This window comes from Dendrobium catenatum, unplaced genomic scaffold (genome assembly GCF_001605985.2).
Source record: "Dendrobium catenatum unplaced genomic scaffold, ASM160598v2 original_scaffold_30712, whole genome shotgun sequence".
Lineage (NCBI taxonomy): Eukaryota > Viridiplantae > Streptophyta > Magnoliopsida > Asparagales > Orchidaceae > Dendrobium > Dendrobium catenatum.
Genome location: NW_021349170.1, coordinates 84,134 through 156,222, shown reverse-complemented (window position 1 = coordinate 156,222; position 72,089 = coordinate 84,134). Strand labels below are relative to the sequence as shown.

The window sequence follows — 72,089 nt, the reverse complement described above, 5'->3', positions numbered from 1 at the left end:
AATAGAAGCATCATAACAAATAGATTTAAGTCTATGGTAGCTCCAACCCTAAGGGGGATGAATTAGTTATTTTAAAATTTTCTTTAACAAATGAAAAGTTAAAACCCCTTGATGTAGAAGTAGAACTAATTTTAAAATAATAACAATTAGATATTTAAAACGTAAATCAAATCATATAACCTTGAATCTTTTTTCTCCCTCTTGGAGTAGGTAGAGAACCTGGAAATCCTTTTTCACCCATATGGTGAAGGCAGAGAACCTAAGAATCCTTATACTCCCTCCTATAGTAGGCAGAGAACCTAGATCTGATGCTGATGATGATCTCCCTCAGAACCACCAAGGAACTAGAGAAGAAACTTGAAGAAGACTTTGAACACCTTGCTTAGAGTAACCTTTGTGAATCCCTCACAAGGATCTCTCCCTCTTCCTTTTCTAAGCTTTCTCTCAGATCTCCTCTACATTAAAAGATGGTCTCAAGCGACAATGAGAGAGCTTAAATAAAGAGCCTCAAAAGAAGCTCTAATTTTCAACTTGTCGCCAAAGACCATTCAGTATGATTGATAGATCATCCGGGACATTTAGTAGAAAATAGCCCTTCCAACCAGGATGATCAACTTTGCCTTATATGATTAATACAAGTATCTATATATATTGTTCTATACGATTATGTAATCGTTCGAGATGATTAGTTCAAGATACTATATTGATCATCTAGTAGATCATCTAGTATGACATGAGATGATTGGCGGCGATCTAAATATCATCTTGTAACCTTCTCGGGACGTTCATACGATCTCCTAGATGATTATAATAAAATTATGGTTTTTGTCTTGGATGATAGGGGATAATCTTATGAAATATAATATATCGTCTAGTACGATCTAAGTAGATTGTGTTGTACGATATAATTGATTAATCTGACCATCATTAGTCTTATAATCATTAGATTAATTTCGGCATGATTATCATCAATCATCTAGGATGATGTATATTATCCTGTATGATTAGAATCAAATTTGAAAATTAAAATACTACTAAATTGTGATTGTTTGTTATTTTTTACAATTTGAACTAATCATACTGTATGATGTGGATCGTGCAGTATGATTAGTTTAATTACTCGTAAGTAGCACGGATGCCCTAATTAGGGTTTCTATTTTTGACTAATCATCTAATACAATTTTAAATCATCCTGGATGATTAGGTCAAAAAATGGAAAATTTTCTAACTCACGTAATTACTCTTCCTGAGTGTGTGTGAATGGTTACTTAGCTTGGGTTCCAGCTGATATATGACTTGACTCAAGAAAGGTAAAAAATATAATAAAATTTAAATTGCAGGCAGACTCAACCATTGACTACTTGATCTTGAGCTGATTGGTGTTGCAAGTGAACTTGTAAACCTGAAAAGTTAGTGAGCAGGGCAAAAAAAAGATATACAAGAATAACGGTAGTAAAGAACTAATAATATTTGTTATCATCAAAATTATTGTACATGGGCAAAGATTTGCAGCAAAAATGGATGCAACCTTATTCATATACTAGATTGAACTAATTAGAATTAAAAAGATACAAGTTATTCCCTTCACAAAGATATTCCAACTGTAGTACCTCTTATAAGACTCCATAATGCTCATAGTCATCACCTATATGATTGTTCCATTTTACACATACACCATAGATTTTTATTTATTGACATTTACACCAATATTTGGTTTAAAATATATAATTGATGACAATAAAAACTAGCTAATGTTTTATTGCTCTCATAGGTCCCCAAGCTTGATTCATTAGTCCTTGCTCTTACAAATCCCTAGCTTCATTGTGGACTTAATTGGTGCAGAAAGTGTAGCTATGCTATTATCATTTTCACTAAGTTAATGGATTATGATATATAAGGTTGAAATGACTTATCAAAATACGTACCATTTTTTGAAGAAATTTTGAAATTTAGATTCCACTCCCTTTTCCTGCTCTAATAGTGATATTACAGTCAAACTATTAATTAAATTCCTGCAAAAGTTATAAATTTAGGGTCTCTATATATGAATCTATAAAATATACAAAATCTTAACTTAAATATAGTTGAGATATGGCACAACTTTAGTATAATTAAGTAGTGTATATAATATAGTAACTCTTTTATCCTTATCTATCAAATAGCACATAGTATAAGCACCTACTACCTCGCCATATCTATTGAATACTAATATGTTACTAGTAGTTTGAAATATATCTAGATTACCTAATTTTTGAGGTGCAATATTCCTTATTAATTGTAACTCTGTGTCAATGTAGTATGAGAAAAATTAAGTAGTCTCATATATCAAGTATGCTTCACATTTTGATCCTTTGGGATGTGCTTTATTATTTATAGTCTTTTTAAATTTATTTAAACACCTGAATGATGCATGGTTATAAATTAATAACTTTTAATAATAATTGATATATTAAGTTTGCATGAAAAAACCTCTCAAAAGGATACATCCACCGATACTAAACATGTCCACTGACTTTAGCCTCGTATGTAAATACAAGGGCATATGCTCTATGGAGTCAAAAAATACTAGATGAAAAATCTTCTCAAGCTTGTACAAAATGAAAGAAATATTATGATCAATATGGACTAAATATTCTTCATTTAATCTTGATGAGCATAGGTCGTTGAAGAAGACACTTAGTTTGATCAAGGGATTTAAGATTGAATTTTAAAGAGAACTGAAAGTAGTGGGCAATAAACATTTCATGAAGATGTAATAGTCATAACTTTTTAATCCAAACAATCTCCCCAATATAATGCCAACACATCTATTGAGGTTGGAAGCATATCCATCAAGTAGCTTTAGGCTTTGAACCCATTACAAAATTCTCGCCTCTGCTTTAAAGTAAAGGTGAATGGAGCTTTTAGCATTAAAAGTTTACCATTTTCATCTTCCTTCAACTCAAGTGTTTTCCTTTTATAAATATCCTTCAAGTACATAATAAAATTTACATTATCTTTATATTTAAACTTGATGTCCATCACTATATTGAACCAATTAACAAAAATATTATTCTTTATATGCATCACATCTAAATTATATCTGATCAAGTTTGATCTCCAATATGGCAAAGACTAAAAAAATACTTTTCTTTATCTAATTGTGAGTAACTCTATACACAGGAACTTTGTAAACAACAAATGTTGGAGAATCAACTATCATGGGTAAAAAATTTACTCTTTCAAATATTTCTTCATTGCTTAATCTTGGTGGAGGCTATGCCAGTTCCATTTTATTTTTAGTGAAAGCATCCTTATTTCACCTAAATAAATGATTTGCAAGTAAAACATATGGTGATAGTTAAACCAAATATTTTTACCCTCATGCTTCAAAGTAAAAGATTTAGTATTTTTCGTACAATAGTGGTATGCTAGCTTGCTTACATAGCTCCAAACATAAAGCATATAACATGCTGGAAAGTCACCAATAATCCTAAGTAATGCTCCCCTCAATGCAATATTTTATTTGATAGAGATATCATATATAGTAACTCCTTCATTCCACAATAATTTTAAGTTATAGTTTAAAAGTTATAATTCGAAATCAAAGGTAGCTCAATGAATGGAGTCCCGTTGGTGGCAAGGCGACTAAGGACCTCCCCAATCATGCAAAGGTTAGGTTCTTTTCTCAATCTCAATCTCTATAGAGTAAGGGGAGACATCAGAGGAAGACCATCATCTCTATCTGGGTATGATAAACGCTTCATTCATTCATGATTTTTTACCTTTAGATTATGTGAGCTTAGAATGATAACTTAGAAATATGTAGGGTTTTATCATACACAACTATGGGAATGATGGGTAAGTAGAACAATCAATTGATTGGCACATCATTTTACTTTATTTCATTTTTTTAGAATTTGGTTTAAACATTGGCACATTACAATAATGACATGCAATCTTTTACAATTATCCTTATCATACAATATGCATTTGTTGACATTATAATCTATTTTTATAGCTGTCTAACCAAATTTTGAAACTAATTTTTTCAGACTAGTATAAATATGTTGGAACTATATTATTTATTAGGTTAGTCTCCTTAAGTAGACCAATGAATTGATCAAATTATTCCCATGGGTATATTGTATTTTATCTTTATGCTTATCATCTTCATAGTAATAAATAACTCCGAGTGAGTAGTGCACACATTCCCAAATTGATTGTTACACATAGTGAAATAAATTATAGATATTTTGTGTCTCTGTATTTTAGGACTCTTGTATATATTATTAAAATTGTGGCCTAGTTGCATTATAAACCAAGTCTTCAAATGTCCTAACTCTATCTTCTTATACTATGTTTGAACTTATAGACGAGCAACACTAAGATTCAAAATGTGGCTCGTACTCCCCATATGAAATCCAATACTAATATTTTATCATAAATCCTCTATAATATAGATCAACAATAATCTAATCTAATGAGGGTAGGCTTAATTTTTGTGTTTGGAATATAGATAATAAAACCTTGTCTCTAATATAAAGGAATGTAATTGACAACCTGCCTGAATGAAATAATTAATTCCATTCAAAAATTCATCTGTTAGCATCTTGAACCAAGGAAACAGTCGGTTATACATATAACCTCTATAGTTTGGAATATCCACAACACACTTAGGCTATAAAATTCCTAAAACCAAATAATGAGATTTATATCAATTTTAAAAAATAATATTACTTCACATGCAAGAATCTCTCGATGGTTAAAGGGGTTTTAGTAAAATAATGGCCTAAAGGCAAAAAAATTTATAATAACAATGATGACATTCATAAGTTGATGATAATTTTAGGAGTTTATATGAATGTGACAACATAAATCTATCAATGCTCATGTTGATAGTTTAAATAATAACTTAAGTATTGGACCCCAGGATGGAGGCTTCTATAAATTTAAGGGTGATGATGATGGAGAACTTGATAGTTTACAATAACAACTATCCCAATGGCCATGATAATAGAAGCTTTGAAATAAAAAATATAGTAAACCCAAAGGTCTTGACTATGATAGAGCTAAGGGGGCAGTGTTATGGTCAACAACTAAATCAAACTTGACAACCCACACAAACTTTCAAGTGGTATCAGAGCAGGATTCATAAATTAAGTTTTAGAAAATTTTTTAAAAAAATAATCAATGTCTAACTTTTGAAATAGAAACACCGTGGAAGGATATCCAATCACTAGACCATCTCTTTTTGATAATATTCCATTTGATTTTTGAAAACTCGCATGTCCAACTTTTTATAGTCAATTGATTATCGTATGTGGATGTTAATTCAGGAAGGTTATTTTCCACCCTCTAGATTAGTATATAGTGTTAAAATTGAAAATCTTTTTTTTCTAAATGGACCACTGATGATATAAATTTAGTATAATTGAATGCCAAATGTCTGAACTATTTTTTATGCACTAAAATCTGAGGATTATATGCATGTTTTCACTTGTTCAACAAGTAAAGAGATTTGGGACAAACTTTTTATTACTTATGAAGGAAAAAGGAAGTTAAACAATCTAGGCTAAACATTCTTCTTCATGATTATGAACTTTTCCACATGAAACCTAGCGAATCTATTTTTAAAATGTATACTACATTTACTCAGATTGTTACTTCTCTACATGCCTTAGGAAAGAACTTACAAACTATAAAAAAGTTAATAAAATTCTTCGTTATTTATCGTCTTCCTATGATGCAAAAATAACTACCATTATTGGAAGTAGAAAATTCAATTCCTGAAAGTGCAAACCAATTTTTACAAATCGAAGTAAATACTTTAAAAGTTTTATAATCCATCACATTAGCATGCATTATTCAAACCAAGGAAAAGGCACCATAACCCAAATAGATTAATGAATCATTTTCATGGTATTTAATGTTTTTCTTGTGGCATGCTAGGACATATGTCCTACACTTTCACCATTCACTATAGAACACATTTGGTGTGGAGACCAAAAGTTCAAATTTTACATCATAGCATGCATACATTTCATTCTTCTTTATATAAGATGGGACCAAAATATGTTTGGGTTCCTAAATCTATCATCTAATGATTTTTTAGGGGTGCTCTCACAATAGATCTTGTGAGAGCATGTGGTACATGGACAGAGGATGTTCAAGAAATATGACTGGAGATGCAGATCAATTCATTTTGCTGGAGGCCAATGCAGGAGGTAACGTAACACTTGGAGATAACACCACCACGAGAGTGGTTGCATCAGGTATAATTGACAACTCCAAGAATTTTATAATTTAAAATATTTTATTGATAGATGGCTTGAAATATAACCTTCTTAGCATAAGCCAACTTTGTGATTCACATAAATTTCTATAATTGACAAGCATGAAAAACCTTAAAAAAGTCACCCAAAAAGACTTAGTGAGAGGAATTCCCAAACTAAAGTTCATAAGAAAATCATTTATGTGATGCCTATCAATTACAGAAACTAGACAAATCCTCTTTCTACTCAATAAATGACATTAACACTAGCAAACCTTTAGTAGTCCTACACATGGATCTCTTTGGACCTATCAATACTATAAGCCTAGGAGGGAAAAGTATTTGGTTATGTGACCATGGTGGATAATTTGAGAATGAGAAATTTGAATCTTATTGTAAGGAGTAAGGGATATATCATAATTTTTTAGCTCCTAGAATCCCTCAACAGAATGGGGTTGTTGAAAAAAGAACAAGACCTTGGTAGAAGTTGCTAGAGCCATATTAGATGAATACTCAATTCCTAAATACTTCTAGGCAAAAGCGGTGAATACAACCTGTTATGTTTGAAATAGGGTAATATTAGATCCAAGCTAAACATGACACCCTATGAAATCTTGAAGGGTAGTACACCCAACCTCTCTCATCTTGATGTCTTTAGATGTAAAGTGTTTATTATGAATAATAGAAAATCTCTATTAAGAAAGTTTGACCCCAAGTCTGATGAAGGAGTGTTCCTAGGTTACTCAAGTGTTAGGAAATCTTACAGAGTTTTCAATAAAAGCACACTAGTAGTTGAGGAGACAACTCATGTTATATTTGATGAATCTGATAATTTTGGAGAGTATATGGTAGAAGAAGAAGAGGTTGAAAAGTCACCTAAGGATTAAATTCAATAAATTTCGAGGAAAGGGTAGAACCTTAAAACACATTGCCAAGTGATTGGAGATATTCTTCAAGTCATCCTAACAAACTGATCTTAAGAAACCCATATAAAGGTGTTAGAACTAGGCAAGGACTTAAAAAATAAGTAAGTCACTCTACGTTCATTTCAATGACTAAACCACCAATATATATCAAGCCCTGTATGATGAATTTTGGATCCTAGTCATGCAAGAAGAGTTAAATCAATTAGTAAGGAATGATATTTGGGAGCTAGTTGAAATACCTAAGGACTAGAATGTGGTTGGAACTAAATAGGTTTTTAAAAATAAAATGAATTATTCTAGTGTAATAGTGAGGAATAAGGCAAGATTGGTTGCTAAGGGGTATAACCAAATAAAAGGGATTGACTTTGAAGAAACCTTTTCCCTATAGCTAGATTAGAAGTCATTAGGGTGCTACTAGCCTTTGCTTGTTTTAAGGGATTCAAAATATATCAAATGTATGTTAAGAGTGCCTTTCTAAATAGGGTAATAAAAGAAGATGTGTATGTTGAATAACCCCCTGGTTTTAAAAATTCACAATGTAGTAAAATAACATATCTAATTTAGCTCTTTCATGCATATTCTAACTAGTTATTTTGGTTTTTTAATGGCTTCTTCAACTATAACCCCAGCTCTATTTATTTGTTTGAACAAGAAATGACTTATTTGAAATGAATGAAATTCAATAAATAATTTACAAAAAGAAAAATAAAAGCCTCTCATAATATTTCATTTCAGATATTCCATGGTTCCTTCTCGCGTCAATTGCAAATTCAAATAAAAATACCATATGCATATCATATATCTTATACCTAGAATTAATACATTAGCTCATGATCATCTTGCACATTATCTTTCTCTATCAATTTCAAATAAAATATCACATTTTAAAATTTAACTAGTAAAGCTTCAATATAAACTAGTTAAAACATTCAAAACAATGATATTTAATATATACCAAAATTTATATGGTGAAAGTTTGTTAAAATGAGAGATATTGCTTTTTATAAATTTTATGAAGGAGAAAAAGGGGTAAACTCAAAATCATTGAAAAAAAAATGTAGAGTACTAATCACTTACAACAATTAGAATAATTTTTGTAACATACGCAATGAAAGATAAAACTCTTGGAGACCTCTCTCCCTTTCTTTCTTGGCAAGGCAACAAATTAGGGGGTGGGGGCGATGATTGGTGTGGGTTTTTAATAAAAAAATAGTTTTAGATATTTTATTTATAAATACAAAATTTTAAACATGGCATCACAATGTTATAGACCTAGCATCGCATGCTCCCTCAATTTTAGAAAATCTGAGAGCTTGGTGTTGCAGCACCCACAAGCTCAGTATCGCAATGCCCCTTAGCTAATTTCATGGAATTTAGGGAAATTAAATTCATTGCTATTACACTATTTCTTACTTGCAAAATCCTTCATTTCTAGTATTTGACTAAATCATCATTGAGAAAATATTCAATGATTCAATTGTTGAGCCTTAATTTCTAATTTGTTGGAAGAATATACAACCTACTAATGATAATTGCGATGAATCTTTTTATATTTTAACTCTATGGAGTGGATTTCAAGCATGCTTAGGGGAGTTAACGTAGCACATTAAGTGATTAGATTTAATCAAGCAATTGGACTCATTATAAGAGCAAGAGAAAAGATCTATGTTAGAAAAAATATATGAATAAGCCCATATTAAAGCTAAAGTGAAAGTTTAATGTTAAAACTATTTAAATATAATTTGCATGATTTTTATTTTATCGTTTTAAAATATTTGATGTGGATAACCATTTTAGGCAAATTGAGCATAAAAATACGATGCTTCAGTGAAATATTATTATCATCAATATTCACTCCATTTTTTCTTTCCCCCATTTGTTTTAGTTTTTTTTTTTTTTTTTGGGGGGGGTATATAAAATATATATATATATATAAAATAATTACAATGGATGTCATGAAAAATTATGACCGAAGCGAAGAAAGAAAAACAACTATAAAGAAAATAAATAGAGAGAAAAATAAATCCTATCAAACCTATCAAAATGTTCACCACAAGTAAAAAATGATGAACTGGAGAAAAACTAAAACTGTAAGATAAAAGAAAGACTATGGGTGCAGCCAGATGCATGATTATCAGCAAAACTCAAGGATTAGGATGAAACAAATAAAAATGTTGCAACCCACAAAAAGGGTCCAGATTGCCGCAAGGTCAGCCAGAACAATAAGTCAGATAGAACGAGGGCCATTATTATAAGCACAAATTAAAGCATCCATCCCAATCCATTAAAAGAATCTAAAAAGGTTGCCACAAGGACCGTCTCATGAAGAATGGCTCGCAGCTGGCCACATTCATCATTGTCCAAGCAAATCAACCACCAAAACCCACAGAAGGAGAGCTCGAATAGGAAGGTTAAGTGGCATTTGTTGCTTATAAATAGGACTTTATATAATATTTTCTAATTTTTATCTCATCAAAATACTTCCCACCATCATCAGGAATGGGGTGACATATGAAAAATCTTATGATATCTCAATTAATGAGTATATAAGGAGATTTCTTTTTTTAATATGGATATTTCTTTTTTTTTTTAAACAAGTATATAAGGTTTGTTAAAAAAAACTTTGTAAATTAGCATAAAATTATTATATTTGTTTGGTTTATGAATTTGCTAAGATATACTTCTTGAAAAGTTGTTTATCTACCTTTATTGCTTTCCTTATGGTTAATTATGAAATTTAATAATTTTCTCAAAATTCTAATGTTATTTTATACTTAGCTAAAAATGTTTATCAAAATTTTAAGAGTTATCATCTTTTTTAAGTTAATTATATCAATCTTTTACTAATTACATGTTTTTTAAAGAATAGAAAGTTTGGTTGCATTTAATAACATTTAGGACTTTACCAAGGGCTCACCTGAAAGATGCGATCATATTTCATGGGTTGATTTAACTAAAAAAATAAGAGCTTGAAAAGAAGAGAAAGAAAAATACAAATGAATTTGTATTGGTGGAGAAGGTGGAGGCGAATTCAAACAAGACCAAACTCTAAAAGTGCAAAGAGAGTAACAATTCTTTACAAGCTTGAGCATGAAGAAAGATTATGTTTTGTCTTGATAGGATAAATATAAGGCTTGTGAGCCTAAAATTGTACATAGGTGTTTTTAATTCTATGGAATAAAAAAAATTGTGGAATTTGTCTATGATTTGGAAAACATACGAAGGTAGAATGAACTTGGAGATATGTTCAAAACTGTTCATTTTATCTTTTACATTTATTTATAAAATATTTTTATTATATTTGTAACATCATATTTGAAGGTAATTATTTGTACAAATATTAAACTATGCCTATATATTCATATTTATTTGAGTTTTTCCATTATTAAACTATCAATTATGCTATCGATTAATTAATTTATAAAATCTAAAAAAATCATCTAAATTAAGTAGCATTACATATATTGAATCATTTAATATTCTACATTATTTATTTTCTGCTTCTAGCTTCTATTCATATTGCTTCGTTGGCTATGATGTTCAACAAATCTTCATGTGATTAAAATAATAATTTGATGATATAACATAATCATTTCTTATTTCAATAGAATCAATGAAAAATAAGTTAATTTTAAACATGAATCCGAACAATCTAATATAAAAAATAACAAGAATTCCACATAATCATATATAAAATAAATATATAATCAAAATATAAATGATCGTGTCATTAAGCTTGAATTAAGTTTTTTATCAAGCTTTTAATGATATTATTCATAATTTCAAATTAACTTAAAACAAAATTTTTTAAGCATTCTCATTTATCATAATATTGCTAAACATTATTTAATTAGTCAAAACATTATTTCTATAATTTGACTTAATTAGTTAGTTAAATAGCATTCTTTAGTTTATTAGATTATTTATAATATGTTTTATTTTTATATTCTTGGTCATTTCTTCATAATTTTATCTAATCTTATCATTTAAAGCTGTTGAGAAAATTCAACATATTCTATTCTTAGAGCATACATATTCTGAACAAAAAAGTGGATGCGTGGACATGTGACATTACAATTTGGATATTGGTATAACTATGTGATTGTAATTTAAACTTATTAATTTTTTTATTTATTCATTTTAAAATAAATATAATACTAAAAATGAAGTTAATTACAGTAAAAGAACGGGACCTTCCAGGTATCCTTCATAATGTTATTACTAATCATAATCCAAATCTCTTCAAGATTATGACAAAATGATTGACAACTTCGCATATTCTACCTAATTGCTAATCATAATCCAAATCTCTTCAAGATTTTGACAAAATGATTGACTAATTTGCATATTTTGTCTATTAATTGTATACTTGATAGTTGCATTATTAATATCTATGAACATGGTGATTGTATAACGCCTCCTATTGACAGTCATGATTTTGTGAGGCCATTTTCTATCGTGACATTTTTAAGCAAGTGTAATTTAATATTTGGACACAAGCCCAAAATTGTTGGGCCAGCTGAATTCATTGAATCAGCTTCAATTCTCCTTCTAGTTCGGTAAGTATAAGATATTATTACTTGTCATATATTATTTACATTTTTTTAGTTAGCGACATAGCATAATCTTCTATGGATCTTAGATAATTTCATATCATCTAGATTGTTAACTTCTAATATCAGTCTTATTCAGAGCTGTGTTTGTCTTAAATGGTAATAGAGCTGATGTTGTTAAACATTATATTCCTGCAGTCTCTTGCAAAAGATTTCATCATTTAACCTCAATTTCAATTATACATCAATCTTGAATTCCTTATGCACATGATTTTTTTTCTTAAATTCTATATTGATATATCATAAAAAAATTATCTTGATCGGACATGAATCTCGAGGCAAAAATCAAGTTGGAAATAAAAAATTTTAAATTTGGAATCATCTGAACTCCGATTTCAGTAAACTTACACTCAAACTGAGCGTCTTGGAAATACGAACCCAACGACACCAAATTCAACTCAATTCGAGCCCAAATAGGTCTGAATTGAAGACCCAAAGCATTATTGGAAGGTTCAAGCCACAATTTGGATTACTAAATAGTTTCCAAATCTGGCATGCTTATAATCGAATCGAGCGACTCGACGAGACAACTCCAACGAGCCCAACATTGCCAAATTCCAATATCATTAAGACCTTCAAATGTATGATGAATGGTCCATGATCAAGGGATTCAATATCGGTCGTCCATCCAATCCACTCCCCATTTTCCCTTAATCTTCCTCCTATTTATGAGTCATGCCACTCTCAGGAAATTATAAATAACCCCTCATTTCTCTTAAAAGGGGACCAAAGAAAGAAGGAGATCATAGTAGAAGAAAAAAGGAAGAGAATGAGGGAAGAAACTCCTCATCGACCACTACCGAAATTTTGCCCGACTTTCAAGTGATGTCGAAACTCCGCTCGATCTCCATGTGACACCGAAACTCCACCCGATCTTCAAGTGACACTGGAATTATATCTGATCTCCAAGTGACTCTATAGTTTTGCCCGAATACCATCTAACGTCGGAGTTCTCCTCTACCACCAACTAACGTCGATTTTCTACTATACGCCAGACCTTCACCCATCGCTAGATTTTTACCATACGCCAGACTTCTGCCCATTATCGAACTTTCATCGGACATCTATGTGATGCTAGATTTTTGTGAATTACTAGACTCCTACATGACGCCATCCTTCTTACCTCCGTCACCCGTCGACTACGGTCCCTCCGACTTACGTCGCCCACCGACTACAATTCTTTCGACCTCCGTCACCAAACAATAGTCTTTATGACCTTCGTCGCCTACCAACTATGATTCTTCTGACTTACGTCGCCCATTGACTACAATCCTTCTGACCTCCATCACCAAACTATGGTCCTTCTGACCAAATAAACATGTCAATAATGATTCTTTTTATTCCTACCATGTAATATACTCTAGATGATGTACATCATGCTAAGGCCTTTCCCCCAAGGAAGGGCCTTATTTGTAATCAACTGTAAATACTAGTAGATTCATTCAAATTAGGCTAGGCCTCATGATTTTTTCCCAATTTTTCCCATTTTCCAAGTAAAAATTTTGGTGTCTCTTATAAATGCTGCACCCTCTCTCTTATCTGATTGCGTGTTGGATATTCGTAAAAAGTTAATACGTTAAATTTTATATGTCTCTACTACCATGAATACACCATGATGCAAAAGTGGTTAATGTTAATATATTGGCATCGTTTGTGGGAACGTCATTCCTGACTAGGGGGCAGATATTGCTCCAATCTCAAAAGTGGTTAATGTCAATATATTGACATCAGCCAATTCTCCCTCAAATTGAAAGAAATTAAATAAGGACTGCGGGGCAACCTTGACTACAGTAGCATTCAATAAAGTTCCTCCAATGTTTCTAACATCCAAGATGATATTTTGGAAAAATATTTTTCATAAAGTTTCTAGCAAATGCAAAGATTATAAGCTTTTTATAGTCTATTGATGGACTTCCACTCCTTGGATAAGGTCTTAATCTCGACCTCAAAAAGGTAGTAATAGTCTAAATATAGACCATTCTTCACCTTTGATTGGGGATATACGCAGCATTTGCAACCTCCCAATCAATGCAAAATTAATCCTAGGGGGATTCGATTCACCCTATTCTATACAAGTTAACATCATAGAGCAAAGGCTCTAACATACAACCTTGAATAGGTCATACATCCTTAGTGGATTCTCTCGACCTCTTCCATATTGATTAATGTCATTGAGCATGGCTTTGACATATAACCTTGGGTAGGTCAACATCCTTAATGTATTATCTTGACCTCTTCTATACAGGTTAACTTCATTGAGCAGGGCTCTGACATATAACCTCGGATAGGTCATACATTCTTAGTTGATTCTCTCAACCTCTTCCATATAGGTTAACATCATCGAGTAGGGCTCTAATATACAACATCGTATAGGTCATATATCCTTAGTGGATTCTCTCGACCTCTTCCATATATGTTAACATCATCGAGCAGGGTTCTGACATATAACCTCAGATAGGTCATATATCCTTAGTGAAATCTCTCATTCTTTTCCATATAGTTTAACATTATCAAGCAGGGATCTAACATATGATCTCATATAGGTCATACCTCCTTAGTGGATTCTCTCGACCTCTTCAATATATGTTAACATCATCGAGTAGGGCTCTGACATACAACTTCAGATAGGTCATACATCCTTAGTGAATTCTCTTGACCTCTTATATATAGGTTAACGTCATCGAGTAGGGCTCTGACATATAACCTCGAATAAGTCATACATCCCTAGTGGATTCTCTTGATATCTTCTATATAGGTTAACGTCATCGAGCAAGGCTCTAACAGATAACCCCATATAGGTCATACATCCATAGTGGATTCTCTTGACCTCTTCCATATAAGTTAACGTCTTCAAGCATGACTCTAACATACAACCTCAAATAGTTCATACATGCTTAGTGGATTCTCTCGACCTTTTTCATATAGGTTAATATCATCGAACAGAGCTCTAACATACAACCTTTGATAGGTCATACATCCTTAGTAGATTCTCTCGACCTATTTCATATAGGTTAACATCATCGAACAAGATTCTGACAAACAACCTCAGATATTTCATACATTTTTAGCGGATTCTCTCAATCACTTATATATATATATATATATTAATGTCATCGAGTAGGGCTCTTTCATATAACCTCAAATAGGTTATACATCCTTGGTGAATTCTCTCGACCTCTTTTATACAGGTTAATGACATCGAGCATATACAACCTCAGATAGGTCATACATTTTTAATGGATTCTCTCGACCTCTTTCATATAGGTTAATGTCATCGACCAGGGCTCTAACATACAACCTCGAATAGATCATATATTCTTAATGGATTCTCTTAACCTCCTCCATAGAGGTTAACATCATCAAGCAGTGCTTTGAGTGAATAACATTCTCTCTATAAAGATTCCATAAAAGCAAGTGGTTGATAAAATCATCACTCAAATGTAGATTTTTAGTAGGGTAAAAAGCCTTAGTACATTATGTAATATATTAAAGCATGTCTAAAAGATATAATAAAAATTTAGTTTGTTCTAAGGGAAAATTTCTCAACTTCATATATAATATCAATATAGTTATATAAATTCAGATTCAGATATACATTTCTTTACACTAGAAGTTGAAATTAAAAAAGTATAGTGGGGTCATTCATATAAGCAACTATCATCAAGCAATAAGTAGCTTCAAAATAGTCAAATATCCTTGGTGGATTTAGGTTACTTCTTCTCTACTGCACACAAGCATCTCCTACAACTTTTTCTCCGAAAAAAGGACATAACTTGATCATCAACAGACTTCCACTCAATTAATAGTGTCAGTGTATTGCTAAAATACTGGCATAACATACTGCTTCGGCCCCTTAACTCAAGGATATCTGATGTCGGTACACTTCAGTATGGATGCATATTGCCTTAACAAAATGTCACTGGACACCCGCCATTATCGACCATTTATTTGATATCTATCGATGGTCCATCACTTTATATATGTCATCTTCATCTTCTCACTCAACTACTGATAGTATCACACCCTCGGACTCTCCTTCAACTCTACACTCGGTCGTTGACTTCCAATAGACTTCAACTCGACCGTCATCACTAATAGACTTCAGCTCAAATAACGTTGAAATTCTCCCTATCTACTAAAAATTTTGGTTCTCCTCCCGAGTACTATTGCCACCAGATCTTCTCAAATCACCCTTGAATGCAATAATCATTTGACCTTCTTTTGTCAATGATAGTTTAATGGAGAGAACAAACTTTCATAATGGCTTCTTATATACAAGAGAGGGCACTAAAGCTTAATAGGGGAGTGTCATCTATCTCCAATAGTCGAAGGCCTCCAATGTAAGAAGAAGAACACATGAAAAGAAAAAAGGAAGGAAAAATCTCCTTTTACACAAGAGAGGGGCACTAAGGCTTGATATGGGATGCCACCTATCTTCGATAGTGGAATGCCTCTTATGTAAGAAGAAAATAGGAGAGAAATGATAAGAAAGGCTACAAAAATTTCCTTCTACAATAAAGAGGGGCACATAATTTAAGTAGGGAAAGTCACCTATTAAAAATAGTCGAAGGCCTCTGGAGCAAAAAGAAAATGGGGGAGAAAGGAAAAAAATGCTACAAAAATTAACATCTATACAAGGAGAGGGGCACTGATTTTGCGTAGGGAAAGTCACCTATGAAAAAATAATGGAAAGCCTCAACTGTAAGAAAGTCGGAGGGAGAAGAAAGACGAATGAGCAATTTTTCCCTTGGCCCAAGGGGTTATTTATAACATTTTTTGGGAAAGGATAATCTTCTGAAATATTTTGGATTTTTCTAAAAATTTTTGGAATTTTTGAAATTTTTATGGATTTTTTTTGGAATTGTTTGAATTTTTTGAATAAAAAAATTATATCATTAACAACACGGCTAACCGCGTGCCCCTAACAAGCACGACCGGTTTGGTCTCCTACGCTTGCCTAAGCTTGATTTTTTAGCCCGGAAGGTCCAAATTAGACATTTTTAGGTTCCTAAACACGTTTTTCAATGTCCCGGACTTAATTTTGACACTTTTGGAGCTCAATGGGGTCTCTATGATAGAGTTTGAGCAAATTTTTAATTTTTTGAATGAAATTTTTTGCGATTCGACCAATGTAAAATATTAAGATAAGTATTTTTGGACTTTTGGAGCTTCAACGTCCGAAAATAGGGGGGCAATTGATATATCATCAAAAAATTATCTTGATCGAACATGAATTTTGAGGCAAAAATCAAGTTGGAAATTAAAAAAAATTAAATATAGGATTATCTAAACTTCGATTTCAATAAACTTATAGTCGAACTGAGTGTATTGGAAATACAAACCCAACGACACTAAATTCAACTCAATCCGAGCCCAAATGGGCCCAAATTGAAGACCCGAAGCGCTGTTGGATGGTTCAAGCCATGATTTGGATTACCAAACGGTTTCCAAATATGGCATTGTTATAGTCGAATCGAGTGGTTCGATGAGACAAATCCAATGAGCCTAAGATCGCTAAATTTTGATATCATTAATACCTTCAAATGTCTGATGAAAGGTCCACGATCAAGGGATTCAATATCGACCGTCCATTCAATCCACTCCCCATTTTCCCTTAATCCTCCTATTATTTACGATCATGCCACTCTAAAAAAATTATAAATAGCCCCTCATTTCTCTTAAGAGGGGACTGAAGCAAGAAGTAGATCATAATAGAAGAAAAAAGGAAGAGGAGGGAAGAAACTCCTTCTCGACCACCACCGAAATTCCGCCCAACTTTCAAGTGATATTGAAACTCCGCTCAATCTCCAAGTGACACCGAAACTCCACCCGATCTTCAAGTGACGCCGAAATTCCATTAGATCTCCAAGTGACTCTAGAGTTTTGCCCGAATACCATCTAACGCCAGAGTTCTCCTTGGCCGCCAACTAACGTCAGACATCTACCCAATGTTGGACCTCCGCCCGTCGCCGAATTTTTACCTGACGTCGGACTTCTTCCTGTTGTCGAACATTCACCAGACATCTATCCGATGATGGATTTCATTTCATTACTAGACTTCTACATGACGCCGTCCTTCTGACCTCTATCGTCCGTCGACTACGGTCCTTCAGACTTACGTTGCCCATCAACTACAATCCTTCTTACCTCTGTTGCTCGCCGACTATGGTTCTTCCGACTTACGTCACCCATTGACTACAATCCTTATGACATCCGTCACCAGATTATGGTCCTTCCGATTTACGTTTGAATTTTTTGAATAAAACTATTATATCATTAACTACGCGGCTAATCGCGTGCCTCTAACAGGCTTGCCTATTCACATGCGGTGTGCGAGCCACTGTCGGCAGCAGGCTGCGATCGGTCGATTCGGCCGCCTATACTTGTCTGGGCTCAATTTTTAGCCCGGAAGGTCCAGATCGGACATTTTTTGGGTCCCCATATACGTTTTTCGACATTCCTGACTTAATTTTGATACTTTTGAAGCTCAATGGGGTCTCTATGACCAAGTTTGAGCAAGTTTTTAATTTTTGGAATGCAAATTTTTGCGATTCGACCAATGTAAAATATTGAGACAAGTATCTTTGGACTTTTGGAGCTTCGACATCCGGAAATAGGGGGGAAATTGATATATCATCAAAAAATTATCTTGATCGAACATGAATCTTGAGGCAAAAATCAAGTTGGAAACTTCAAAAATTAAATATAAGATCATCCAAAACTTCAATTTCTGCAAACGTATAGTCGAACTGAGCGTCTCGAAAATAGAAACCCAACGACACCTAATTCAACTCAATTTGAGCCCAAATGGGCCCAAATTGAAGACTCAAAGTGCTGTTGGATGGTTCAAGCCATGAATTGGATTACCAAACGGTTTCTAAATATGACATTCTTATAGTCGAATATAGTGGCTCGACGAGACAAATCCAATGAGCCTAAGATCGCTGAATTCTGATATCATTAAGACCTGTAAATGTCTGATGAACAATCCACGATCAAGAGATTCAATATCGATCATCCATCCAATCCACTCCCCATTTTTCCTTAATCCTCCTCCTATTTATGGGTCATGCCACTCTCAAAAAACTATAAATAGGCCCTTATTTCTCTTAAGAGGGGACTGAAGCAAGAAGTACATCAGAGTAGAAGAAAAAAGGAAGAGAAGGAGAGAAGAAACTCCTCCTCTAACACCACTGGAATTCCGCCCAACTTTCAACTGACGTCGAAACTCCGCCTAATCTCCAAGTGACGCCGAAACTCCACCCGATCTTCAAGTGACGCCGGAATTCTATCAGATCCCCAAGTGACTATAGAGTTTTGTCTGAATACAATTTAACATTAGAGTTCTCCTCGGCCGCCAACTAACGTCAGACTTCTACCCAACGCTTGACCTCCGGTCGTCGCCGGATTTTTACCCGACGTTGGACTTTTGCCCGTTATCGAAATTTCACCAGACATCTATTCGATGATGGATTTCTGTCCATTGTTGGACTTCTACCTGACGCCGTCCTTCTGACCTCCGTCGCCCGCCAACTATGGCCCGTCCGACTTACGTTGCCCACCGACTACAGTCCTTCTGACCTCCGTCGCCCGCTGACTACGGTTCTTCCGACTTACGTCACCCATTAACTATAATCCTTCTGACCTTCGTCATCAATCCTTCTGACCTTCGTCATCAGACTATGGTCCTTATGACCAAATGAACACGTCAACATTGATTGTTTGTATTCCCACCATTTAATGTACTCCATATGATGTACATCAAGCCAAGGCCTTCCCCCTCAAGGAAGGGCCTCATTTGTAAGCAGCTGCAAATACTAGTGAATTCATTCAAATTGGGCTAGGCCTCGTGGTTTTCCCCCTTTTTAGGAGTTTTTCAGGTAAAAATTTTGGTGTCTCTTATAAATGCTGCACCATCTCTCTTATCTGATTGCGTGTCGGATCTTCGTAGAAAGTTAAGACGTTAAATTTTATATTTTTCTACCACCGCAAATACTCCAGGATGCAACATATACGATATATATTACTTTTAGAAAATGGATAAGGCAAAGCGACCACATAACTTCAAGCTTGATTTAGGTTTAGAAAATATAAAGGTTTATGATTTGAGTGATGCTTTTGAATCATATCATACACATGAAAGGAGGCCTTTATAGAGTGATAAAATATGATTGTTTTTATCTCTATCAAGGTTCCATTTGCATATAGATAGTTTCAATGCAAATACTGTATTTTTTTCTTTCATCTTCACTTAACAACTGCTATATTTCGTGACTAGTTGGTGGGCTTATGATTGTTATGACAATCAATCTATTTTTATTATACAATTTTTAATAAAGTTTATATATCATATAAAACTTAATAAATATCATCTATGATGCACTATGATATTTTGCTTCTTATTATTAAGAAAAATTTTGATGTACTTGTTATTGAACTTTTTTAAGATTTTACTTAACCTATTCTACATTTTCATCAATGACTTTTAGCATTATTTTTAATTTCCTACTGCCATTAAAAATAATTGCAATTATTATTATTATTATATTTTTTCTCAATTTGTGGCACTATAAATTCTTTTAAAACATGACTTTTTATCTATAAAAGAATATTTCTTAGCATTTTGAGTAAAGATAGATGAAATGAACCTAAATTTGATGATATATATATATAGTATATGATAAATTATTTTTTAATTTTCTCATATATTTTTAGTTTTTTAAATTTTATTCATATGGTAAACGTGCATTATATAGTAGTATTTATAAATTGATTTATGACGGAGTGATTGAAGGAGAACCAATGAGTCGAGTGATTGAAGGAGAACCATTGAGTAAAACCAAAAACTTGCATTTTAGAATGGTTCGCCTATAAAAAAGATTGCGAACACGAAAAAAAACATAAAACAAGAACACCCACTCGTTTCTGCCCTGCACTTCGACAGGCTTTTGTATATCTCTTCCTCTTTCGATTCATCGACTTCCTTAACCTACGAAGGTTGATCGCTCACCATCTCGACTCCGCAGTATAGTACGATATCTCATTAATTTCCAAACTACATGCGGCGATGAGGAGATGGATCGATTTGAATAGCGTGTGAGATGACGACGAAATCGCAGTGGCCTCAGCCTCGCGAGACAGTCCAGTTATTGCCCTCTACCTCTGTTGCTGCGTTCGGCAGCCTCCGCAGCATCTTACCAAGTTCCGGCGACTTCGAGCTTTCTGCCCCTCACCTAAAATCTGCTCCGTTGTGCTCCTTTCTGCTCCAATTTGAAATACCTTGGGTAAAAGAGAAAATAAGAGGAATAAAGGCCGAGTCTTCTTCCATACATTGATCAATTTCCAGAATTTAGCGAAATATATATTTATATTTTTGTTCCGTTATTGAACTCGGATTGTTGCTGGGGCCTTCTTTATTGGGTCCCGCCTGACACCACTCTAGAGGATGTCAGGCGCTAGCCAGGCCATTGAACAGCGCATCGCCGCCTTCCCGGCGAACAAAATGGAGGGGACGGCTGCTGATGGGGAGCATCATCGACGCTCTAACGACGGCGGCGGGTGTAATCCAGTGAAGAAACCTGGTCCTGTGTCCATGGATCATGTGCTGCTCGCCCTCAGGGAAAGTAAGGAGGAGAGGGAGGTCCGGATCCGTAGCCTCTTTAACTTCTTCGACACTGCCAATGTCGGCTACCTCGACTACGCACTGATCGAAGCCGGCCTGCTGTCTCTTCATATCCCCGCCGAGTACAAGTACGCCAGGGATCTACTCAAGGTCTGCGATGCCAACCGCGACGGCCGCGTGGATTACCTGGAGTTTAGACGTTACATGGATGACAAGGAGCTGGAGCTCTACCGTATTTTCCAGGCCATTGACGTTGAGCATAATGGGTGCATCTTGCCTGAGGAGCTCTGGGATGCACTTGTCAAGGCAGGTAATACCATGATATGATGACTTGAGCTTCATTCCACTGCTTTTATCAGCAGGTATATTGCGTGTGAGATGCCTCTAGTCAATGCATTGCCATTTTATTTGCATGAACTCGAGATCATGGGCGGAATCAACCTTCCTTTGAGGGTCTGCAAAATAGGGTTAAGATTTGCATAATCTTAATGGTGAAATATAAAAGAAATTTTATCTTAAAACTTTTGACAAATATATTTATTAAGGGGGTTTAAGGCAAAATAATTAAAATGCTTATTTTACTAAGGAAAATTTTTTTTTTTTCAGGGTTTCTAGGTCTACTCCTACTCAAGATAGCAAAACATTTCAATTGTTTCCTCATGATTAGTGGATCATGAAGAAATAATATTTAGGCCATGCAGGATCTCTGTTCTTATATCCTTTAAGGGCCTCATTCCCTTGGATAACTTGCTAATTTTGATAAGAGCAATTGCCAGAACCTTCTTTGATATGGAGGCACTAGTTTTCAGATATATATTGAACATATTATTTGGTGCTTTTTTGTTTCTTTTTTGAAGCCACCAATTTATTCTTACAACGCTTAATGTTGACACCCATATTCATTTGAGTCAGGTTGATCAAGTTGTTATGAGATCCTGAAACAGATTAAAAGTTACTGATTTCGGACCAGCTTGAATCTTCTATAACTTGGAATTTGTGAAGTCAGAAGTCACCAAGAGCCTTGAGCTACTTAGATTCAAATTTTTTCAAATCACTTAAGAAACATCCCTTACTTAGTACACAAAATCGAGCATTGAATGCTCCCAAAGGGCTCATAAAGTTGCTTATTTGGCAAGTCTACCGTCTTAAGGATTCAACTATTTGTCTAGAATACTCTCTAGTTGACTAGAGGCTCTCACCAAAAAAACTTGTCAAGAGTATTCGTTCTTAGTTTGGAACTTGCTCGACGTTTTTAACTGGTGAGCAACAATCAAACTCATCAACTACACAACTAGCTACAATGAGTTTATTCGTATATTCTTCTTGTAATTTCATCATGCAGCCATCCTATATTGTCAATTGTTTTAGCTATATTTCATTTTCTTAATATTCTTATATGTAAACTCTTTTTAATAAGTGTAGGATGCTTTAAAGCTGATTTCATTGATGATTAATAGAAAAATATTGCTTGTAATTGCCTCCAAGTCTCTTTCATCCAAGATGTGACTAGCAATATTCTCTTTGTTTCTCTTCTCTTTCTTTATCTTCTCTCTTGACCCCTTTGTAATTGTCCACCCCACAATATGCAAGGCATTATTTGCTATGGCTTTATTCATCCCATACCATTTGAATCTCTTATTTTAACCATTTTTGTTCAAATTTCTCAAGAGATCATCCATCTTAGGTTTGCTCTATTATGAGTGCACTTAACTATAGAGTTCTCATCAAAATTCTATTTAGTACACCAAAAGGTGCATCACATATTTGGTTCAATATTTTATTTTTCTCACTCAATATCCTTTCCTCACTCAATATTCTTTCATCTTCCTATTCTGATGTGGAAATTGGTTCATTCCTCTTTATTTGAGCCTAACTTTGGCGATCACTTCTTTCCCTCTATATTTGCGATGTCACGCACTCTCTCTTGTGGCCAAATTCATTGCTTTCATTCCATCTTTGGAAGAGTTTTAACACAAGCTGCCTCCATTTTCTTTATAAATTCAAGCAAACTAAATGAAAGTAATTCTCACCTTGATCAAGGTATCAAAAATGGTCTTACATTAAATTGAGCCTCCTCACTTTCACCATGCCATCAATCAACTTTCTATCACAAATCACATTTGATATGAAAATCTCAATCTTGTTTTTCATAAAATTGAGCATCCTCGCTTCCAACAATTATCACTCAACTTCCTACCACACCTCACATTTGATATGGAAATCTCAATCTCATTGAAGGCTAGTTGTAGTGAGGAGGGAATTGAAATCCTTTTGGTCTAATAGTTCATGATAGAGAAAAGTTGGCATGGTGTTGCTACATCCAAAGAAGATGAGGCTTAAGGAGAGCAAGAAAGCTTAATACATTTCTTATGGACCTTCAAAGTCATCATGAAGATTGAAGATATTGCTTTTCACTCAAACCTTCATTCACCTTTTTTTTTTGTTTGCAAGGATTCGAGCCTTACACCTCCACTTTAGTAATCAAAGGAAACCATTAAACCAAGTGATTGGCGATAACTTTAGGGTACTTTTAATTGATGTAAAGAAGCATAGATTTTTGCACCCTCATTGTGATTAAAAGATGATTCTGCATACTATTGAGAAATCCACATGCCACATGTAGCTTCTATGTAATTTTGCATTAGTTGGAGGAACATCTCAACTACAAGGTGCATCAGAGGATGGATTAAATCAAGAGAAGCCCAGTAGCTAGTAAGTTAAATTGCCTTCTAGAGAAGGAGAATTCTCATTTTAAATTTTCATTTATAATAGGGAAATCCATGACCATGATGCTCTATTATAATCAACTATGCTTCTTTTGGTCGAATTTATCATCAATCATCATGCATTGCCTAAATTTGAACAATATGCTACATCAATATTGCTAAATACATGTATAAAGAGGTTTCCTCAAGTACTCCATGTTGAAAAAGAATTAGTGTATTCATATTTTTTGGGTATTCGTAGAAGAATTCTCTTCTATTTTCTTTCTCATGCTTAGGCTAAAAACCCCCGAACTTTCTCTCCTCTGATTGTTAGCTCCCAAATCTCTCGTCCCCTTACCATGCTATAACCTTAGTTATCTCTAGCTCTGTTGATCAAACCCAAGGATTTTTATTGAGCAACATATCTACTAACTCCTGAAAATTCCCCCAATCTCTGAACTTATCAACTTGGGTAATCTACTCTAATGCATTAAACCCTAAAGCATGAAACCCACCCCAAAATTTCAATAAAAAACTACCGTACTAAACCTCTTATCTCCTGCTTTCAATTTTAGATTGAATGTTTCTTGATACTCTTCTAACAATAGATTGGTGTGAGAACTTATGTATTTGTGACTTTTGCTAACTTTTTTAGGTTGTTATGCACTGCAACAACTATGCTGTAGTTATTATTTAGGGATTTTTTTCAAGTTTTTTAGCCATGACTTACAAAGAAGTTTCGAGTCTTTATTTAACCCCATGGTATGATTTTGATGGCCATTGGATTTATTTTTGACGTTCAATATGTTGGTTTTATGAAGCTTCAATCCATTTCATGCATGTTAGCTTGTTTCAATTCTTGAATATTTCAGATATATTTGACACTTTTCAGTCACTAAATATTTGTTGTATAGGTTACTCCTGATTACCACATGCTGATATTTCATCCCTTTTGCTTGAAGTTGACTCAGGTTATTAGAATTTAATGAAATGCTGTCAACATTGTTTCATGCGTACATCAAAATATAAGTTTTTAAAAGAACTCAAATGGTTGAAATGGTTCTTTTAAATGGATTAAAAGGACATTTTTTTCTCAAAATCTTTAAAATGAATAATCTGTTGCATATATTTTTGTGCAACTACTAAAGCTTCGTTTTGAACAACTTTCTTACTGCCTTTTAAAGAAGCTTGTTTAGTACAAATTTTTCTTGAATTAAAAATTTTTGTACTAAAAAGCAGCTTTAAGAAACTCTAAGAAAGCTTCTCCAAGCGAAGCCTTAATCGAGTTCTAACTGTATGTTTCAAGGTTGTTAAAGGGTTGTTATTTTAGGCCTCTTATCGAGTCTGAGAAAGAAAGATAGCTTGGAAACACTTCATAAATATGTAATTGCCTGACTGAAGTTAATGTCTCCCTTGTGGTTGATGGATTTCATCTAATGAGTCAAACCAATGCATTTTTACAGGAATTGAGATTGATGATGAGGAGCTAGTTCGTTTTGTAGAGCATGTTGATAAGGATAATAATGGTATCATAACTTTTGAAGAGTGGAGGGACTTTCTTCTGCTTTACCCACATGAGGCAACCATCGAGAACATCTACCAATATTGGGAAAGAGTTTGCCTTGTAGATATTGGTGAACAGACTGTTATTCCTGAAGGGATCAGCAAGCATGTAAATGCAAGTAAGTATTTAATCGCTGGTGGGGTTGCTGGAGCTACTTCTCGTACAGCTACGGCTCCTCTTGACCGTCTCAAAGTGCTCATGCAAGTGCAGACTAAGTGTGCTCGCATTATTCCAGCAATAAAGGACATATGGAAAGATGGACGGTTCTCGGGTTTTTTTAGAGGGAATGGGCTAAATGTGATTAAGGTTGCACCTGAGAGTGCGATCAGATTTTATGCCTACGAAACCCTAAAAGATTTCATTGTAACTGCCAAAGGAGAAGAAAAGAGAGACCTAGGTGCTTCTGGACGCCTGATTGCTGGTGGGTTTGCCGGTGCAATTGCACAGACTGCTATTTATCCTTTGGATCTTGTAAAGACACGATTGCAGACTTATGCCTGCGATGGAGGAAAGGTTCCAAAGCTGAGTGCACTGTCGAGAAATATATGGATGCAAGAAGGACCTCATGCCTTCTACAGAGGCCTAGTTCCTTCTCTCTTGGGGATGATCCCTTATGCTGGAATAGATCTTGCAGCCTACGAGACCCTAAAAGATATGTCTAGAACATATATTCTTAAAGATAGTGGTAAGAGGCTTGTATCTAGTTATATTTTGTTCCTTCCTCATTTTTTTTCCTTTGTATGATGTTCTTCTTATATTGATGAGAAGTTTCAAACCCCTCATCTTCTTATTGATGGTGGGGATAATACTGCCTTGGAAGCTGGTTGGTGGTATATTTGCATGATAGGTTCCTTTCATAATATTCTGAAATGTTAACTTTAATGTAGAACCGGGTCCTCTTGTACAATTGGGCTGTGGAACAGTATCTGGAGCTTTGGGAGCAACATGTGTTTATCCTTTACAGGTCATTAGAACAAGGTAATTCTTGCTTCACCTTTGATTCACTTTTGCATGCTAGGTTTCTCTATTTTCTTTTTTTTTATACCATCGTGGGGCTTGGCATGATAACTAGTCTTATTACCTGCAGAATGCAAGCACAACGTGCCGATTCAGCTAATGCATATAAAGGAATGTCAGATGTATTCTGGAGAACCCTCAAGCATGAAGGGGTTTCTGGATTCTACAAAGGCTTATTTCCAAATTTACTCAAAGTGGTTCCTTCAGCAAGTATTACTTATGTAGTTTATGAAACAATGAAGAAACGCCTTTCCCTTGATTAAACGGAAAGCATAGCTATTAAAATTGACATGTCTGACTATAGAGCATGAAGAAGATAAGGAGGATAACGTAACTGATGCAGTTGGTCATTTCATTATTTTACAAAGTAGTTTACTTATAGATAAAGTCAAACATCTGTTGAGCTGTACTTTGTTTTACAATCTACTTTAGAAATCAATTAAGTTGGAATGTGAAGGTGGTTTTCAAGGACTGCTCTTCCAGGTATTTCTTTCTTCTCCTTATGTATTTTTCTTTATAAAGAAAGAAAATGATTGCTAATGTATGATGCTATCAAAAGTTTTGTCTTTCAGCAAATACATGAGTAAGATGCAACTTTCTTTTCATATCGTCTTACCTCTATTTTAAATTTTTTATGCGAAGCTATAACTAGTAACTACATTAAGAACATGTTTGTCTTTGGATTTCTAGAAAGTCCTCTCCAAATTTTAGTTTTGTATTTTGTACGTTATTTAACAATCTTGCAAATTATTTAGCATGATATTGTGGGGTTATTTTGCACTGTTTAACTTTAGCATGACGTTCCAATGTTGAAGCATAATCCTCCTCTATGTTTAAGATGAATTTTTGACTTATTATACTAGTGAAAGAAGAAAAAAACTGTGATTCGGTAATAAGAGGTTATATATGGTGTTAAGAAGTGAGAGTGATGATTATGGCACCATGTGCAATCCGTGTACGGAAAGCATAAAATGCATTGTGGAAGAATTTAGCTCGGGCTCATAGAACCTATATGAATTTTCATTGTAATTGTAAATTGGATGTAAAAGTGGTACTATAGTTAGGGGTGTCGATTTTTTATGTTTATATTAAGCATCATTAAGCCTGCAATTGCGCCATCTATGCCCTACGGGGTTTATTTTAATTTGTTGACCCTACTCTTAAAAGGGTCTAAAATAATAAGAAACTAATGCACGTGCATATTTTGCGTAATGTCTGTGTGCTATCTGTTATGAAATTTATTTTAATTTTGTTGGCCTAACTTTTAAAAAGAGTGTATGATGATAAAAAATCAATCCATGCGATACTCTTGAGCGTGCAATTTTGCCCTCTTGTTGGGCAGTTGAACAAGCATAACTTTGCAACATTGCTTATCTCGTGATGTAGGTACATAATTTTGGATCCTCACTTTTCTCGTGACATAGATACTGCACCAGTATTTACATTGAACCATCTAATATTGTACTGTGGGATAATATTGTTAATAGGTGAAGGGCCTGATGAATGCTGCTCATATATGTTCCTTGCTTGGCTTATATTTGAAGATTGAATACAGGAATTTCTATGGGAAAAAAATGTAAGAAAGTTTGGTCTCAAGGAAATGGATAAAGGGTTTTCTTTTTTTTTTATTCTTGAGAAGGGGGACATAAGAAGGTTTTGGCTTATGCGTTATGGGTTACTACAGATAAAAATGATAGAAGAGTGTCCCAGAGATATGCTGCCGGTAAAATAGTGTTTTATAAATTAACAGTCTTTAATCTGATTTGATCCTGTAAGTATTTGAGTTCTAAAATCATCCTTCTTCTCTAAATATAGTTGACTGGATTATGGTTGAGCAATGATTATGCTTGCGAACCTTCAAGTTTTTTTCCCTCCTGGAGAGGGCAGAGAACCTTTGAGGACTTTAGCCTTGAAGCCTCTCCCCCTAGAGAGCTCCAACAAGACTCACCCAGGCTACAGGAGGAGCAAGCGTGCAACTAGCTTGGAGTAACCGTGTGATCCCCTCACACTACTTCTCACTCATGCACAAACTCACATTCTCCTTCCTTTCACAAGACCTGAATCTTTTCAAAAAGCTCCTTCTCAAGGGTTCCTTCAACAGTTACGTTATTCTATCTCTTTTTAATGAATAACAATATTGTTTATATAATTGGCTTTAAGAAACCATAAAAATTCAAATTAGTTGTTTCTGTTTGTACAACACGATCATAGAACGTACAGTTCAATCAGTTCAAAACAGCTTTCGTCCTAGTACGAAGGAGTACGAATATGTAATAATTTTTCAATACATCGTACAGTATGATACGAATATCGTCTAGTACGATATACTATATTTCTTCTGTTCATACAGGACGAATGCTGGGATGACCTAAATTCGTCTCTGTTCATCGTTCGGTATGATCCCATTCGTACAGTACGATTAGTTAAAATTATTATGGTTGTCTTGTATGATGTATAAATCGTACAGTATGATTAGTTCAAAAATTAAGGTTTCGTCCGGTACGTTCTTTGGTACAACCAAAAAACACCTCGGTTCATCATACAGTACGATCCAATTCGTATAGTAAGATCATCAATCATTAATTAAACCTTGATTTAATTGACTAATCACAGGGGTTAATTTTAGCATGTTTTCAAAATATTCGTATAGTACGATTTACATCGTACAGTACGATATGTTCAAAATTTAATTCTTAAAAACTTGATTAAATTAATTTGGCGGCTAGGATTTAGGGTTAAAACAAATCGTACAATACGATCATAATCATACAGTATCATTAGTTCACAGAAGTTAGCCGTTAAGCCACAATATATCGTATAATACGATTTAAAATCGTATAGTATGATCTACATAAAAAAAATTTCTTAAAAAAAACTCTCCCCCTGTGTGTGTGCATGGTCACTCAATTTGCATACACTGTTTTGTGGTCTGACTCAAGAAAAAAAAATTACAGACTCTTTCACATCCTATTCTACCCAGTCTAGAGTCTTTCGTTGTCTTGAGCAGTGTGTAATCTTCCTGAAATGTTAGTACTCACAGATAAGAGTAACATTCAAAATATTTGATGAAGAATGAAATAATTCAAACAATATTGTTTGTCATTGTCAAAATCACAAACTAGGCTACTCTTTTAAATCATATAGTACGATTTAAAACTTGGATTGCAACAATAAGAAACAAGAGAGAAGAAGATAATATATTAATATTCATAAATCTTAACTATGGTTGATTTGCAAATCAATCCAAAAGCCGGAAACACCAACCCCAATTAGACTCAAATTTTTGGACATGATCGAAGCTATTTTTCATTGAATCAATGGGGGCATAAATAATATATTAAGTGTTATTGAAAATGAGGAAAAAAACCGCTAGGAAATATACCAAATTACCTCCTTGAATATTTCTCCAGATGCTATAATGACAGCACATAGAAATATCTCCTTGTTTGAAAACAAATAACACCACTCCAATTTAAAGGTTTCAGTTAAGTATTTTATTTTTTTTCTTTTAATCTTTAATTTGGTCCAATATATATTGCTTTAATTGATTTTTATATTTAAAATATTTTCTTCAAACCTCACATGATCGACTCTTGTTTCTTCAATAAAATATTATTAAATTTATATAAAAATAAAATATAATTAATTGTGATACTAATATGTCTTTGAAAATTATATACTGAGAGACTCTTGGCTTTCCTGCTGCAGCTCCCTCCACTTTATAAATTATGCTTATAGAGTTAAAAAAATTTATTATGAAGTGAGAGGGATAATATTACATGTATCTGTACTGATGATGAAGTATCAGTAGCTTTTATTGCATCCAATGATTTAATATCTACGGTTAGATAATTGATAATGGCAAGAATTTTAGAAAGTGGACTCATATCTTCTATAAGTGGGTTTGTATATCCTAATGCTTGATAAGCCTTTTAATTGAAATATATCATATGTAATGAAAATATGAGTAGAAATTATGTCAGGAGACAACAAAAAAATTAGCTGTAAGTGCAAGGGTTATAATCATGATGTAGTAGTTGATGGATTCATAGGTTGAGAGTTGAGTAAGTTAAAACATAATCAGCGTTATTATATGCTTGAGGTGAATTCATTTGAAAAATAGTTGCAATAACATTCACTAATATCCACTCGTAACTTATGTGAATAAAAACTATGTATGTGAAGTGCTATTGAAAATGCAGTATCATACAATGAGTGACAAGTCATGCTAATTAAATCAAGAGCTATTAAGAACAAATTATCAATGTCATAATGCATATGATGTTGCTTAATCTAGTAAGTCAATTTGATAGGAAACACTTGAAGATCTCAAGAATTTTCCATCAATCTTTGGAAAATAGCAAAAATTCTCTGCAAGAATCCACACAAAAACCAGAAAATAGTAGATAATTTGTATTATTTAAATTATCTCTGGCTCTGGATGTATGTATGGATGGATAGATGAGGAAACCGATAGAAACTGAAAAAGAAAGAAAAAAAAAATGAATGATCGATTAGATGAATCTTTTCGCTACACGGATCTTGGGGTCGTTATAATCTTTCTCTCACAAATTCCAAGACGCCGTTAGAGCCCAAAAAAATCTAAACCTAAGAGATCTCAAATTTCAGTCAAATTTAAGATGTCATAACCCTAGGAAAATAAATTATTTAATGCATACAATTCAGAAGAAAATCTCTAAATAGTCCCTACATTCAAATTTTCCTCCTAATTTTCTCAAAAAACCTTCATAAACAATTCTTTTGTAACTGGCAGCTTGCACGATGCATATAGGAGGCGGAGAGTTCTACCCTTATTAGCGTGAGCCGGTCCTATATGGAACAGGTGGACTAGTCTAACAATACTCCCCTCTCAAAGACCCACATTGTCCTCAAGATGGAAAGACGACTCCCTCCATTCCCTCCTCATCATAAATAGTAAGAACCTAAAGAGTTCGGTCCTTACACCTGTGCTCTGGCGTATACCTCTCATCACATTTGAAACTGAGACCCTTCACCCTCTTCTCATGTAATTCCGTCTCTGTGAGCTTCCTGATGTTGTCCGCGGTTCTTCTTCCGCAGTCTTTTCTTTCGAAGTCCCCTGGGAGAGTATTTGGTGTTGGCTCCTTGGATTTCAATAAGGTGGTGGTCATCCTATATGGGCCTCCTGAGCTGCTGCCTCATGTCTCTCTCTCCAAGTGTCTCTGATCATTTACCAATTAAGCTAGCTCCATAGCCTCTCCCAAGTCACAAGGCCTTATTACTCTAATTGTTGCCTGGATCTCTAGTGTCAATCCTTTTATGAAGTTCCCCTCTAGCACTAGTCTCAGAAAGGCAGTCCAATCTGCTAACAAGGTACTCGAACCTCTCCCAGTACTCTATCACTGAACCATCCTGCGTCAAGGCTAACAACTGCTTGTAGAAGTTTCCTCCCCTGCCGGTTCGGAAATGTTCTACCAAACAATCCTTGAACTCCCTTCAACTCCGTATGAGTCGTCGCATGTCCCTCCATTGGTACCAAGCCAAAGCCTTCCCTTCCAAACATAGACCCGCTACTGTCAGTCTTGCCTCCTTCGTCAACTCTTTGACGGTGAAATATCGTTCAACCTTGTAGATCCACCAGTGCACATCCTCCCCCTCAAAGATTGATATCTTCAATTTCCTTACCCTCGGATCTGTTCCCTTTGTTCTCACCATAATTTTCCATTCCCCAATGGGGTGGTTCCCCTTAATTGTCCCAATCATCCCCTCTACGTTCATACCCAATCCTTTCATCAAATTTCCACCTTTTAAATTCAGCAGCACCCCTTGGATCATCACAAACTCCTCTTTCCAACTCAGCCTTCCTTTAGTCAAAATTCCCCCTTTCCCTTTCAAATTCTGCACCCTTCCACTCATGTCTAACCCCCTCACGCCTCCTCACATATCCTCTATCTGGCTCTTCTCTAGGAATAAGCCCTAGGGGAGGCATTTTTTCTGTTCATTTCGAAATCTCCATCTCCTGAGCTTCCCTTCATTTGATTGGCTTAGGGTTTCATCGCGTCCCTGGCTATCGATGACTTCCCTCACCTGCGACAGCTTTTTTTTTGGTTTGGCCCTCAAGAACTTTCTTTAACATCTCTTCCAGGATGGAAAATTTCGAATCAAACTTATCATGGGTGACTGAAATATTTTTCTTTAAATCTGAACCTTGAGTTTGGAGATATAAAATTTCATATTTCATTTGTCCGATCTCTCTTTCCAATATTTCTACTTTTCTTCCTGCCAGTCCCTTTGTCTCAGTTTTCGTCATTTAAATTTGATTCTCTAATATATTCTTCTTCATCTCATGAAGATCGAAAACTGTCTTCCACGGATGAAATTCTATCTTCCACTGTTGTTTTCATTTGGATCATCTCCCCTTCATGACGTTACTCCAAAGGATCTACCTTCTTGGATGCCATAAATACCTGGATTTTTGTAAAAAAATATGGATATTAACCCAAAAAACAACACAAATCCCTTCCTCTGGCAAAAAACAGCCGCTGAATTTCCCGAAAAAAGCCTACAAACAGTCCCAAAATCTTCTCTAATGCCAATTTGTTAGGAAAAACTTGAAGATCTTAAGAATTTTCTATCAATCTTTGGAAAGCAGCAAAAATTCTCTGCAGGAATCCACACAAAAACTAGAAAACAGTATATAATTTGTATTATTTAATGAAATAGAAATGAAAAAATACCAAGATACAATTGATCCTCTATTCGAGAGGAGGATCTATCTCTCCCAAATCTCTAGACACCGCTAGAGCCCGAAAAATCCTAAATCTAAGAGATCACAAATTTCAGCCAAATTTAAGATGTCATAACCCTAGGAAAACAAGCTATTTAATGCATACAATTCAAAAGGAAATATCTAAACAGTCCCTACATTCAAGTTTCCCTCCTAATTCTCTCAAAAAACTTACTAAACAACTTTTTCGTAACTGGTGGCTTGCACAGTGCGTACAGGAACCAAAGAGTTCCGCCCCTATTAGCATGAGCCGGTTGTGTATGGGCTGGCTGGACCAATCTAACACAATTATGGAAATGGAGGTCTAGAAATAATATCCAAGTCAGGTTGTATGCCATATAGGGATTGTGGCTTATCACTGGATTCAAAATCTGTGTTGAATAATACATGCTGCAGATTTGAGATCACAACAGGTATGTGTATCTCACGGGCAAATTTTATGTTAGGCATCTCAAGGAGAGAAGTCTTATCTAATATGTCTCTAAGGCTAGAAAGGCTAGGTTAGGAATTTGATGCCATATTAAATGTGTGCAAAGTTAGAAGGTATTAGTGCATCAACTTTTAAAAAAAGAGAAGCTTTATTAAGCATAATATTGAGTAACTGATTAGATAGTTTCACACTAGTCATGTGTATCTTAGGTATAATAGAAAGTTGATCAAGAAGTTCACTAAGAATTTTAGAGACCACAACAAGCATGTGGCTCTCAATAGAAAGATGTGCACCAAAAGGCTCATTGATTTGGATGCTGAAGTTGGATGGGGTTCAGGCTCATCATGATAAAGATCTAAGTTAGATGGGTCAGTAGTTGAGCCAAAATATTTAATTGCAGACTTACAATTTCTACATTTGGAAAGGGATTCTAGGTCATCATCAAAATCTTTTGTAGGTGTTTGACCCCCTTTATTGGATTTATAAAACCTGTCTTTAGAATTTCTCAATATTATTGAATTTTTCATCTCTATAATTGAACCTATAAAAATTTTAATGAGCTATCATGCATGCTAAGATCTAATTCTTTTGATCTTCTTCCATCAAAAGTAGTAGGGTATTTTCTAATAGATAAGGAGTCTGTCTTATGATTATGGCTTTTAGGTTGTCTTGAGCGGTAATTAGATTTAAAATTTCATTTTTTTTTCATATATGCTCATATTAAAGATTTTATCTCTAATAAGTCTTTGTGCTCTTTTCAATACGTCATTCTAATGTATTTTGGCATTTCTTATCAATTTTAGTTTTACAAGGTTCTGTGACAGTCATCCATTGTTTTGCATTCAACTAAATCATTTTATTTTTGAGCCAATCTAAATTTATTAATATGGCACACCATAAATGTGTACGTTTCAAATTATGGCTTAGTCTAGGGATTAAATTGTGATGTAAGGCGGTATATGATTGTAAATGGAGTATTTAAGTGCTTTTAGAAATATGAAAAAGACATAATGAACGATGATGAAATATTACTTAATAATGTGATCACTAAAATAATTTTCAAGTGAGTCTCATGCCCGCTTTAGGAAGTCTAGGTTTTTTTTTTCAAAGCAATTTTAGTCTTATAAATACATAAACCACTTATATATTTTTATGCATAAATTACTGTTCTAAAAAGAAGAAATAAAAAAAATTATGTAATAAAGAAATGTAAGTTTATGACATAACTGTTGCAATCTTTAAGCAATAGTTAATAACTTACTTTTATAAGTGAAGATAAACATGCATAAAACATATTAATCATGACTATACATTAAGAAAATATAATTTTAATTTTTCATGTTTTAAAAATACAATCAATAGGTTGCATGGAATATTTCTTTTTAATCACATCTTTATATTGCATGGAATGGACAGGGCATATTCTAAAATAGGATTGACTGGATTTTTATGTGTAGAGGATCTTGTTCAATAACTGATGTTAAGGGTTATCATATAGGTGCTGAAACTGAGAGCTTATATTTTAATGGATGAATTTCCTTTAAGGAGACCTTGAAGGCCTAATGTGAACTTTAAAATTAATTTTTTTAATAGATTTCAAAATAGTATATTTGCCTGTCAATTGAAGTCTTGTTAACTCTAGCCCTTTAATTAAGGATGATTGAACATGAAATTTAAAATCACTTTTCATTTTATCCCGCATGAGCAATGTTCTCATATGCTAAAATCAAGTATTTAGCATAATCGTCAAAGTTCATGCAGAGGATATAAAGTCTTCCTAAAATGATGTGCGTGTCTTCCAACACTTTTGCACATTCTTCAGTGCATTCACATACTTTGAGTGTATTGACATGCTTTTCAATGCATTCATAGTATACATTCACATGCTTTTCAATATATTTACATAGTCTTTGCACACTTTTCTGTACAAGAAATTTGATAAATCATTTATAATTTTTCAATCCATAAAGCATTCTCAAATATCCTGCTTGTATATTCGTCATGTTTGTTAGAGCGTATGCATGCTCATTATTTTCAAGAGAGTTATTGTTTTGTGCAATTTTTTACTTTACTTTCATTACGTACTTGCTCATTTTTTAGCGCACTAATATACTATCTGGGTGTGATATTTGATGCATCGGAGGCATTTGCATGCTTCTATAGGCAATTTTAATATAATTTGAGATTGTCTCAAGATACGTGCACATGACTTGAAAGTGTCTCAATTTGGTGACTTTATCCGCTTTCACATTTTTTGCATGAATTTTGAGATGTTTCATGTCAAAATTTGAAAGTTGTGTTGCAAAATTCATGCAATTGACAATATTTTGCAAGTTTCAATCTTTGTCTTATATTTTGCAATTTTAGATCCGGTGGTGATAGGAGGAAAAAATGAAATGAATATACAACACATTTTTTATATGCTTTAGTGCTGTTCATTTGTGATTTAAATATTATAATGCAATTAAAGTTGTGGGCTCCATCGGGACACTTCTCCAAGTTATATATATATATATATATGAGGGTAAAGAATGCCTCATTTCCTGTAATCCATGGTTTCACTTGAGTTCCTTGGGTTCCTTAGGGGTTTGGTGAAGTTTTTGTAGTACTCAGGTGAGTTTGCAAGACCAGTTCCCTGTAAGTCTTGTATCTTGTTCAATATTTCATATATATATGTCTTTTGTTAGTTTATTATTTCTTGCAATTTATTTTAAGTATTTATCTTGTATAATTATTGCTTAGATTATTTAGAATTTGCAAAAATTAGGTTCTCTATAATGTTTGCTAGATTCAAATCAAATCAAAATTTTGACAACTTCCCGGCATCTTTCTCACAGTTGGATTCTTCGGTGAGATTGGGTCTAACCACCATGCCTAAGAAAGGTGTATGGTACTATGGTTGATGCCTTGCATCTCATGTTTAAAAATGCGTAATCGGGTATTGAGGCATTTTTCGTTCGTGAGGCGAGGCGAAAGCCTCAAGGTATTTTGAGGTAAAAGATTGTGTAAACATAAAATGATAAATTTGTTATATACTCATGAGTAAAAAATATAAAACATAAAAATGCACAATATATTATGTAAAATCAAAATATCCCAATAATAAGACAACAAGAAATATAGTTCAACTCAAATTTTATCTTTCCAAAATCACAATATTAGTGCAATATATCAAACCCCTAAACATAATGCTTCGCTTATTCTAAATATGATGAATACAATAATATGTCGGGCAGCTGGAACAAATTTTTATTGTAAGAATAATTTTTATTGTGAGGGGCAACTTCTATTCGGTACCCCTAGTAGTAAGCCTCAAAACAATAAAAATAAGGTAATTTAAAATTGTAAATAAACAACACTTCAGTCCTATAAGCGCAGTGAAAGCGCATTGAAAGCACAACAAATAAACAAATTTTTATTGTAAGAGTAATTATAAAGTTTAGGGTTAGGTTTTTTTTTTTAAATTTTAAGAGGCGGATGCCTCTAAAACATGAGGCAAGGCGCGCCTCAGTGAACTTGAGGCGTATGCCTCAATGCCAGCTCTCATTGCTTAGGATTTGAGGCTTAAAAGTTTAAAATTGCGCTGAGGCGTGTCTGGTGTGCCTCTTATTGCACAATTTTAAACCATGCTTGCAACAACTCGACCTGAATTCTCGAATCCCACCGCCCAAGAAAGAATCCATTCAGGAAGGAGATCTACATAAGCAATTTCTTGCCTTGACTCAAGAATGGACCATCATGGTGTACATCGAGAGATTTGAGTTGCCATCAGGACAGTTGAGGGGAGTCTTGGAGGTGGTATTGGAGGGAAATTTTATGAGGGGCCTCAAACCTGACATAAAGCAGACGTCCGATTAATGGGACCGAGGGGGTTGAAGGAGACGATGCAGCTAGCCTAGATAGAGAAGGATTAGAGACAGATGGAGATGATCGATAAGAGCAGCGTAGTGGGAGGCTTTTATAGAAGTATCTCAACTTAACTGGCTTCGAGAACCCAGACGATGACATTTCAGTAGAAGGCACTGAGGGAGAAGAGTGGAGGAGTTTTTCTCGGCGCTAATCACAAAGGTAATAGTGCAAGACAAGAGAGTGATGGGTTTGTGCTTCCACTATAATGAGAATTATGAACCAGGCCATTGGTGCAATGACCACACACTCTAGGTCCTTATGGTTTGTGATGAGGGGACTGATACTGAGAATCTTGTGGAGGAAATAGAAGCAGGAGGTAAGCACCTACATCTTAATATGGCAGAAGGTCTCTTAATTCAGTGGCGGGATTTACTCTAAATCACACTATGAACGTGAAGGGACAAATCAGGGAGTAGCCAATATTGATCTTGTTGGATAGTGGGGATACTCGTTACTTCATCTCAAATCGGTCATAGACCAGTTGGGATTGAAGTTGGTGGATACAAGGAGCTTTGGAGTCATGAATGGAACATAAAAGGTGGAGAGGAGTAAGGGGATTTGCAGGAGGCTGTGCTAAAGTCCAGGGCCTATAAATTATTCAAGATTTTATTCCCTTGGATTTTTGAAGTGTTGAAGTGATCCTAGAAATGAAGTGGTTACAAATGATGGGGGAAATGAATATGGACTAGAAATCTTTGACGATGAAGTAACAGGCAAAGGGAAAGAAAGTGGTGCTGCGAGGAGATTCCAGCCTATGCAAAATCATAGTTTCACTCAAAACCATGGTCAATGTGATATAGAGGGTAGGGTTGGGCTACTTGGTGGAGTTGCAGAAAGAGGAGGAGGTTCCAGAGATAGTCTAAACGCTCCTGCAACAATTTAGTACGGTGTTCTTGTAGCCTCAAGGCCTACTTTTCCCAAGGGAGCATGAGCATGCCATTAACCTGAAAGATGGGGTATCCACTATCAGTGTTCGACCCTACCAGTACCCATAGGTTCAAAAGGATGAAATTGAGAAGCTAATCAAGGATATATTTGAATACCCCTTACCTAAAACCCTAAAGGAGTTGAGGGGGTTTTAGGACTCGTAGGATACTACATGAAGTTTGCGAAGGGATATAGCTTTATATCATGACCATTGACAGAGCAATTGAAGAAGGATAATTTCAAATAGGGGGAGTCAGCCAACCATGTGTTTGAGCAGCTAAAGAAAGCCATGTCGAGTGTCTCTGTGTTAGCATGACTAGATTTCAGCCAGCAATTTGTCATGGAGACTGATGCATCAAGCTATGGGTTAGGGCAATCCTTATGTTGAGTTAGAGACCCATCTTATTTTAGCTAGGTGTTGACTGCTAGGGCCAGGTTGAAGTCGGTGTATGAAAGAAAACTAATGGCAGTAGTGTTGGCAATATAGAAGCGATGTCCTTATCTATTGGGGCGACACTTCATAGTCATGATAGACAAGAGGAGATAGTTCTCATCCTTCCACCTTGAGGATAATGTGCATTTTTGGAGAGGGAGTATTGTTGCGGTAGGAGGGGGGGTTTGGGCGGAATCAGGAAGAGAGCAAAGGGGAGGGTTTGACCAGTCTTGTGGGCATGCATATGGAAGGAGTAGAAATCAAGAGGAGCTATTTAGGAAGGTTTCCTATTTATGTTTATTGTGTTTAGGTAGGTTTCCTATATTTTGTTTATGCTATTTAGGAAGAGTCTATTTGTGTTATTGTGTGCTAGGACTATTTAAGAGAAAAGTTTTGTCTAGGGTTAGGGCATGAGATATTTTGTTTTTGTTGTAGTTTTATTTTGAAGAGCTTTCTAGTGGCGTGTATGGTTTATGGGAGAGCTGAACTATCTCTCGAATAGTAGATCAATTATATATTTCTTTCTTGTTGAAGAGATAATCAAATTTCTGCCCTAATCGTTGAATTCCTGCATTTTACTTATTGCCTACTTGCTGTTTTTATTTCCAAGAGGCATCCAAGTTACTGTAAAGGTATTTATCATTGCAATTGATCATTGTGATTGGATATGATCTATAGCGAAGCTTAGTATGGAACATGGGCAATTTTCGAGTTGCTTCTTCCTTGTGGAAACACAAATAATGCATGTAATAATTTGGTTGTGAAATGTTGAGAATGATGAGTTATTGGACACGATGCAAGTTGTAATATTGAACATAAAGGTACGGCTAGTGGGGTGATGGTAGTGTACGTAGGATGGGCCGGTGTGGAATGACATCAATGAAGAAGTGGCTGCAATATTATTTGAAGGAATCTGTGTAAACCGAGGAGAGGTAGCAAGCAAAAAACAAGAAAAAAAGGAGCAGTATAGCATCAGTGTTAATTAGGGATGCCAACCATGGTAGGGGTGGAGCTAGAAAATTTTGTTAGTGGGATACAAATTGATACTAGCTATTAAGTTATTTTCTTTAAATATCTTTTTTCCTCAGTACAATCACAAATTATCTAATAACATTTCAATAAAAAATTAAAGGAAATCTCCCCATGTGGCACTCTTATTTTTCATTAAGTTCCTAATGTTCTTCCCAGCAAGACAATGCTATTGAATTAAGTTTGAATAAATTGTTCTCATGCTTAAAATTGTTTTGTTTGAATCAATTACAATTCGACTTTATTTTTGAACTCTAATTAGATTAATCAAATCACAATTCATATACGATAGTATTCTTATTAATTACTAATTAATAATTTATTATATTGATTCGACATAATTTTATTTACTTAAAATAAGTCATGAATAATTTTAATTTTTAAATTGATGCAGTTTTAATTAATTATTCATATTAAGCTTTATGAAAACTTATAATTAACTTAACCAACCCCAAAACCCTTGCCTTTCTCCCCTTTTTGCTCCTAACCAAATTCCTATAATTATAAAGGGCATGTGTTAGTACTAATAAAACCCAATACATATAACAATAAAACAAGCTCCAATAAATCCTCACAATCACCTCTATCCCACACACACAAAAAAAAGAAACAATTTAATATAATCATCTAAGAAAGTACTAAAGATCTTTTCCATCACCATTGAAATTTTTCTCACACGAATAGTTCCAAATCTATTATAACTAAGAATAATGAGTAGCATCTAACCAAATGTAGATATGAGATACGCAGTTGGTAGGGAAGTTGCGAATGGAGGCAAGTTGATAAAGGTGAGAATTGGGTGAACTAAGAACCTTGCTGGTGCTTCATCACTGTGTGCAGGAGTCCAGCGAGATCATAGATTTAAGAGGCTTTGGTTATCCTTTTGGGTCAAGCCAATGGGGGAACGGGTTCACTAGTTTCCCCATTGTATCCCTGCTCATGGCCCATTAGACTTGTAGAATACCTTTAAACTATTGATGAAGACTTCAAAGATGTTGAGGCAAATAAGATGTTAGAGAATTCAAATTTATGACGAATGGATCCAAGAGGGGTGATTTAATGGAATGATATCGGACTAGGAGAATGAGATAAACAATCTTAGAATTTGGTGTGTTAATGTGATGTGAGGCAAGATCATCCCATATCCATGAATATGATTAATCTGCAAGACCTACATCCACAGGGTTATGAGCAGCTTGATTTCATTTGGGAGGATCAAGGTCTTTCATTTATGACAAATTGATTCAGGAATATAAGTATGGTGATTTCATTTTGGAGGATCAAGATTTTTCTTATGAAAAATTGATTTATGACTGCGAAAATGTTATGATTTGGTGCTAAAAGGGGTAAATTTATTGTAAGCACACCAGGTAGGGTCCTACCTATTGGTATCATACTTGAGATTTCTGGAAGCACTATAAGTGATGGGGTTCTTTTGCATTGTTATTTAAGGTTCTTGGAATAATCTTAGGTAAAAAAATAAAACGCAATGCTTTATTTATTGAAATATTCATATTCCTTAACGAAAATATAATCTCCATATATGAATAGCTTTTGCTTATAGTTCCTAGAAAAGCGGACTAAAGAAAGGAAATATTAATGAAATGAATATAATAAATCACATAAAAAAATTATCAATATATTTCATCCTTGCTAGCTTTCTCCTGTATTAAAACTGATGGTAAATTGACACTGATTTGCAAGTCTAAAACGTTGTTGCTGATCTCGTCGTTAGGAAATCTTGTTGATTTTAATTTATTTTTCCATCTGATTTCAATTTTTCTTACTCATTGAACAGGAGTTGGGGGCTTGTATATTCCTGTGTATTTCTCTTAGTATGAAAGCGGCCATAACAAACTGAGAAGAAGATATCTTTGAATACCGGTTGCTATGCTGCCTGATAACTCTTCTACCATCAATCCATAATATTTTTTAAAAAAGATTGAATTTGTGCCCATCTTGGCAAGAGTTTTATCAGAAAATCCTGAGTGCATACTTGCGCTGCTCTGTAACTAGAGTTTTTGTATACGGTCAGTGTCATCTAGAACGAAGTCCATCTGCTTACTGTAACTAATTTTAGGAATCGTTGTCAGTATTTATAAGCTAAGTATTAGGCTGAGGACTGATTTAGACTTCATTTGGGATGACTTTTTTAATGCTTTCTATAGCAGCTTTTTAGTACAAAAATTTCTAATTCTGCTTTAGAATGCAGTAAAAAAGCCGTCTCAAACGAAACCTTAATGGAAGTAACTTGGCATCATTTTAACGAGCTGGGAAAACTCACTATAATTTTCTTGCATGGGCAAACTTTGGGTTGCAATTCGTATTTAACGTAGGACATTATTTGTTTTAGTACTAGAACTGCTGATTCTTACCAGATTTATGATTTGGGAGATTGCTGTTTATGCTGGATGCTCATTTACACTGCAATTGGTCTGCTGGCTTTTCTTCTTTAATGTTATTTGTTTGTTGGTATTATGTGTGAGGCTTTCAATAATTACCAGCCGTGATATGACAGACTGCTCTTCCAAAACTTCTGTAGCGACCCACAAAACAGGAATACAAATATTTTTATGAGGCTTAAGATCTGTTTCTTTATGATTTGACCATTTTACCAACAATGTCTATTTAAAGGGCAATAAGGTTCCACCTATCCTTTTGCAGGTTTTATAATATGGTTCCAAATGAAAATTTGACCCAAAAAAATGAGTATTGGTTATCATATATGGTTAAGGGGGCTTGTTTCTAGTGTAAGATATTGAGATGTCATTAGAAAAAAAAATTATGCTTTGAAAGAATGACAATAAATGAACACTATTCATGTAATGATAATAAGGAAGCTAGAGGTCCAAAAGAAAAAAAAAATCTATGGCTTTTGATGATTTTTATCATAAGCTAGGTACTAAGAAAAAAGAAAAAGAGTTGTATACATTACTTTTAGAGAGCTATGATTTTTTGCCAAGGCTATTGATGAATAAGTGTAGAGATCAAAGAAATGATCTATTTATACTTTTTATTCATTTTTGTATGGCATGTAATGAGTACCGTTAGAATTTATTAGGTGTGTAAGTTATTAAAAATATATAATAGAGCTTAGACTTATTTTTTGCTTAAGCTAGAGTAAAGTTGTGTACAAAACCCCTTCTTGACCATGCATTGATAGGAACTTCATGCATTGGCATACACATTTTTTTTAGCTTCAAATAATATTAGCAATAGTTATTGAAGATGATAAAGAGTTCTCAATCATAATAAGATTAGAATAAAGATTATCATTATGTTTTTATTTGCATTAATCGTATAGATGCTTGCAAAAGATGTTTAAGTTTAAGTAGTGTATGCCTTTGCATGTAGCGTAGTTCTAATTAGTAAGACATCTGTTGTGGTAAGTGTAAAGAGAATGATTGAGAAAATGTTATGAAGATCAACGACAAAAAATTTGTATATAACATGCAATTTTAGTGAATACAATATTAATTATTGTTTGTTAATATTATTATTGGATAAATAGTTAGATAGTTGTGATAAATTTAAATATAATGATTGCATTAAAAAGGATGATATTGTTGATGATATAATACTTAGAAATAATCCTTGGTTGTTAAAAAGGAAAAAATATCTCAAGTGTGCTATGCGGTAAGATGGATAGTGTGACAAAACTATTTTAGCACATGAGTAGGTGCTATGCATTAAAATGGAAAAATATTAGGGAGATTTAAAACTAAATTTTATAATATAGCTCATGAGTAGGTTGTGTATGGCTAGTGTTGGTTGGTAAATAAGTCATTTAGAGTAAAGCTGAGCGTGAGGGAAATGAGAATTATAAGATAGAAGTGTGACAAAACTAAAAAAATATAGATTGATAAATAATTATATTAGAAGAATGATGGGTGTAGAATCAGCAAAGGTTATATAGTGGAAAAGAGGCAAATGGTTTCGGCATACACAATGAAAAGTTGAAGCTGCATCAATATGATTAGTAGATTGTGGATAATATTAATTTGAAAGATTTGGAAGAGAAAGGTGTTCAAACAGAAGATGGTTTAAAAGTATATTCCCATTTCAGTTGGATTATATTAAGGATCAGCTTTAAACCCATATCTTTTTGCTTCAGTCATGAATATTCTTACAAAACATTTGCTTTAGTCATGGATATTCTTTACACTTAGAGACAGAATGCAAAATAAGTATATACATGAACATGTTTGAATAGTTCAAGTGGAAGATAATATTAGAGAGAGTTGTCTTAAATGGTTGGGTTACATACAACGTCAGTCTTACGATGTCCCAGTTAAGAGAGTAGATGTATTTTGACTTAGGTTTAGAGGTAGACCTAAAAGGACTTGGTTAATAAGTATTAAAAATGATATTTTTTATTAAATTTAAATGAAAATTTTACTCTTAATTGTGCACAATGTAGAAAATTGATTTTTATAGTTGGAACCCATATTATGGGATAAAGGCTTCTTGTTGTTGTTTTTGTAGGAAGAGAAATGTGTAGATAAAAATATATATATTGCACAGTAATACGATGCCTGATACACACCAATAGACAACAATATTGCACAGTAATACGATGGTATGTAATACACAGCAATATTGCACAGTTAATTGTCCCAATATACTTCGAAGGAATCCTATTCAGATTTGATGAAAATTCTGTTGACAGTCCCAAACAATTTATCCTACTGTGCTGATTGAAGTTTGGAAGTTGTTCTTTCAGCTTAATTTGTTTGCTCTATCCAGTTCATTGTTTATTTTTTTCTCTTAACAGATCCCTCTTGGTAGAGCTGGAAGACTCAGTAATAAGCTTTTTTGGTTGGGGCATGTGGCTTATGGTTGCCATGTGATGGTATACACAATGATGAAGTAGATCCAAAGCAGAATACGAAACTCTACATGCGTTGGATTCAATGAGCAGCTTATAAAGAAGCAAAGCAACAGAGATTTTAGAGAGCTTGTGCAGTAAAACCGAAGAAAAAAAAAGATTCCCAATTAAATAGAATTCCAAATACCCAACATGTAAAGAACATCCATCCAATGGCCATTCTTCTTTGTTCCACCTTTACTGAGATTTAGGCTTCGTTTGGGACGACTTTCTTATTGCTATCTTAAACAGTTTTTTAATACTAAATATTTCTTAAACTAGAAATTTCATATAAAAAATAATTTTAGAAAATATTAAGAAAACTGTCTCAAACGAAGTCTTAATTTTGAACCCCATAGAGCAGCTTTGCGAATAGCTTCTCCCTCATAATTTACTTCTATGAAGCCTTAAATAATAAAATCGCCTATTATGAAGGGCTTTTCAAACCTGTTCCATTGCATGGGGATATCCAAAGAAAAGATTGCTGTGATTTTTCAGGTAAACTTTGCAGAAAGAAAAAGTTCCTTGACGAGAGGAAGACACAATATAAAGAAACATTAGAGAAAAGGGGAGAGAAGAATTAGAGCTTAGAAGAATAAGTTATAATATTTCACTAAATTGCTAGAAAGCATAATGTGATTGAGTAAATGTGTCAGGGTCATCCTCTGACCCTTATCTATAAGAAATGCTATATTTAAAAAATACAAGCTAAACTATATGGCAAGGCTCACAAGTTCTTGTTATAAAACAATAAACTTAGGCAGCATATAACTTTTTAATTAAATAGAGAACTCATGGTCGATTCTTAGTAATGGATGAATTCAATGAGTACTTCGGATTGACGAGAAGCTTTGAAACTTACTCTAATTCTTTGGCGTTTCAGGCATGTAGCATTGAAGATTTCAAGTGATAGTTGTATTGAGTAAGGATTATATCGAGCAGTGAGAAATATGTATGGTACACAAGTCATCTTGATTTGTTGGTTTGGAGCTTAAGTTTCCACCTAAAAGGTCTTAGATTCGAGTCTTGTGTATGCGATGTTTATGTGAATCTGTCTTAATTGGCTTAAATGTACCCCAAAAAAAATATTGGATAGCTTTAACCACTTGAACTCTATGATGAGATCATATATTTGGCGACTCATTCTATATAGAAATTGGCATTTTTTGAATGGTCACCTTGCTTTAAACTTGGTTCATTATGATTAGAAAGCCGGATATATAACTCAATCTAGGAGACAATGGGTATTCAACTTTCTCCACAAGAAGAAAAGATAATTGATCAATTGCCAAAATAAATAAGAGTGATGAGAGTGGGCAACCCTAGTTTTTTAAACTTGCTTCAAGGGTTTGAGGAAAAATGCTTAAACAAGTAAGTTGATATAAGTGGTTGATTTAATGAAAATTTTATGTCAAGCATTTTTACTTTATGATCACATACCCGTTATGCTCTATTATTACAATACCTATAAGAAGCTACATCCTAGCCCTACACATGACATGATGTTGGCACCATTATGATTAATTATGGAATTCTCATGAAGCCCTTTACACACCTTTGGGATTTCTACTTCTACTTTGGAAAATCATTATTATTATTTTTAGAAAGTTTATTCTTGTGCATGAGAAGTTTCATCTCATTCTCAAAAAATTTTCCAAAATTTAGGAAGCCTCTCTCATTCTCGATAGAGCCTCCCCAACCTCACTATGGTCCACTCCAACACAAACCCAATATACTCTTAGTTCAATAATTTATTATGCAATATGGTTCACCCATTGAGCATAAGTAATAAAAATAGTATGCACAAGCAAGGGTTCAATAAAGTAAACAACAAAAGGGAAGAGCAGAAACTAAAATTTTCTTGATCTCAACCCAAGCTCCCATACCCGAAATCCCTTCATCCTTCAAGTCTTTAACCATTCGAACTCCACTTCTTGTAAAGTTTCATTTCATTTTATAACAACCTTTATTTCATTTCATTTTATTGCTCTTAATTATTGTTATTACTTATTGATACTAATTAGTGGCATTAGTTATTATTAGTAATCATATTATTATTATTAATAAGATTACTACTATCTTTATTATTCTATTATTAGTAGTTTAATAATAAATCATTATTATTATTCTTTTGCAATATAAGTACTAGGAAAATATATAAATTAAAATACTGACTATTAAAAAAATATCAAATATATTCTATCCAATCTTGAGTTTTGGTACTTTATGCCACGATGTACAATATATCTTAAATATTAGTACTCACAAAAGTAGATATGTAATACAAGTACCAGGAAAAATAAAGAGGCAATAAATAATTTTTATTATTTGAAGTTTGGGGAGGTTGTGAGACCTCGGTGAACTATTCCTAGGCACACCAAAAGGAGGGGATGAATTGGTACTTTTAAAAATAGTGCAATAAAATAATTTCTTTTTGTTTAATACTAGATAATGATTTTTAAAAATGAGTAACTTAACACAGGAAGAAGTAATTCAAAACTTCAAATAATAATTGTTTTTAATGCACAAAAAGATCAAGCAGAATATAAATTTCCCTTTTTACTAATCATAAATTAGCATGATTGTAGCTTGCAATAAGAGATGAAATTCATGCTGGAAATTTAAAGGAAATAATTAAAAAATACAGAAAAATAAAAATAAATCAGAAAGAGCACATTAAATATTTTATAGTTATTTAGTCAACTTTGATCTAAGTCCACTCTCCATAGACCTTCTCTTTAATTATTTCACTAACACTATAGTAACTCTATTTTTATCCCCACAGCAAGGCGGAGAAGCTCTTACAAGAATCTCTTGCACCAAACCTAGTGTGGCGGAGAACCAGAAGCTATGTCACCCTCTAGTAATGGTAGAAAACCTTCAATCATTTATCACTCTCCTAGTGAAAAAAAAGAATCAAAGAAATCTTTCTCACCCTTCTTATGATGGCCGAGAACCGTTAATCTTTTTTCACCCTCCTGGTGAAGGTAGAGAACCCTAGACCCTGATGTTGAAGCTTCTCTTCCAAGAGCAACTCTAAGAAATCTCAAAGGCCACAGAAGGAAGCTAGGTGCAAGATTTCCGTGAGGAATCGAATGAATACCCCTCATAATCCATCTCCTTCACACACAACCTCACCGTCTTCCTCTCTAAGGCCAAAGCTCTCTAAAGAAATTCTCCCTCAGAGTACCTTTAATAGCATAAAGTCTTTTCAAAATACTTCTATGAGATGCTTAAGTACAAGGCTTAAAAAAATCTAAATTTTCATTTTGGTCGTCTCTATTCTTACATAATGATCTAGGTTCGTATAGCATAATCAGTTCAAAGTCGATGTTGTCCAGAATAATGGAACAGTCGTTCAAAAGAACTATTCAAAATTTGCATACTTATCATGCATTTTGATCACAAGTTTTTACGGTATTATTAGTTTAATTCCATTATATGCGTACAGAAAATCATCTCTTTTGATCGCCTGGTATGATTCACATCATACAGTACGGACAGGGCAAATCAATAATTCATATTATACAATTTGTTCAAAAATTATGAATTTCATTTAGTATAATCTCCATGATAACTGAGTTTCATCTCGACCAATCGTATGGTATGATATTCATCATATAGCATGATTAGCAATAGTAATTAAACCTTGATTTAATTAACTAATCATGAGGGATAATTTAAGTAAGATTTTAATTATTATACAATACAATTAGGTTAGTATAATATGACTAGTTCAAAATATAAATTTAAAATACTTAATTAATTTATCTAACGGCTACGGTTTATTGATTGAAACAAATCATAAAGTATGATCCAAATCATACAATATTATTAATTTTTTAGCATTAATGATTTAGTTAGTCTTCAACCCTCTTTTAGAATAACAGATCATATATTATGATAGTAATTGTACGGTACGATTAGTTCAAAAAAAATTTATTTCAAATATTATTTACTCTTTCTCCTATGTGCGTATAGTCGCCAATTTTGTATACACCCTTGCATGGCTAGACTCATGAAATAGAAAATAAAAGAAGATGAAAATTACAAACTCTTTTGAATGACTTCCTATTCTACCAAAACTTAAGTCTTGATCAATCATGTGTGGTGTATGATGTACCTGAAATGTTAGTGTGCACAAACAAAAATAATATCCAATATATATTTTAAAAAATGAAATCTCAATCAATAATGTTTCTTATCATGTAAATCACAAGCTAGGGATCTTGGATTACAATAGTTATCATTAAAAGTATAAGCTTGGTATCCTGGATTACAATAATCTCTACCTTTTTTATGATGACAAATATTTTTGGTTGAATTTTCATGTTAGTTGTATTTTCTCCTAATCTGTCCCTTATTAAGTGAATTATTTTAAAATTAGGGGAAATTCTATTTTTTTTTATGTTTTTATTTTTAAACGAAGGTATAATAAGGTAACATAAAAAACAACATAGGAAAAGAAAAACTAAACTAAGGAAAATATAAATAAGTAAAACCAAACATTTACTCCTTTTAAAATCACCAAATACGAGAGACAACCAAATAGACAAGAAAGTATAAAAAGAAGCAAATAAAAAAGAAAATACAAAAACTACAACATAATACAAAGACTTGAAGTAAGAGGACATCTAATCAAGTGGTAGTGGCCAGTTTTATTGGTGAAGAGCAAAAATTATTCACTAAACTAGGCTCAATCTTCCTCACATTGCTGACGGATTTATTGGTGGTGTTGCTAGAGTAGGTCGTGCTACTACTGATACATTTGCTAGATCTCCTTGTGCTACTAATGATGCAACTTATACTACATTTGAAAAATCTTATGTTATTAGTGAAGCCACTCTTGATGATGAGTAGTCACCATATACTATATAGGTAATTATAACTCTAAGCGATCAGGTCATTCCATGAACATTTCATAAGCATAGAATAAATGAGAAGGTTTTACCACTGGTGCTTATACTGGAGGTGGTACTGGAGGGTCTCCCCTTGCCTCATCAAACTCATGCTCTTCTTCAAGCTCGTCCCCTTGGTGTCAAAGAAAGAAAATGTGGAAGGAACCCTCAAAGTAAAAGATTGAGAATATATCTGCTGGTGTGAGATACAGAAGTTGGTATTTTTTATATAGGACATAGGTTTCTAGGTGTCATAAAGTGAGGTTGTGCTTACATCTAGTTGATGGTTAAAGAATGGGAGTTATATTTTGAAAATAGCTAATAATTATGTGGGATTTATGAAATGTATTACCATACATGATAAAATAGGTGACGATTGATAGAAGTGGGGTGATATTTACTCTATCTCCTGCCTTAGGAAGAATAGAAGTGCGGAAAACATGATGGATGATACAAACATTATGGTTAAGTGACTTGATGAGAGACTAGTGTTAATTTAAGGGAGTTTTTTGAAGGGTTAGATTTATAGTGGTCCATTAAAATACTTTTGATTCAAGAAATATAAAATAAATAAATAAATATATCAAACATATTCAACCCAATTTTGAGTATTGATACTTTATGCCACCATATATAATGTACCTTAAATATTAGTACACATAAAAGTAAATATGTAACACAGATACTATGTGAAATAAAGAGATAGTTAATAATGTTTGTTAATGAAAGTTTGGTGAGGTTGTGAGACCTCAGTGAACTATCCCTAGGTGCACTTAGATGGGAGGGGGAAAATTGACACTTTTAAAATTAATGCAATTAAAAAACTTTATTTTTGTTTAATGCTAGATAATGATTTTTGGAAAAAAATATCTAAATAAGTAACTTAACACAAGCCGAAGCAATTCAAAACTTGAAATAAAATTTTTTAGACACAAATAGATCAAGCATAATATGAAATTTCTCTTCATGCTAATCAAGAATTAACCTAACTATAGCTTGCAATAAGAGATGAAATATGTACAATAAATTTAAAGTGCAGAAATAAAAAATATAAAAAAATAAAAATAAATAAAAAAGAACAGACCATATATTTTATAGTGATTCAGTCAACCTTAACTTAAATCCACTTACCGGAGACCTCCTATTCGGGTATTGCACAAATACTATCATGACTCTTCTTTTGCCCCACACCAATGTAGAGAAGCCCTTATAAGAATCACTTCCATCAAACCTGGTGTGATGGAGAATTGGAAGTTATGTCACCCTCCAGGTGATGGGAGCAAACCTTCAATCCTTTTTCACCCTCCTTGTGAAGGCAGAGAATTTATGAAATCTTTCTCATCCTCCTTGTGATGGCAGAGAACCAGTAATCCTTTTTCACTCTCCTGGTGAAGGCAGAGAATGCTAAACTCTAATTTTGAAGCTTCTCTCCCAAGAGCTCCAAGAACTCACCAAGGCCATAGAACAAAGCTAGGTACAAGTTTTCCTGGAGCAACCATGTGAATTTCACTCACACTCCTCTCTCACACATAACCTTACCTTCTTCCTCTCTAAGTAGGGCTGCAAACGAACCGAGCCGAGCCTAGTATGTGAGTGTTCATGTTTGTGTTTATTTAATATCAGCTTGTTCAAGTTTGGTTCATGTTTGTTCGAGCTTTATTGTTTGTGTTCATGTTTGGTTCATTTAAATTAATGAGTGTTCATGTTCGGTTCATGTTCAGTTCATGTTCATTTGTTTAGTGTTTATCGAGCTTGTTCGCGAACATATTTAACTTATTTTTTTTAACTATTAAACAAATATGTTCATGAACATATTTATGAACAAACACATTTATAATAAAAGCAATTGTCTATATAACAAAGGTAATGATTATTTATATTTATTAATTCTATAGTCAAATATTAATTATTTTTATCAAGCTTATTCATGAGTTCAAAATCGAACACGAATCGAGCTTTTACCGAGCTTCTTATCAAGCTTAATGTCGAGCTTGTTCACGAACTTCAAATGATGTTGTTCGCGAACATAAATGAGTTAAACGCATTAGTGTTCAAGTTTGTTTATTTAAGAATCGAGTATTTAAAATATTGTTCAAGTTTGTTTGTTTGTTTAGTTATTAAACGATCACAAACGAGCTTTAATCGAACCGAACATTGAGTAGCTCGTCGAACGTTTGGTTCACTTGAAGCCCTATCTCTAAGCCTAAAGCTCTATCAAGAAACTCTCCCTCAGTGTTCTTTCAATAGCCAAAAGTTTTTACAAAAGACTTATATGAGATGCTTAAGTATAAGGCTTCAAAAAAATCTAAATTTATAATTTGATCATCTCTTTTCATGCAATATGATCTTGGTTCATACAGTACTATCAGTTCAAAATTAATGTTCATCTAGAATAATGGAACAATTATTCAGACAAACTATTCAAATTTTGCATTCTTATCTTATAGTATAATTGTAAGTTCGTATAGTACAATTTGTTAAATTCCACTCTGTTTGTATATAGCGATTACATGGACTATTAGAAATTATCTCTTTCAATTGTACAGTATGATTCACATCATATAGAAAATTTAGTGTAAATCAATAGTTTGTATAGTATGATATATATATATATATTGTACTATATGATTAGTTCAAAAATCATGATTTTTATCTAGTATACTCTTCAAGATGACCAAATTTCATCTCTGTCAATCATATGATACGATATTAATCATATAGTATGATTAGCCATATTTTGTTAAACCTTGATTTATTTGACTAATCATGGGGTATAATTTAAGAAAGATTTTAAATATTATATAGTACGATTAGGTTCGTATAATATGATTAGTTCAAACTATAAAATTAAAAATACTTAATTTATTTGGTGGTTAGGGTTTACTGATTGAAACAAATCATTCAGTATGATCCAGATTGTACAATATGATTAGTTTATTAATAGATAATTAGTAGTTAACCTTATTTTTTGAATAACTGATCATATAATATGATAGTAATCATACGATACGATTAGTTCAAAACAATTTCATCTAAATTTTTCTCACCCATTTCTATGTGTGTACACTAGCAAATTTTTCATACTCCCTTGCATGGCCATACTCAAGAAATAGAAAATAAAAGAAAAAGAAAATTACAGACTCTTTTGGATGACTTCATATTCTACTAAAACTTGAGTCTTGATCAATCTTGCGTAGTGTATGATGTACCTAAAATGTTAGTGCGCATAAACAAAAATAATATCTAATGTATATTTAAAAAATGAAATCACAATCAATAATGTTTCTTATCATGAAAATAACAAGCTAGGGATCATGGATTATAATAGTTATAATCAAAAGTTTAAGCTTGGTATCCTAAATTGTAGCAATCTCTATCTTTTTAATGATGACAAATACTTTTAGTTAAATTTTCAAGTTAGTTGTATTTTCTCCTAATCTCTTCGGTATTAAATGATTTATTTTAAAATTAGGAAAAATTGTTTTTTTTTTACTTTTTTATTTTTTTTTTTAATTTTTAAAAGCAAGAATAATAAAGTAACATAAAAAAGAACAACATAGGAAAAGCAAAACTAAACTAAGTAAAATATTAATAAGTATAACCAAACACTTACTCCTTTTGAAATCACCAAAAAGAAGAGATAACCAAACATAGAAGAAAATATACATAGAAGAAAATAAAAAAGAAAACTCATAAACTACAACATAATACAAAGACTTGAAGTAAGAGGGCCCATAATCAAGTGGTGGTGCCTATAAGTACTGGTGAAGAGAAAATAATTGGCCACTAAACTAGGCTCGATCTTTCTCAAACTGTTGCTAGACCTGCTGGTGGTGTTGTTGTAATAGGTCATGCTGCTACTAATACATCTGTTGGATCTCTTGGTGATACTACTAATGCAGCTTGTACTAAATCTAAGAAATCATGTGTTATTTGTGAAACCACTCCTGATGCTGAGGAGTCACCTTATACTATGTAGCTGATAGTAACTCCAGGTGATCAAGTCATTCCATGATTGATTCATAAGACTAAAACTAATGAGAAGGTATTATAACTAGTGCTTATGCTAGAGGTGGTACTAGAGGGTCTCCTCCTACCTCATCAAACTCCTGCTCTTCTTCAGGCTCGTCACCTTGGTGTCAATGTAAGAAAATGTGGAAGGAATCATTGAAGTAAAAGATTGAGAATATATCTGCTTGTGCGAGATATAGAAGTTGGTATATTTTATATAGGATGTAGGTGAACATGTGTCCTAAAGTAAGGCTATGCTTACATCTAGTTGATGGTTGAATAATGGGAGTTATATTTTGAAAAAAGCTAATAATTATATGGGATTCATCAAATGTATTCCCATACATGATGAAATAGGTAAGGATAGATAGACGTGAGGTAATAATTACTCTATTTCTAATCCTAGGAAGAATAGAAGTGCAAAAAACATGCTAGATGATATAGGCTTTATGGTTAAGTGACTGGATGAGACTTGTGGTTATTTAAGGTAGTACTCCAAAAGGTAAGATCTATAGTGGTCCATTGCGTTCTTTTGACTCAAAAAATATATAAAAAAATGAAAATACTGACTATTACAAAAATATCAAACATATTATACTCAATCTTGAGTCTTTATACTTAATGCCATAATGTATAATGTACCTTAAAGTACAACCAAAAGTAGATACACAATATAGGTACTAGATGAAATAAAGAGACAATAAATAATTTTTGTTATTGAACATTCAGAGAGGTTGTGAGATCTCAATGAACTATCCCTAGGAGCACCAAGAGGGGGGCAGGGTGAATTGAAACTTTATAAAATATTGCAAGAAAAAATTTTCTCTTTGTTTGATGATAGATAGTGATTTTTGAAAATAAATCTAAATGAGCAACTTAACACAATTGAAAGGAATTCAAAACTTGAAATAATAATTTTTTTAGGCACAAATATATCAAGCAGAATATGAAATTTCTCTTTTTGCTAATCATGAATTAACCTAACAGCAGTTTGCAATAAGAGATAACTTTGTGCATGAGATTTAAAGTGCAAAAATAAAAAATACCAAAAAAAGTAAAAATAAATCAAAAAGAGCACACTAAATATTTTATAGTTGTTCGGTTAACCTTAACTTAAGTCCATTTCCCGGAGACCTCCTCTCTGGTTATTGAACTAACACTATAGTGACTCTCCTTTTTCCTCCATAGCAATACGAAATGCCTTTAAAAGAATCACTTCCACCAAACTTGGTCTGGTAGATAACTGAAAGCTAAGTCACCCTCCTCGTGATTGCAGCAGACCTTCAATCCTTTTTCACCCTCTTGGTGAAGGCAGAGAATTCAAGAATTCTTTCTCACCCTCCTTGTGATGACAGAGAACCGTTAATCATTTTTCACCATCCTGGTGAAGTTAGAAAACTCTAGATCCTGACTTTGAATCTTCTATCCCAAGAGAAACTCCAAGAACTCACAAAGGCCATAGAAGGAAGCTAGGAGCAAGATTTTTAGGAGCAACCATTTGAATACCCCCACACTCCTCTCTTACACACAACCTCACCTTCTTCTTCTCTAAGCCCAAAGTACTCTCAAGAAATTCTCCCTCAGAGTTCCTTCAATAGCCAAAAGTCTTTTCAAAAGAATTCTATGAAATGCTTAAGTACAAGGCTTCAAATTATATATATAAAATTTTAATTTCACCATCTCTATTCATACAGTACAATATGGGTTCATACAACACGATCAATTTAAAGTTGTAATTCATCCAGTACAATGGAACAGTCGTTCAGACAAACTGTTCAAATTTTACATACTTATCGTATAGTATGATCTTAAGTTTGTACTATATGATTTGTTTAATTCCACTCTATTCGTACATGACGATTATGGGGACTATAAAAAATTGTCTCTTTCGATCGTTCAGTGTTATTCACAATACATAAAAGTTAGTGCAAATCAAGATTTCAAATAATAAGACACACACACACACAGACATATATATACACACACACACACACACATGATTAGCTAAAAAATCAAGGTTTTTTTCTTGTATAATCTCCAAGATGATCAAATTTCATCTTTGTTAATTATACGGTGTGATATTCATTGTATAGTATGATTAGCCATATTTACTAAACCTTAATTTGATTGACTAATCACATGAGATAATTTTAATAAGATTTTAAATATTATATAGTATGATTAGGTTTATATAATATAATTAGTTCAAAATATAAATTTAAAATTACATAATTTATCTAGCCGTTAGGGTGATTGATTGAAGCAAATCATTTAGTATGATCCTGATCGTACAATATGATTAATTTATTAATAATAATGATTCAATTAGTCATTAACCCTCTTTTTTAAATATGATAATAATCATATGGTACGATTAGTTCAAAAAAAAATCATCTCAAATTTCTCTATATCCTGTGTGTGTGTACAGTTGCCAATTTTGCATACACCCTTGCAGACTCAAGAAATATAAAATAAAAGAAAATGAAAATTATAAACTATTTTGAATAACTTCCTATTTTACCAAAACTTGAGTCTAGATCAATCTTGTGTGATGTATGATGTAACTAAAATATTAGTGCACATAGACAAAAATAATATCCGATATATATTTTGAAAAATGAAATATCAATAAATAATGTTTCTTATCTTGAAAATCACAAGCTATGGATCCTATATTACAACAGTTATCATCAAAAGTATAAGTTTGGTATCATGGATTGCAACAATTTCATCCTTTTTTATGATGTCAAATATTTTTTGTTGAATTTTCAGGTTAGTTGTATTTTCTCCTAATCTCTTTCGTATTAAGTGAATTATTTTAAAATTAGGGGAAATTGTTTTTTTTTAATTTTTAAATGTAGAAAAATAAAGTAATATAAAAAGAATAACATTGGGAAACCAAAACTAAACTAAGTAAAATATTAATAAGTATAACCAAACACTTACTCATCCTTTTTAAATTGCCAAATAGAAGGAACAACCGAATGGAGAAGAAAGTATAAAAAAAAGAAAATAAAAAAGAAAAATAGAACAACAACAACAACAACAACAACAACAACATCAAGCATTTATCCCACTACGTGGGGTCGGCTACATGAATCCTTTTTCTCCATTGTGTCCTATTAAAAGTCAAATTCTCATTTAAATCTAATAAAGAAAGGTCATTCCTAATATTTTCAAACCAAGTATTTTTAGGTCTACCCCTAACCTTTCTTACATAAAGTCAAATCTAATACCGTCTACTCTCCTAACCGAGAGTCAGTCGTAAGGCCGTTGTTTTATGTGACCAAACCATCTAAGGTGACTCGTCTCTAATCTTATCTTCTACGGACTACTCCACCTTTTCAACTATATGCTTACTTCGAGCTATCCTATCTCCTAAGGGTAAAGCCACTCATCCCCCTGAGCATGCCTCCATCTCTGCAACAACTAACTTATAGTATATGCTCCTCTTTAATACAACATTCAGCACCATAAGCATTGCAGGCTCACTACCATCTTATAGATTTTTTCCTTAAGTTTGAGAGGGGTACATTCTATCACATAACACGCCCGATGCATTCTCCACTTCAAACCATCAACTTGAATTTATGCTGATAATATCCCTCTATTTCACCATCCACACTGACAATAGATCCAAGATATCTAAAACGTTTTACTCTTATTAATGACTTTGATCAACCCAAAGTCACAATTCCTCACTAGGTCCTATTACTATCAAAATTACACTCCATATATTCATTTTAAGATCTACTCAAGAGAAACCTTTAGACTCTAAGGTTGACCTCCATAATTCAAGTTTACCTTTCAACCTCTCTAGTCTATCAACAGTAAGAATATCATCGCAAAAAGCATACACCAAGTACATCCTCTTCACATGTCTAGTGAGAACACTCCCTGACTAAAGCAAAAAGATATGGTCTGTAAGCTGATCTTTGATGTAAGCCCACCGAAATAGGGAAATACTTGGTCAATCCACCTTGTGTTGAACACAAGTATACGCTTATGCATACATACTCTTTAATGATTGAATATAAACATTATTGACTCCTTTCTTTCAAAGAACTCTCCATAGCACTTCCCTCTTGGAACTTTATCATATGTTTTTTCTAAATCAATAAATATCATATGTAGATCCTCCTTATTTTCTCTATATTTCTCCATCAAACCTCTTAATAAATGTATGGCTTTCATAGTCGACCTACCCGGCATGAATCCAAATTGATTATGAGAAACATTAGTATCACGCCGCAACCTATGCTCCATAACTCGCTCCCAAAGTTTTAAAGTATGACACATTAACTTAATACCTCTATAATTCGCACCTTTATTCTTAAAAATAGGAATTAACACGCTCATTCTCCACCCATCTGGCATCTTTTTAGTCTTCAAAATAGTATTAAAAAGTTTAGTAAGCCATGAAATTCCTTCATCTCCTAAGCATTTCCACACCTCTATTGAAATATCATCATGTCCAACAGCTTTCCACCCTTCATTTTCTTTAAAGCTTCTCTAACTTCAGTTTGACTAATAAGCCGATAAAAATAGAAATCTTTATTTTCATTTAGGGTGCTAAGGTCATTATGGTCAATCTTATTTTCACAATCTTCATTAAAAGTTTAGCGAAATATCTCATCCATCTTTGTAGAGCATAATACAAAGACTAGAAGTAAGAGGGCCCCTAATCAAGTGGTGGTGTAAAGAGGTCCATAAATGGAGGAAAAGTTATCAAGTTATGGCTTTGTAAAGAATTCAAAGAGTAGTTTATAGTTGAAGGGGTGATGCAAAGAGGTCTATACCTGATAATTGAGAATTGCTTGGTTCATAATGTAAGGTGTGATGTGGTCTTCTTTGAAATGATGGTATGTAGATTCATCCATAATTATTTGAAATATGTCATCAACAGTATGACAAGAAGAGCTCCCTTAAAGAAAACGGTTTCTCTTGTTACCGACAGTATGGAAAGCTGAAGCTAGGAATAAAAGTGATGAGAGTATAAATGATTTGAGTGATTAAAAACCATAGAAATTCTCCTTAATTTTTTTTAATAAATCATACAGATAAGGGTTCATACAATATGAAGATGTTTCAAATTTTATATTGGTTGATTAAATTCCTCCAATGTTTCCTGACATGTGGATAGTATGATCATCAATTATTGATCAAGTTTGGGCTATTGATTTCAATAGTGACGAGGATGTGCAGAGGTGTGATGTGCAGTACGAATGAGGTATGTACAGTATAATGTGAACACTTTTTTTATTTCCTATTTTTTTTTTAAATTTATTTTATATTTGATGGTCAAGAACGTCTTTTACTAAGTAGTAATATCAAATAAACAAACTAACATAAATAAATATAATAAAATAAATCAAAAAATATAACAAACATGAAAACACATAAAGTACAGAATGACACTTGTTGTTGATTTCACTTCTATCTTGAATCAAGCATGAATGTCAATGACACATAATCTAACTTATAATATGTTAAAGGTGTCATAGCTTAGGGGTTTGGTGAAAGTATCTGCCAATTAATTCTTAGTTATTACATGATGCAATTCTATATCTCCCTTGACTACATGTTCTCTAATAAAATGATGTATGATGTCTATATGCTTAGTACGAGAGTGTTGAATTAAAAATTTTAAAATACATATGGTACTAGTGTTTTCACACATGATTAGTAAGTGCCTACAGAGAGTCCAAGGTTAAGGATTTATTTCTTTAACTATAAGACTTGAGCAACATAACATCTTACAGTTATATATTCCACCTCAACAGTAGATAAGACTACAAAATTTTGCTTTTTACTGGGCCAAAAAACTATGTCATATGGGATTCTTTTGGATTGCCTTAAAATCAAAAACATAGATAAATACTAAATATTATATATTATTTGCTAGTAGTTAAATATAGAAGTGATCCCATTATCCCCCAAAACTTTTTTTGATCTACTAATTTTTCATTTGCATCCTTATTTAATTGAATGGTAGAGCTCATAAGTTTATTAATTACTTTACAACCTTCCATGTCAAACTTTTTAGAATTTTCTAGACATATTTACTTCGACTAAGAATGGTACCATAATCTCTTTGCTTTACGCTAAGTTTAACAAAAAATGTCAGCTCACCCATCATACTCATCTCAAACTCTCTACTCATAATTTTTGAAAAATAATTATCAAAATGTTTATTTATTGATCTAAATAATATATATATATATATATAGAATAATGATCATCTCCTGCATTCTTTAAGAATAGAGTGGTATATACACAACCCTTAACAAATGATCTTTCTAGGAGAAATAAACTAAGACTTTTATACCACGCTCAAGGTGTTTGCTTCAACCCATATAAAACATTTATCAATTTGTACATATGGTTGGGAAGAGTTAAATTTTCAAATCCTGGTGGTTATTTTTGAATACCCAATTGGTACTTATTACACTCTGGTCCTTAGGTCTATTAATCAACTCCCATCTATTATTCTTAATAATTTTGCTTAACTATTCTTACATAGCTAGGATCCATAATTCTTCAGATAAAGCTAGTTTTATATTTGTGGGTTCTACCATAAAGATGAATGTAGAATGACTAACCTCCTTCCTAAGTCTATATCTAATTCTAATTCATATAGATGGATCTCCTATAATGAGCTCCCTAGGATGACTAGATGAGTATCTCCATTCTCGATATAATGACTCGTGCATTCTTCTCTATCTCCTAGGTCAATAGATTCTACTCCTTGGATAACCTCTACTTCTTCTTCTTTTAAACTAGGTTCAACAAATTTATCAGATTCATCAAATATAATATGGGCGGATGCCTCTACAACTAAGGTCCACTTATTAAAGATCTTATAAGCTTTACCTGTAGAGGAATAGTCTATGAATACTCCTTCATAGGACTTAGCATCAAACATTCCTAAAGGAGATTTCTATTAATAAAGAAAAGAATTTACAAATAAAGACATAAAGATGTGAAATATTTGTGTCCTACCCTTAAGTAACTCATAAGTTGTCTTATTTAACTTTGATCTCTAACATTCACACTATTCAGAACATAACAAGCAGTATTCACTATTTTTGCTGGATAATATCTCGGTATAGAGTATTCAACTAATATAGCGCTAACACTTCCACTAAAGTTCTGATTTTTTTTTCAATTATCCCATTATTTTAAAAGGTTCTAGGGGGAAAAAATTATGTTCAATTCCTAACGACTTACAGAAAGATTAAAACCAAACACTCTCAAATTTGTCACCATGATCACTATAGATAGTAGAGATCTCACATCCTAATTTTCTTTGAATCTAAGTGGAGAACATTCTAAACTATTAAAATGATTCAATTTTATGAGATAAAAATCTAAACCAAGTGAATCTTGAATAATCATCAATAATCACATAAGCAAAGATTTTCCCACCTAAGCTGGCTATAATAATAGGACCAAACAAATGCATACGTAATATTTCTAGTTGTCTAGTGGTGGTGATGCCCTTAATGGAATTAAATGATGATTTGAATTATTCTCCTAATTGACAGGCATCATAAAGTTGATCTTTAGAGAAATCAAACTTGGGTATGCCTCTAACTAGGTCTTTTTTAGTTATCTTCATAATAGTTTTCATGTTTGCATGACATAGTCACCTATTTCATTGCCACAATTCATTAACAACAATTTTGAGACAAAGTATTTGAATTATCATACAAGTCAAATCAAGAATGTAAATATTATTTACCATTTTTCCTTCTAAAATAATTTATCTATTTAGACTAATCAAGCATTTAGTAGATAAAAATTTTATATCAAAATCCTTTTCATAGTGTTGATTAATGCTAAGTAGATTGTGTTTTAATCCATATGCTAATAAAACTTTTTCTATAAATTTTTTTTTTGGAGTTTCCAAATATATATGAATCCAACACTTTCCTAGTGGTGGTATATCCCAATGTTATCATACCTCCTACCCTGGCCTCCTGCATGATAAATTGCTTTAAGTCTTTAGTCATTTGCCATGAAAAACTATTATCCATGTACCACATACACTCACTAGACATTTTGTGGGAGCATCCCTACGAAGTCATCAATGGTTGGATTTTGAAACCCATGTGAGTTTGGGTTCTACCTTATGCTTTAATGGATAAGATAAATGAAAGATATAATATGATGCAATTGACTTTGGCTTCCACACTCGATGTTTTCTATGGTATATAGTGCAAGTATGGGCTGTGTGTCTACCATGCCACAAGAATAGCACCTAACACCTAAAAATAGATTAACTAACCTATGTGAGTGGTAGTGCCTCCTTTTAGGGATATGACATCCATTATGCTAATATAAGCAGTGGTTTATTATTTTGAAGTACATGAATTTTACTCTGAAAAACTCATTTTCACTCTCATAACTTTCAACTTAAAGTTTTAAGGCATGCTCCCTAAAGTCTAGTTTGGTTGTAAGTGTTTATAATTCCTTAAATGTATCATCTAGCTCAACATGCTGAATTTTTAAGGATTCAAGAGATTTATTTAAATCAAGATACTTCTTGTTTAGTTCATAATATTCATCAACTAAAGATGCATAGTTTTTATTTAATGCAATGTGTTTAGTTCTAAGACTATCATGCTCTTTTTCTAATTTAAAAATTCTGAATTTAACATTGCATGTTATTTCTTTAAATTCCTATATGATTCATGTATTTTTTAGGAATAACAAGTAAATCATTATAGGTAAGCTCATATACCTCTTCCTTGTCAGAGGAAACTATAGAGTTATCAACTATTAAACATAGATTTGTTTCCTTCTCCTCAAATTCTTACTCTGAAGAGTCTTAAGTTGAATCTGCCCAAAAAGGTTTTTGTGTCCTTTGCTGCACCTATTTAAATTTTATCTTTGCTTTACCCTTCTTCTTGTTAGGGTGAGTTTTCAGGTTGGGGCATTCATATCTTAAGTGTCAAGGTCTCCTGCATTTAAAAAAAAAAATCATACCAAATAATTTTTTTTTAAATCTTCCTCCTTTACCTTTATCATTTTAATGTTGGCACTTCTTCTTTTTTCTTTAAGAAACTTTTGAACTTCCACGTCATTAGGGTTATGTCATCATTTCCATATGATCCTAGGCTTTTGTAGTCTTAGACACAGGCCTTCAGAACCATGGTTTTCTTTTTCCTTTTCTCTCCTTCATCCTATTATCTTGGGCTTACATTTTATTCATATGAAATTAGTAAGCCAATCAGATTATCAATTGAGTAAACATTTAGATTTTGATTCATATATAGAAATAACTTTTGCATCAAAACTATCAAGTAGGAAATGAAGGATTTTATTAACATTTTTAGTGTTTGAAAGTTCTCTATCTAATGCATGAATGAATATCTCTATCTGAATAAATCTAATATACATATAAGAGATAGTCTCATTTGATTTCATGTGAAATAGTTTGTAATAAAGAAATAGTATGTTTAAATTAGATTATTTGCTTCATTAGTATCATCATAATTAATAGTACAGGTGGAGACTCTCATATAGTCTTCTAATTTAAGTACACAGAAAAAATAATTTAAACATCTAGTGTTAAGTTATGCAAGATCTCTATCTTCATTTCTCCATTTACAAAAAGCAATTTCAATTTTGATGTCATTCTTAAATCTAAATAGTGCATAATAACCTTCTTATATCATATGGCACGTGCGCAAGTCAGTCGCTTGTAAACAAGTAGACATATAGATTTTCCAAAAATAAAAATGGAATATGATCAAATAAAGGTATTTGGGTTATTGAATAACCCTCTAAGCATTTCTATTCCTGAAGTGTGTCATGGATCTTTTCTCAAGGGTTTTTTAAAACACTAATTTTGAGTCCCTCTTCGAAACCGATTCAAAGTTTTAAATTGGAATGTTAGACTGATTAGTGCTACAAATGCACATCAAGAGGGGGTGAATTAGTGTTTAAAAAACTCCCATTAAAATTATCCTTTTGAAAAGTTTATGCTTTAACAAATAATTTGACAACACCAATCTAAACAATAGTCTTTTTTTTTTAACTTTAAGTAATACATGTAAAGAGAAAAAATGGTTTTTACTTTCATTATTTTTCTTTTTTAACAAAAATAAGATATTCAATTTTTCAAAATAAAGAACTTATATATCATAGAAATTCGACAAGTAAGATGCAAGAAAAAAAATATAAAAAAGTAAAGGCAAACACTAAAAGTTTGTGAAGGTTATTAAACATTTAAGAACTAGCCTGAGGCTAACCAAGAGGGGGGTGAAATTAGATATTTAAAAATTCTTTAGGGAAAAAGATATTATTTAAAACATTTTCAAACCTACACATTATAACCGACATAGTGAATTTGGAAATAAGTAAATTTCACAATAACAAAATAAATCAGATTTCTTCTACCACACATATAAATGTAGAAAATAAAGTGTAGAAAATAATTAGAATGAACACACTAGAATTTATAGTGATTCGGTCAACTTAACCTACATCAACTCCTTGGAGACTCCCTCTTTAAGTATTGCACTAAATAGTAGTGACTCTCCATTTGCTCTCATAGTAAGGTGAAGAATCTTGTACACGCGCAGTTTCACCACCTCGGTGCGGCAGATAACCATAACCCTTTTACAGGCAGAGAAACTCAACTCTATTTTTACCCTCCAGGTGATGGTCAAAGAACCACAACTCTATTTTCACCCTCCATGTGATTGTCAGAGAACCACGACTATATTTTCACCCTCTAGGTGATTGTCAGAGAACCATAATCTTTATTGAAGAACTTCTCTGGAGCCTCAGAGAATCCAGGCAGATGCTTGTAAATACTTGGAAAGATTCTTGCTTGAAGCAACCTTTTGAATCTCCGCACAACTTCTCCCTCACAAAATCTTCCTCTCTTCTTTCACAAAGCTCTCCTTCTTCTCTCTTTCAAGGCTCTCCCTTCTAAAGTCTCAATAGCCAAAGATTTCCTAATTGAAGTATTAGAAAATCTTAAGTAGTGGGCTTCAAGAAACCCTAATTTTTAAGAGTTCTATCTTCTATTCATACCATATGATACATGTATCATATCGTATGATCAGTGTAATTTAAACTCATCCAGCAAGTTCATGTAGATGAATTGTTCAACCTTTATAACATTTTGTATAGTACAATCAAAATATCATATGATATGAACTGTAGAAATTTCTTCTGTTCATTTGGGATGACTCTTGGGACGGCCAACTTTGTATACTGTCAATCATTCAGTATTATGAACATCATATACTATGATTAGTACAAAAATCATGGACTTTGTTTGGTACAATCTTTGAGATGATCAATTTTGTACACTATCAATTGTATTGTATGAACTGTATCATACAGTACAATCACTCACAATAATTTTCCAAGATTTGATTGCCTGATATCAAGAGGTTATTTAAAAAATATTTTAATTAAGGCGTACAGTACAAACTAAATCATATTATTTGATCAGCACATAATTAGTATCTTTCTTAACCTTTGGAGGCTAGGGTTTTGACAGATCATAATAAATCATACAGTTTAAATTAAAATTATGCATTAGAAAATAAGATAGTATAATACAAAGCCAAAATTATGCAGTACGATATACTTAAAAAAACTCTCTCAAAAATACTTTTCTCTCTCCCCTTGTGTGTGAGCAAGGTTACTCAATAAAGATATCCACCCAATTATATGATACAACTCAAGAAAGGAAAAATTACATAATAATTTCAAAACTAACTATAACCCTAGTCTACCTAGTGTTGAGTTGATCAGATTTGCAATAAATACAAGAATAAACACATCAAAGTTTTATAGTGGTTCGGTCAATCTTAACCTGCGTACACTTACTAGAGTCTTAACCTCTGAATATTACACTAACATAAGTGTATCTCTTTTTTTTTTCCCCCCAAATTAAGGTGAAGAAGACCTTACAAATCACTTATACCTCCTCGATGCGATGGAGTAACCAATCTTTTTCACCTTCTAGGTGAGGCAGAGTAGATTAATCTCTTTCACCTCATCGATTCGATGTAGCAGTTGAATTCCTTTTAACTCCTTAGTGCAGCAAAGTAGTCAAATCCCTTTCACCTCCTCAGTGTTGTAGAGTGGATAATCCTTACTATGAAGAGACTCTTCTTGGAGTTTCCCTCAAGTAAAGAGAATGGTTATGGAGGAAGATTAAGGTGCAAAATCATCGAGTAGTCTTATGTAGATACACTTCTCAAACACTCTCATATTCCCACAAGAATCTTCTCCCTCATGACCTTACCACTCTCTCTCCCAAATTAATTCTCCCTCTTGAAACCCTTCTCATAGACACTCTCCCTCATAAAAAAGTGGCAAAAGATTCCCTAAGATGAATTGGGGATGATATTTAAATAAAGGTTTAAATTAATCCTAATATTTAAGTTAGCCATTTTTATTTGTATAATATGATTGGGGATTATAACGTAGAATCAATTTGATAAATCCCAGCTCATTTAATATGATGGACGAGTTAAAGTTTGATCTATTCAAATACAATATACTGATCATACATTACAATACTTGAATCATACGATATGATTAGTTCATTATTCTTAAGATCATATAGGATGATTAAACATCATCTCTAGAAATCATCCATTATAATTGGCATCATGTTGCATAACTAGTTCAATAAATCAAGGTTCATCTAGGATGATCGAATTTTGTCTTAGCCAAGCATCTATTATGATCAACGTCATATTATACGATATTCCATATTAATTAAACCATGACATGATTGACTCAATATAGGTATTAATTTATGTAATATTTTAATTATCATATAGTATGAATGGGTTTGTATAATATGATCAGTTCAAAATTTAATACTGACATAAATCTTATTCGTGGCTAGGGTTTTTGATTTAAACTGATTTTCTTATATAATCTAATCCATAGAGTATGGATAGTTAAAAAAGTATTATTAATCAATTAGCCATTATAATTGAATACTGATCGATAAATCATACAATATAATGCGAATCGTTCAATACAATCTACACAAATTCAAAAAAAAAAAAAATTATTTTCACTCCATAGTGTGTGTTTATACGGTCGCTAAGCTGGCATACACCTTTTACAAGACTTTTTACTTAGGAATATAAAATAAATAAATAAATATACAAACTCTTATAATAATATTGAACCTATTATATCCAATCTTGAGTCTTGATCCTTTTTGCCAGGGTGTATAATGTACATAAAATATTAGTACACACAAAAGTAGATATACAATATAGGTACTAATAGAAATAAATAGATAATCAATAATATTTGTTATCATTAAAATCACAAGCTTGGGATCCCAAATTACAATAATGAAATACCCATTAAATACACAACTACACGTGTTGATTGAGAGAGTGTCAATCTCACGAGAAAGTGTTCTACTAACATACACGTAAACTAGGACTACCTATTATAGCTATAATATTGAATGAAGAGTAGGGTTGAGATTCTATCACTATAGAGGATTGCAAGTGAAAAGATAAGATACCAAAAAAAATATCACCAAAGTTTTTATAATAGACCCTTTTTTGTTGATGTGGATTAGATCATATGCACCCCTATATCTCTATCTAGATTGTAGGGATGTAAAGAGAGTTTTATGAAAATCCTATAGTGACTATATCTTTATAGAATTCATAAGGTTAAACATCCTATGTCTAGGAATGTAAACATTACATTTTAATACTCCTATTTATTCCAATATTCCTTCTCTGATATAATATATCACATTAATTTTTAACAACACGCATAGCCACAATATGCATTAAATTAACTTTAAGAGATATTGAAACATTTATTTCTCATTCAAAGCGTTAGAGTCTACACTAATACTAAAATTAGATTCTCATCATTAGCCCAAAACTATGGAATTAACCAGACATGATATGTAAAGATAACAAAACATATTTCATTGCCTACATAAAAGAGAAAATACATGAGTAGAAGTTATTTTAGATGTCTTCCAAATAGTACAAATGCACTTTCCATACTTGTTTCTCCTCCAAATATCTGATTGCTTATAAAGAGATTAGCTAATAATTTCCAAATATATTAATATTATTGTTAAGATAGTTGCTATTTGCATGCTTTACATTTTTGCAACTTGTATTGTTTTGATGATTCCAAACATTATTGTTCAAATGTGTAGTTATCTCCTAACAATTTTAGAAGATTTGTATTTGCTCTTGTGTGTACTAACATTTCAGGAAAATCAAACTCCAGACTACGAAGACTTCAAATCAAATTCAGAATGAGATACTTTGTGAATTTGAAGCTTGTACTTTTCTTTGAAATAAAATTGAAAAGGAGTGATTGTAATTTTAGTGAATAAAAACATACACACACACACATAAGGAGATCATATAAAATTTATAGTGATCGTACGGGACGATATCAGTTCGTACAGGACGATCAGACAGTTATCTCCTATTGAGCACATGGAACGAATAGGAACTAGCTTAAATTTTTTTTTTCTAAGTCCTATTCATCCAGGATGAAATTAAAAATCGCCCGGGACGATTTATTCTCTGTAAGATTTTCGTCCAGACGAAATTAAATTATCGTACATGACGATTTGCTCTCTTTAAAATTTTTGTCCAGACGAAATTAAATATCTTACAGGACGATCTGGTCTCTGTAAGATTTTCGTTCAGACGAAATAAAATTATCATACATGACGATCTGTTCTCTGTAAAATTTTCGTCCAGATGAAATTAATTATCATCCAGGACGATCGGTTCTCTGTAAAAATTTTGTCCAGACGATTAACCGACTTAGAACATTTTTCTGCAGTTTTTGAACCTACCTAGTAATAACCGTTTGTACCAGACGAACTTAGTTCGTACGGGACGATCAGCTTGTACGAAAATATTTCGTACACATATACAAAGAGGTTCATTTCAAGGCTTTTAAGTAAAATCGTCCAGGATGATCCACGATCGTACAGGACGATCCACTGCATACAGAATTGAAAACTTGTAGTTATTGGGCGGTTTTTCTTGTCTTTTGTATAAATAGTCCAAATTAGACTGCCACCAAATCTTTTTGTCATTTGATCTTTGTGCCTCTTGAGAGAATAGCCAAGGAGAGAGTGTGAGAGTGCATTCAAAGGAGGATTTCTACCACTGGAGAGTGAAGGCTTCACTTGGAGTTCAAAGGTAAGAATCTCTACTTGTGAATTGGGATTACTTCACTCTTTTCTTTCTTCCTTCTAGATTCTTGTGAGAAGATCTGTCAAGGAGATCCGGTTCTCTGCCGACACTTGGAGAGGGTGAACAGACGAAGGGTTCGCTGCCGACACTTGGAGAGTGTGAATAGCCAAAGGGTTCGCTGCCTACACTTGGAGAGTGTGAACAGCCGAAGGGTTCTCTGCCCACACTAAAAGAGTGTAAAAGGATGACGGTTCTCTGCCAACACTGGGGATTATGTAAAAGGATGACGGTTCTCTGCCATACCGGGTGGTGGTGAAAAGAGTATTTTGTAAAGGCTTCTCCGCCTTGCTGTGGGTGCAAAAGGAGAGTCACTATTGGTATTAGTGCAATACTCAGAGGGTGCCTCTGGGGAGCGGATGTAGGTCTGGTTTAGACCGAACCACCATAAATCTGGTGTCATTTACTTTACAGTTTTTACTTTTTCGCATTTTATTTTTAGCTTTAAAAACTCAGTGGTTGAAAAACGATTTCTACAAAAACTTAAAAGAAAAATTTCTTTTCGATTTAACTCATTTTAAAAGAGGGATTAATTTTTTTTTTAAATTACCAATTCACCCCCCCTCTTGGTAGCCTTGGGACATTAACTTAGGTCTAACAACCTATTTACTAGACTAAATAATTGTCTCCTCTACCCTCCCTTAGACTTCACTCTAAAGGGGCACTATAGTCTTAAATAAACTAGACAAAATATGATAAAATTACTTACTAAAACAAATTGAAAATTTATTTATACTTACATAAAAATGGACTCAAACACTATGGTGCTTGACATGGAGGCATCGCGATGTTATAGAATGAACTAGTGCCTCAACGCTGCTAGGCTTACTCTATTATATCATTGCATTAATTCAGCTTGTATAATGGATGAACCAGTGCGTTGCTTGGCTGATTTGGTGTGGCTCCACCTTTCATCAACTACTCCACTACGGTGCTACAAAAGTTGAGCACTATGATGCTTGAATGTGTAATCTGACACTGCAATGTAGTGAAGCTTGGTGCTCTAGTGCTCAAATTCATGAGACTCAAGTGTTACGGTGTTGATTTCTAGCATCGCAGCTTTGTGAAGTGCTGCAGTGCTAACATTGGCTCCATCGAGGTGCTAATTTACTTGCCATTTTTTAGAGGCTATAATACTGTGATTTCTTAATCTTCCATCAAGGCATTATTGTTGCTATTGTGTTAGTAGTTAGAGCGCTGCATAGTTGGTTTAACAATTGAGATTTTATTTTCTCCTTTTTTATTATTTCTTGCATAATAACAACTAAAAATAATATTTTTATTGATATTTAAGATAGTTAAATATTATAAATTTTATGCATAACATTAAAGTAGTACAAAATTGAGTTTATTGCACTATCTAGGTATGCACCCCAATTGATTAGTACTTTTGAGGAAAAAAGATATTGGTTTTTAAGAAGATTGAAAGATGAGCTGAGGCGTCCAGTAGTGTAATTAAGGATTCTACAATTTTTAAAGTCAACGAAAAGAGTAAGACTAGTGGAGAATAATATGTCTTTCTCTAGTTCAGATAGGACATGAATAAAAAGAGAGCATGAAGAGAAATGAATAGAGCAGAAAGTGTTGAGAAGAGAAGCAAGTTTACTGGTAAGGAGAGGACCCATGGCACTAGTTAGTAGTGTACATGATTGTCCCATATGTGGGAGGAAATGTGTAGGATAGTTTTATATGATCACATAATAGTGCTTCAGATGTGGATAGTATAGATATAGGATGACAGGCTACCTATAGAGAGGATTTTGCAATAGATTTGGGTTTAAGATAGATCATTCTAAACAATTATATGGCCAAAGACTTGTAAGACCTAAAATGTCTAACTAAGATTTTATGAGTGGATATTTAGAAGATAGATGAGTGAAAAAAGAGACAGCTCACACATTCAATGTTGATAGCATCACCAGTATAGTCGAATGTATATAATTTAAGTCAGTAGGAAGTGCGAGATGTTACAAAGATGTCCACTAATATAAGTTCTTTTTAAAATATCATTATTTTGGTTTGAATTTATTGAAACTGGTTGATGTACATTTATATAATTGAATGATTGATATGCATATTGACAAACATGCATACATAATTTGATTTAATTAATAAGTGATATGATTGATGGTTGATATGAATGATAGATATGACCAGTGATTAGTAATTTGTACTGAGAAATATTGATGATGATATTTTTTTTAAGCTGGGTAGATTGTAACCCAGTCAAATAATGTTTTAGGAGTCATTTAAAGTCTAATTTATCAACCATCTTCATCATAATATATATATATATTATATATTTTATATAATATATACTATATATTTTATATATATATATATATATTATATTATTTATATTATTATATATTTTTGCTTAAATATAATAACTAATTTAAAATTTTATGGTAGTGTGAAATTGAAATAGAGTTTCTTATTTAATTGCAATTCTTTATAACTGACACATGGTTAGTCAAAATGAGTTTTTGGGATATTTGGCGTTTGTTTTGCAAATATTTTATAGTTTTTTAGACTGTTTGACATTTTAATTAACATTTTTTATAATTTTAGAGCTTAATCTAAAGAATAAATGATTTAATAAAATTTATGCTAAAAATTGAACATTTGCAATAGTTTGGGGTTTAAGATATATGTTAACATTAATATGGAAGCTTGTAGAGTAAATTGTTAACTAAGATTTTATGAGTGGGATATTTAGAAGATGATGAGTAAAGAGACATATCCTTATGTTGATAGCATAGTATGTGATGTATATAATTAGTAGTAGGAAGTGCGGATGTTAAAAGATGTCCTATATGAGTTTTTTTCAAATATCATTATTTTGGTTTGAATGTATTGAAATGGTTG

General features: G+C 33.0%; 1 protein-coding gene across 3 annotated transcripts; it reads left to right on the top strand.

Moving 5' to 3' along the window:
• The first annotated feature begins 20,663 nt into the window (after positions 1 to 20,663).
• On the top strand, positions 20,664 to 45,262 carry LOC110105353 (calcium-binding mitochondrial carrier protein SCaMC-1). Of its 3 annotated transcripts, none has more exons than XR_002304134.2 (5): positions 20,664 to 21,724; positions 25,583 to 26,368; positions 26,571 to 26,661; positions 26,771 to 27,183; positions 44,969 to 45,262. XR_002304134.2 is itself a non-coding variant. In XM_020834819.2 (4 exons), the coding sequence occupies exons 1-4, from the start codon at positions 21,238 to 21,240 to the stop codon at positions 26,961 to 26,963; spliced, it is 1,557 nt and encodes a 518-aa protein (XP_020690478.1). In that variant the 5' UTR covers positions 20,664 to 21,237; the 3' UTR covers positions 26,964 to 27,305. The 3 variants fall into 3 exon arrangements, 1 of the variants encoding a protein (XP_020690478.1); XR_002304135.2 differs by lacking the exon at positions 44,969 to 45,262 and adding an exon at positions 41,993 to 42,501; XM_020834819.2 differs by lacking the exon at positions 44,969 to 45,262 and having other exon boundaries at positions 26,771 to 27,305.
• Positions 45,263 to 72,089: the final 26,827 nt, after the last annotated feature.

What these genes read in the sequence shown, in the direction of transcription:
- LOC110105353 (XM_020834819.2), top strand. Translation starts at nt 21,238, where the DNA reads ATGTCAGGCGCTAGCCAGGCCATTGAACAGCGCATCGCCGCCTTCCCG. An exon ending in GGATGCACTTGTCAAGGCAG is followed by an intron (nt 21,725 to 25,582) that starts GTAATACCATGA and finishes GCATTTTTACAG; the next exon opens with GAATTGAGATTGATGATGAG. An exon ending in ATATATTCTTAAAGATAGTG is followed by an intron (nt 26,369 to 26,570) that starts GTAAGAGGCTTG and finishes ACTTTAATGTAG; the next exon opens with AACCGGGTCCTCTTGTACAA.